General features: G+C 46.7%; 3 long non-coding RNA genes across 4 annotated transcripts; 2 read left to right on the top strand and 1 right to left on the bottom strand.

The window, feature by feature from the left end:
• Positions 1-307: 307 nt before the first annotated feature.
• LOC142767342 (uncharacterized) lies at positions 308-36,724 on the top strand. Its single transcript, XR_012884830.1, has 2 exons — positions 308-589; positions 36,509-36,724. It is a non-coding gene; the product is annotated as an uncharacterized LOC142767342 (long non-coding RNA).
• Positions 19,053-20,693, bottom strand: LOC142767341 (uncharacterized). Of its 2 annotated transcripts, XR_012884829.1 has the most exons (4): positions 20,613-20,693; positions 20,445-20,549; positions 20,276-20,389; positions 19,054-19,976 (listed from the first exon to the last, which is right to left on the bottom strand). It is a non-coding gene; the product is annotated as an uncharacterized LOC142767341 (long non-coding RNA). The 2 variants fall into 2 exon arrangements; XR_012884828.1 differs by having other exon boundaries at positions 19,053-19,976; positions 20,276-20,549.
• A 16,139-nt stretch (positions 36,725-52,863) lies between the features above and the next one.
• Positions 52,864-57,258, top strand: LOC142766856 (uncharacterized). Its single transcript, XR_012884621.1, has 2 exons — positions 52,864-53,788; positions 56,949-57,258. It is a non-coding gene; the product is annotated as an uncharacterized LOC142766856 (long non-coding RNA).
• The last annotated feature ends 14,831 nt before the right edge of the window (positions 57,259-72,089 follow it).

A 72,089-nucleotide genomic window follows, 5' to 3' on the forward strand; every position in this document is an offset into this window, starting at 1 on the left:
TTTAAGAACACAGACGTCTTGGAGCCGTATCAGCCTACGTGGCGAAGTAACATGCTGCATGTGACACGAATTTTCTTCAGAATCAGAACGGCGAGTATGAACTCATTTTAGTTACTCACCTTGCTGCAGATTGACCTTTAAAATGACATGTTCTCTCTAAGGCTTATAGCTGTTTATTATGACGTCACATCTTCAATAATAAGTGAGACTGCTAATGAATGATGTAGACGATGACGCATTTTTTTTGTACTTCGCTTGCTGAAACGTGTATATAAGGTTCTGCGTTTCTTACCGGGAATATGGCGCGTTTAGGTAGTATTGACAATGAAGAAAGCTCCCAGTTTCCACATTTGTCTTGCTGTAGCCACTTCGGCAATCGTTTTATGCATTATGCTAGATGAAGGCACATTTGGGGCTGGTGCTACCAGAATATTTCCAAGACCTATACGCAGTCGTATAACACCTCCACCTCGTCCTCGTCCTCGTCAACCAGTGCGTTTTCCATCGCAAAAGCGTCCACTTTTAATTCCAAACAAGCCAGCTGGCAGATCTTTGGAAGTTCCTCAAGCATATTGACCTAACATTGTGGGTATGATTTGGTTCGTTTTTAATACTGCATGAAAATAAATGGCATACTTGAAACGTAAAACACACACGCTCAAAGCTTTGAAGCCATTGCCATAGTTCAAATCGTTATAAACTGACATATATACAGGCCTGTGGTTTACTGTTTAGGTATAGATCAGAAATGAATTGCGTATTTATTTTTAGAGTGTTTGAACTAATGTTTTTTGAAAATTGTAATATAGGTGGGAGCAAAGCAGCGAATAAACCAGCATAACATCTCCGCTGATACTGATCAAAACGGCTCGCTGTTCTGTGAAAACGTCTGAAAAAGTTTTTAAATGGTTTTGTCAAAGATGATATAGGAAAAAATATTACTCGCATTTGACGCCCAAAATTGAGATATAATATTGAGAATCTCTCAGCTGTGGGATTCAAAACTTTCGACTATTTAGTTATTTATTTAACAAGCACCGGCTTCGTTTAGTAAACGGCTATCTACCATTTTGTCAGCTCCATCTAAGTGACACCGCCGTGGCCAGAATCAAACCCATGGCCTTCTTTCCGATCAGCGCCGACTGCCATAAATGCAATATCCCCGCGGCCGACGTTTCATCATTTCGAAAAACTCTTGCATGCTGTTACGCGATGCTGCTACGATAACCTCAGGAAATCTTGCTTTACGATTATCTGTCAGTATTTTACGGACTTGTACGCAGAAGTGGACGAGTTAGAATGAGCAGCAGTTTTGGCATTCTACATGCTTTCGTAACGGGTTTAGTACAAATATTCTTCACCTGCCAGCCATGCATGACCTAACGAAGCCTGAGGGTAGTGTTGTTATTTCAAATGCTGGAGAAGGAACGGCAAATTTTCAACGAAATACATCATACTAACACAATAAGAGAGGGGGATGAGAGGTGACATGGGACTTCGATGGCGTGGCCTAGTGTTTCTTCTTCTCTGTCTCGGTGTATTATTTCGCTCGTACCACGACCAATGGTTGTCGATATGAACTGGGCCAACTTTTCGTCTTAAGGCTGGTGCACACCAGCGACTAGCAGTGGTCACACGACCATTTCCGACTGGCGACGGAAAAGCGACTGATGTTCACACCGGCAGAGACTGCATGCGAGCAGCCGGAAGTCGCAAAACCAGAGAGTCATGTTTGGATCTCGTTATCAGCGAAAACTATGGAGACCGGTGCCGATCAGCTGATCACCGCCAGCTCAGTGAGCTGAGCAAACCGAGCACGCCACATTAAATAAATGTGAGGCATTCCTTAACGAACTTCGGTGACTTTGAGCGTATCTATCTATCTATCTATCTATCTATCTATCTATCTATCTATCTATCTATCTATCTATCTATCTATCTATCTATCTATCTATCTATCTATCTATCTATCTATCTATCTATCTATCTATCTATCTAGCTAGCTAGCTAGCCGGCTACGACTTTTAGCTCTCCTGGCCATTTCGATATAGGTACCGATACAAAACTACGTATGACATAACATGACTGTATGAAGAACACATTTGTCTAGTCGTAACATGAAAATCGTGATATCTCTGTTATGAATGTTATGATTTACATTACATAGTCCTGCGGCTCTTGTGGTGGTATCGTTCACCTGACATGTTGCAAAACTGTTATGGTATGAAGTGATTGCATGTTGAACACAAGCGACAGACCCTAACATGAAAATCATGACATGCGTATCATGTAACAACATGATAACATGCCACGCTCATGATGAGCTCGCGGCCGTTTCTCTAGCGTTACTTATACCAAATTTGGCAATACGGTACGTGAATGGATGACGAAGGTATGTGATTGGTGCAAACATTATAATCATGAGATTCGTGTCATGTGAAAACATGACTACATGCCACGCTCATGATGCACTGGGGCCTTTTTGCTAGCTTCATTTATACCAAATTTGGTATTATGGGACGTGAATGGATGACGAACATATGATACTGGTGCATTCATGATAAACCTGAGATGCGTGTCATGTAACGACATGACTTCATGCTATGCTCATGGTGTGCTCGCGGTCGTTTCGCTTGCTTCACATGTACGAAACTTGGTATTACGCAACGGGAACAGACGACATAGGTAAATGACACGTCCAAACATGATAATCACGGCATGAATGTCATGTAACAACATGATTGCATGCATGCCACACTGATGATGCGCTCGTGGCCGTTTCGCTAGCTTCAGATATGCCAAATTTCGTATTACGTGACGCCAATGAATGACGAAGGCCTGTGATTGGTGCAAAGATGGTAATAATGAGATGCGTGTCATATGAAAACATGACTACATGCCACAGTCAAGACGCTACTACATTTCGACGTGACGCGACGCACGTGCTCGCCGGCGTTGTCAAGCCAAGCAACCGGTCCTCCCGTATGCTCGCCGGCGCGCGCCGCGCGGCGTTGCTTTGACGCATGCGCGTTTCAGCGTGTCCAGCGTCCCTCCGTCACGAAAAGAAGGAAATGCAGAGTTGTCTGGGTAACGCATCGGCGCTTAATGCAGCACGTTCAATTTCCCGCCGACAGACGCTGGCCACGCCTAGCATCAAACTATAAAGTGCTCACGTTTTTCTAACGTAGCGTCACGTTGCGCAGCGTGCGTGCGCATCAACGCTACATAGGAGTATAATTTGTTCTTCAAGACGCGCTCGCGGCCGTTTTGCTAGCTCCACTAATACCAAATTTGTTGTTACGTGACGTCAATGAATGACGAAATATATGACTGGTGCAAACATGATAATCCTGACATATGGTCATGTAAGAACATGACAACATACAATGCTCATAGCGTGCTCGCAGCAGCTTTGCTAGCTCAACATAACTAAATTTGGTATCACGTGACATGAATAAATGGTACACGTGACATGAATAGATGACGAAGGTACACGACACGTATAAACATGATAATCCTGACATGGAAGTCATGTAAGACATAATTTACCTCCACTTCCTAACGTTGTGCTGATTATAAAGTGACATATCACCATTTGTCATTCATGCTTCGCATGTCATCGATTCCCACTGTATGTGGGATCTGCCAATTTTTGTTTTCGTCCATCCTCGCACAGCGTTCTCAGCAACGTCAAGGAGTTGAATTCAAGCGAAGAACAAGATATTGTCATAATTCTGGTGCGCTATGCTATGGTGTCAGCGCTGGCAGCACGATGGTGTGTGAGACCGTCCAATCGATCACGAGAGTTGGCTAGCCATGCCAGCCGCCTACTTCCGAAGCCACGCTGAGACGACGAGGAGTATTTCCGAGAGTCGTATGTATCAAGAAATGCCATTGAAAAAGAGAGGGAAACGTCTTCATTCACAAAAGCATGGAGAAGGAGGGCGTGGAAGAAAACCCCTAGGTCCCTAGGGCGACTCCAGCGACGAGTCAGGCCCGCTCTATCAGAGCTCGGAGGACCTCGGGAGGTCCATCGCGGAGAGCATCACCCCACAGCTTCAATTTATCTTGACTTGCCAGAGGCTCCAATGCAGCACAAACGCGTCTAGAACGCGGTTTCTTAAGTCTTTTCCAAGGCATGATGCACAAACGCGTTCCAAACGCGCTTCACTGAAGGCGCTGACAAGTCAAGTTCAAGGCAAAAAATTGACGGCAGATCCACGAGGTGAATATTGATGAGATTGGGCGAAGCTCCTGGAAGTAATACCATGAAATTTTTTTCCGTTAATTTGCTTGGTGATATGCACGCTTCCTCACCGCTTCCCATTGTGGAACGTTTTCAAGATCTGCTTCACGACGTTGACGTGCTTTCTCGGCCTCTCGTTCCCGTACAGAAGGATCTTGCCGACGCTGATGTGCCGCTGCAGCTTTTTGTTCACGTATGGCGGCATCTTGACGAGGCTGCCTTGTCGATGTGGTTGCTTGTTCCCGTACAGCAGGATCTTGCCGACGGTGACGTGCCGCTGCAGTTTCTTGTTCACGTACAGCGGGATCTTGCCGACGCTGCTTGCTAATGTGGCTTCTTCTTCCCGTACAGCAGGATCTTGCCGACGCTGCCTTGCTGATGTGGCCTCTCGTTCCTGTATGGAAAGATCTTGCCGACGCTGACGTGCTGCTGCAGCTTCTTGTTCACGTACGAGGGGATCTTTCCGACACTTGAGTTGCTGATGTGGCTTCTTGTGCCCGTACAGCAGGATTTAGGCGGCAACGTCGCGCAGCTTCCCGGAGCGCTTCTGCCTCGCGTGCTCTCACTTCAGGGCCCTATCTGCGAGCGTGCGCCACCGCTGCCCTGCGCGCCCGCCTTTCGGCATCCTTATCCATACGAGCAGCAACTACAAGCCTGTATCGATATGGTTTTGATTGTAAAACCATTGCTTTAGAAAACACCTGGCGTCTTTTGTTAAGCAGCTGGCGTCTTCTTTTTGTTTTGCTTTAGAAACATCTGGCGTCTTTTCGTTTTGCTTTCAGACAAGATCTGGCATTTTTCGTTGGTTTATTTCATCAATCAACGGCGTTTCGAACAAAACTTTTTATTGTTTAATCACGTAAAGAAGAAATCTCACCAGGCAATACCATGCAGGTAAACAATGGCAGCTACTGGGAATGAGAGACAGCAGAAGTCGGCTTTTACGCTTCTACTAACGTTTGCTACTGGAACTCGCCCAACGCTGCTAATGGGGAATGAGAGACAGAAGAATTCAGCTTTTAGTTAACGCGCACGCTGCGAATTTTTTTATTGTTCAACAACGCACAGGAGCTAGAAATCTCCCACCGGCTCAAACTTGGAGGTCAAAGCGTAAGACTGGTTTCACACTACGACTACAACTAGGACTACGAGGGGTGAACGGGTGCCGCTATAAGAAGCTTTGCCCCTAAAAAATGGCAGCATATCCACGGAGCTAATGATGGAGAGTGGGGCGAAGCATCCGTCCGTTCATTCGTTCTTGCTTTCGTCCGTCGATGCGTGCGTCTGTGTGGCCGCCCGTGCGTCCATCCGCCCGTACGTGCGTGCGTCTGTTCGTGCGTCCACACATCCACCTGTGCGTCCGTCCTTGCGTTCATCCATGCACCCGCTCCTGCGTCCGTCCATGCATACATCTGTTCGTGCAGCCATTCGTGCGTCCGTCTATGCATCTGTCTGTGTGTCCGTTCGTCCGCCTATTCAACACTCCAAGTGCTACCATCTCGCATATTTTCATCATATATTCCTCATATAGAACCACCGTCATCCAGCGGACATTTCAAGCACTGAACGAGAGGAGGCACACGCACACTTTCTTACGGCTTGCACTTCGTGTCTACTTCCCTCCTTCAACCACCTCGAGTTCGCGGTGTATACTAGTTCACTATATTAGTGGCACTGAGGCCCAACGCTCGCTAAACCTTTCTAAAACCAAGGAGGTTACACCCTGCGAGTATAACGTATCAACCCTTAATTGTCAGATAGTTCTCATTGTGCATGCCAACGGCTGCTAGTGGAGAATGGTAGTGGTGGTAAAAAAACATTTATTTCAGAAAAAGTCTACTAGAGAGTGCCGACGTGGCCCATCGGCGTGCTAGAGTGGTCAGACCCTATTCCGGGACGCCAGTGGAGCTGGAAGCTGTCCGTGCGCGCTCCACCAAGGAGCATTGCGCAGCCAAAGTAGAGCAGCCGAGCAGGTGCTCCTCCCAAGCCTCTCTAGTTGGAATGAAAAAAGGAGATGAGAAAGGGACGGAATTAACTGGGCACGATGCTACGACGTGACATGTGTCGGCGAGGACATGACAGGTTGAGCAGGTGCCATTGATTTCCGGCAAAAAGTGCCTGGAAACCGCCGGACTGATAAAGGTGTTCGTCTGCAGGCGGCGTAGCAGTCGTTCATCCGCTTTTTCCAAACCGCGTGCGGGGTCCGGGTAGAGGCGACGCGAAGCCTGGTAATGAGCCAAAATTTCGCGAAAGCGCGTCAGGTTGGTGTTGCCAGATTCCGTCTCGGGACATGGAGGGGCAACGGCCTGGACAGGAGAAGCGCGGGCAGCGACATTTGCCACCTCGTTGCCGGGGAGGCCCGAGTGGCCTGGGGTGCAGACTATATGAATGGAATGAGGGTTAAAGCGCCAAGAGGGGGCCTGTAGTAGGCTAACCACCAGCGGGGCAATGGAACCCTGAAGGTACTGAGAACAGGCCGAGCGCGAGTCCGTCAGGATGGTGCGTGAGGCAGGGTGTGAGGCGGCTGAAGCTATGGCAACCTCTTCAACGTGCGTTACTGTGTCTGCTCGAAAGGAGAGGCCATCGACGTGTTTGCCCTCTGTAATCACGGCCGCCGTGAAGTGACCCGAGGGGGAGGGACCAGAGACGTCCACGTAGAAAACACCAGGACGATCGGAGTGTCGCGTATGAAGGACCGCGGCACGTGCTAGTCTACGGCCAGGATGGAGGTCAAGGTTCATATTACGGGGTAGAGGTTCCACCCATAGCTTTTGACGCCAGAGCTCTGGTACCAGCTGCAGAGGGTCTTGGTCAGATGTCGGGTTAAGGCCAAGTCTGTGTAGAAGACGGCGCCCTGAAGGCGTCTGCGACAGTCGACTAACTCGGTTAACGCGATGAGCTTCGCGCATCTCTGCAAATGTGTTGTGCACCCCAAGAGCCGCAAATCGGCTGTTGGAAGTTTCAATAGGTAGGTCGAGAGCACGTTTGTATACTGAACGAAGAAGGACGTCCAGCTGGTGATCGTTTCGACGACTCAGGCGAAGGTAAGGCAAGACGTAGAGGACGCGACTGGTCACAAACGCGTGGGCCAATCGGAGGGACTGAGACCCGCGGAAGCCGCCGTGCATGGTAGACACTCGCCGTATCATGCGGCTCACCTGTTCGCTGGTGCGTCTGAGGCCTGCTATTGTGCCCTTGGGATCCAAGGACGATGTGAGGTGAAGGCCAAGAACCCGAATATTTTGCACTGACGGGACGGGCCCGGACGGAAGAAAAATTTGAGGCGGCGGTAGCGGAGAGGCTGAAAGAAGAGCCGATTTAGCTGGAGAGCACTCCAGGCAGCATGAACCAGCGTAGGTGTCCACCAGAAGGGCAGCCGTTTGCAGGCGTTCTTCGATTTGCGCTAAGGAGCCGGTGTTGGTCCAGATTGTGATATCGTCCGCATATAGTGCCTGTTGTATTCCCTTGACCTCGCTTAGAAGAGAGGGGAGGTTCATCATTGCCTGGTTAAAAAGCAGAGGAGACAGGACTGCCCCTTGAGGTGTACCCCACGTGCCTAGTAAGTACGGGCCGCGTTCGGTAGAATTCAGGTGAATGAAGGCGGTGCAATGTGATAGAAAGGCGCGAATGTAGTTGAAAGTCTTCTGCCCGCAGTTTGTGGTAGACAGGTTAGTGAGTATAGTGCTGTGTTTGACGTTGTCGAACGCCCCACGGAGATCGAGAGCGAGCACGGCTTTATCGTTATGGCGCACAGTAGTCGGCTCTATGATAGACGTGTTGAAGCTGGAGCAGGACGTCCTGCGCCGACAGATGCGGGCGAAAGCCAAACATCGTGTCGGCAAAGGCCCTCCTGGCCTCCAAGTAGGTGGAAAGGCGTTGGCGAACCATGGTTTCCATGAGTTTGCCTGCGCAAGACGTAAGTGAGATGGGTCTCAGTGCCTCGATACTAACAGACTTAGCTGATTTGCGTATGAATGTCACGACCAATGTGGTCCATTCCGTTGGAAGCGGAGAGCCATCCCATTTTGAATTTAAAAAGTGGAGTAACCAGAGGTGTGCTTGGTCGGGAAGATTTGCCAGGAGCGATACTGTGATTCCGTCGCGTCCAGGGGCCGTGCCCCGTCGCATTTTCGTGAGTGCAAATCGTAAATCGGAAAGCGGGTATGGGGCGTCGAGGTCGGTGTTAGGAGCGCCGGAATACGTATATGCTGGGCCTGCGGGATCGATTGTGCGGCAGATGTAGCGGTTACAAAGTTCTCGCTCGAAATGATCCGTAGTGCCCTGAAAAGCATGCAGAGCACGGCGGAGCTGGCGTTGCGTTTCTCCCCTGGTGGTAGAGGGATCGAGAAGGCTTCGAAAGAGTCCCCACGCACTTTTAGAGCTCATCTGGTTTGCAGCCTTCGAACAGGTGTCTGCCCAGTTAGCATCGGAAAGTTGTGCAGAGTATGCGGCCGCCTCTGCAGTGAATGCCTAGATGCGAGCGCGAAGTTTCCGATTAAGTTTGTTGCGTTTCCAGCGCCTTACGAGCCCGCGGCGAGCGTGTAAAAGATGTAGGAGGTGTGGATCGATCGCAGGAGTCAAATTAGAGGTTGCAAGGGTGCGAGTGTTCGCTTGTTTCATATGGAGGGCGTATGATGCCCACGCTGCATATTCGGTCGAAGAGAGGACGGCGGGGAATTGTTGCATTCTGAACCGAGTCCGATCGGTGAGACGGGCTTGGCCACAGTGTTGGCGCATTTTCTGCCGCGGTGTGAACGAAATGCGGAGTAAAAAGTGATTGCTGCCTAGGTTTTCGCCTAACTTTTCCCATGTAGCATCGCGGATGTGACGAGTGAGGGAGAGGTCGGGGCATGTGTCTCACGTGACCGAGTTGCCAGAACGTGTGGGTTGTGCCGGATCGGTTAGAAGCGTGAGGCTCAGCAAGGAAATGAGCTCCTTGAGCTCTCTGCCCCGGGCCTTCTGGTAGTGGTAACCCCAGTGAGGGCTGGGGGCATTAAAGTCCCCGACAATCACCAGTGGTTGTCGGGCCGCTATACGCAGCGCCCGATGGAAGAGATGCGCAAACGAAGCCCTCGCAAGGTGAGGGGGACAGTACACGTTTAAGATATGTATTGATGGTTGGCCCCTCCGCTGAGACAGCATTGATATCATGCAATAGTCGTAAGGAAGATCCAGATCGAGGTCAATCTGTATCGCCGTGTAAGCTTTATGCATGGGGAGGCATGTGGTGGTGCCACCTACATAGGAGCAGGATCCAGAAAGGGTTGGAGCAGGGCCAAATGTTTGGAGCGCCAAGACGGCCGGCTGAGAGCCAAGTGAGCTGAGGAAAAGGGAAACATGTAAACGCTTTTGCCTGTTCCCGAAGCCTGCAGGGTTCCGCTGTATGATTTCGAATTTAGACGCAATGTTTGAACGGGATGTACAATTGGTAGCCATCGTGACTGTCTTAGGTTTTATATTTGGTCCTTCATGTCCCGCTCGGAATCCTCAGGGGCAGGGAGGGGCACGAAGGTCGAATTGTCCGACGTCGGGGTGGTGGTAACCACCTCACGACGACGCCGTGGAGCTGCACCCTCACTGCTCACCGAGCAGGAGTGGGAACGCGATGCCTTGGGTTGAAACTGGCTGATTGCCCAGGCCTAAATAGCCTGGGTAACCTCTACTACTATGCGTTGGACAGAGAAGCTGGTGAGGAGGTGATTAATCGAAGCTTCGAAGCGCCTAAAGCATTCCTATATGCGCGGGCGCGCTCCTCACTGGGGAGAGTTTGGTTAGCGGGCAAGAGAACCTGAGGTGCCCCAGGAACCTCAAGAGATTCTGGAGTAGATGCGGCACCGGTTCCCAGTGCTGGAATGCACATGGCTGCTTGAACCGGTGTTTTAATGGGAGTGGACTTAGCACAAGGACTAAGCTTCGACGTAGCTGGCGTAGCCGCCTGGACAGAGGAGGCGATACTGGATGGCCTTGCAGTACACTGTTGTTGTAGTTGAAGTCGCTTATTTAAAAGTTCGAGTTAATTAGTTAAAAGAGAATTTCGCTTTTTAAGTGCCGCAACTTGCTGGCGAAGGGCCGCAAGTTCGAGAGAAGGAGAATCGACAGAAGGGGGTGAGAAAGGCTTAGAAGCAGCATTCCCTGCCCAACTGCTCACCTGAGGTACTGCCGCTGGTGCTTCGAGCGGTGGGAATGCCTGAGTGTCGGCGTGGAGGGGTGGAGCCGACTGATGCAGGTTGGTGCCGCTGTCTGGTTGTGACGAATGTGAGGTGCTCCCTCGGGGATGTGTTGAGGGCTGCTTGCGTTTCCGATATTTTGCCGTGCAGCCACTGGTCCTAGTCTCATGGGCGCCAAGGCAGAGGAGGCAGTTGGGGTGGCAGTCGTGGGCATTTAGACCTGCAAGTGCGGGGGTTCCACATTTGGCACACTGGGTTGGTTTGGGGTGAGGACACTGAGGTGGTCGATGACCGACGGTACCGCACTTGGTGCAAACAGGGACCGTTTTCTTGTAGGTGCGGATATACGTCGCCACGCAGTGGTAGAAGAGGAAGCGGGGTAACTTCGTGCCCTCGAAAGTCACCACCACCGCCGCGGAATCTCCGAGTTTGCGGACCGCGAGGATAGTACCTCGAGGCCAATGCAGTTTTGACTTTAACTTCGCCGGGCTTTCAGCAGGGTTTATGCTGATGACGCCCTTGCATGTATCCCCTGGTGCCTTGGCGTGGCATCGAACGGGCAGCTGCTGATCCCCCACTTGCAGCTGGAAGTACCCGAGAAGTCGCTGTGCCATAGGCAAAATGGTGGTGCTACAGACCAAGATGTTTTGTTGCCAGATTGGCCACACTTGAACTTGCGTGGTAGTCCGGTCGCCGAGGTAGCTGCGGATGGCGTCGCCCGCGCGATCGGCCGGGACGAATGTGCGTAGCTCGCGGGGAACGCGAGGTTTCACTACTACGATGTAGTCGTCACGAGAGAGGCAAGTAGTCTGACGCGGACGCCACTTGCGTTGCTTCGCTAGCTGTGAGGACGGAGCAGAGGTAGGCGCACCACCGGAGGGATGGCGCGCCGGCGTTCCTTGCAAGGCCGGGGAATGGCGGCCAGCTGTGGCGTCTCGTTGTTGTTGAGACGCAGACTTCGATTTCCCTTGCTTGCGTTGCCACAGTCTCACCACGTTGTCAAGGTATTCGTCTTCTGATGATATAGTGTTTACGGAGGATGAAATCTCCATGGACAGTACTTGGCTTGAGGTAGGATCATAACCCGTAACCACGTTAGCGGCCACCATCGCCGGGCTGAGAGCCCTTAGCGAGGTGGTGTTGTAGCCGGGAGTGAAGGATGTTGCTCGAGTTGTCAAAATTGGGCCCACCAGGACGAAGGTGTTGTCTAGGCGAAGCGGAGAACTTGGCGGTGATGATAAACCCAAGTTTCAGGGGTACCAGGGTGGATGTCCGCAGAAATAGCAGAAAATCTACGGAGGCGATGTGGAGTGCGTACGTCACCATCGAGCGCTCGCAGCGCCCCTCTGTTCCAGTAGGAAACACTGGTCCATCACTGCGTGCTTTGCGCCTTCCCAGGTTTCTCTCATGCGCAACGCTACGATGAGCACCAACGTCAATGCCGCTGGTAGTGTTAGTGCCAGCACAAGCTCTCAATAAAGTACGGCGTCTCCCCCTTCTGGATAATGAGAGACAGGAGAATTCGGCTTTTAGTTAACGCGCACGCTGCGAATTGGTATTCAACAACGCACAGAAGAAATATCCCACCGGCACCATCTTTGAAGTCAAAATCTAAGACTGGTTACACACTACGACTACTACTACTACTACAAGGGACGAACGGGTGCCGCTTTAAGAGGCTTCGCCCCTAAAACGATTCTGAAAAGGAGAAAAGACAGTGCACAATTTCTTTTCTTCTTACTTTGTAAGAAGAAAAGAAGTTTAGCTGTTTAGCTGTAGGTTAGCTGAAAAGATGTTTAGCTGTACGATGTTTAGCTGTTTGCGAATGCCGCCACGTAAGTGCGGCACTTTGCGTTACGGCTGCACCCCGCCATCTCCAAGCCAAGTATTCCGTGGTGGCCATGCATGGTGCCACAGATCCCGAGGAACGCACTCGTTTGTATCTGGCGGCAAAAGACTAGCGTAATGAAAAAACTAAAAGAACAAAAATTTGGCATCGCTGATTGGTTACAGCAGCTGTGCGACTGCAGTCGTGCGACTGAAAAAATCAGTCAGGAAGCGACAAGCCAAAGCAGTCGCTTTGCGACCATTTGTGACTGTTCGCGACTGTTTGTGACCAGTTTCAAATAGTCGCGCTACCACTGCTAGTATCTTAAAAAGGAATCTTAAAAAACGGTATTTTAAAAAATGAAGAGCGCGTGCCATGCGCGTCCCTCTGGGAGGTGATGAGATGTAGAACTCAAGGTGACGGGTAGGTGCCCCCACCGTGTCGTCTTAGCAAAGCGTTGGAAACACTTTCCTTTTCGTGCAAGCGTTGCATGGTCAGCGCAACGTGATAAACGCTACGGTTCTTATAATTACTTATGTATGCCTTTTCTAGTAAGAGACGCACATACAGAACATTTACGTGTTGTTATTGTGCCTCAGATGCGCACAATAATTGCCTTTAATTTACAATAGCTCTAGTATGAAGGCTAAACCTTGAGCATTATTGATGGCCCCGCCGCGGTGGTCTAGTAGCTAAGGTACTCGGCTGCTGACCCGCAGGTCGCGGGTTCGAATCCCGGCTGCGGCGGCTGCATTTCCGATGGAGGCGGAAATTTTGTAGGCCCGTGTGCTCAGATTTGGGTGCACGTTAAAGAACCCCAGGTGGTTCAAATTTCCGGAGCCCTCCACTACGGCGTCTCTCATAATCATATGGTGGTTTTGGGACGTTAAACCCCACATATCAATCAATCAAATCAATCTTGAGCATTATTGATGGGTGCTGCAGATGGGTTTGGCCATTTGAAGTATCGTTTCATGCCGTTTATGGTATCGTTAAGGGCGGACAAACAAACTAATATACAGACAGACGGACAGAAAGACACACATACAGACCAAAATTTCTGCATCGAAGGTCCACAAGAAAGACTATCGCCTTTAAAATAGTGTGCGCCCAGTATTGTTACATTCGTGTAAGCGTATTCACAATCTCAAAACAGACGCTGATGAATGCTTATTGAATATCCATGGCTGGTAAAGTCGAAGGCAACGTTTCAGATATTTCGCAGTGGCGAGGAGCGGGCTCCTCCCATATCCTGCGCAATGGTGGCGCTGCTGTCACTATTGGATCAGTGAAGGGGGGTTGTCTGCTACCTCTGCATGTGAAAAAGTGGGAACTGGGTTTTCGAATACAAGGATTTTAGCTAAAGCAGCTGTATGGGGGCAGAATGAATACTATTCAGTGATAAATAAGGGCCGCACCTGTACCTAACAACTTTATGAATAATTATGTGCCTGCAATTATTTAGTAGGGTGGTAAGGGGATGGCACACTGGGCCTGTGCCATTCTTCCCCTCCTCCTGCCCCCACCCGCAAAATCTCTCCTGCTAACATTTACACAGGAAAAAAATTGACCCCGTACTGCATGTTACGCTGCAAATGTCATTGAAAGATGACAGCCTTGCGTCTGGAGAGAGAGAACAAAATGTTTATTTGATGTTCTGCGCAAGGAAATCGTTGATTGGCATACCGGATTCGCTGCGTTATAGTGTCTCGAGCGTGCAGCGGAGGTGAACGAGCGCATCAGGGCACATCACACGTGAGACGTGAGCGCTATCTGTCAGTTATCGTGAAAAACGAAGCGCGCGCCCCCTGCGCACCCGTCTCGGAAGTGATAAGGTGTAGAACGCAAGGCGATGGGTAGGTGCCACCCCCGTGTCATCTCAGCAAAGAGTTGGAAACACTAGCCTTTTCGTGTAAGCGTTGCCTGGTCAGCGAAAGAGTCGGCTCGCTGGATTTCGTGCCGACCGGTTGTGCGCCCGCGTGCTCCGCGCGCTTGCGACCTTCGGCGTCATCGTAGCTCTGGCCGACTGGGCTCGCCCTACGTCACTTCCTGTCGCCGACGACCTTCGATGGCAGTGAAGCTCTGACTTACTGGACCTGCTCTACGCCATCTACAGACGCCGATAACATCTCTCGCAAGTGTACCCCGTCCTAGGACTCCAGTGAACGTGCTTCCATCTTTCCTGTCTCTCCTATCCCCTCAGTTTGTTGTTGCTTCTTCTTCCTTTTTTCTATACCTTTACTCCTAACTTTTATATCCCTCCTCACCCCCATCCCTTGTGAGCCCTGTGGCGGTGTCGCTCACTGAAGCAGACAATAACGGGGCTCACTTTTCTCTTCCTTTCTCTTTCTTACGAACCACTACGTGGTCAGCGAAACGTGATAAACGCTACGGTATTTATAGTTCATTATGTATGCCTTTTCTAGTAAGAGACACACATGCAGAATAATTTCGTGTTGTTATAGTGCCTCGGATATGCGGAATAATTGCTTTTTTTAATTGATAATCGCACAAGTATGAACGCTCAGTTTTGACCAATAGTGGTGGGCGCTGCAGATGGGGTCGGCCGTTTGGAGTATCGTTTGGCCAATTCTGTGCCACTTAGAGTATTGTTAGTGGCAGACAAACAGACAAGTGTAAAGACACACAGACAAAAATTTTAGCGTCGAAGGTCCGCAAGAAAGACTATCGTCTTTAAAAGTGACACTCGACCACACTTGCCTGTCTGGCACCCACTTCAGATCATGCAAGGTAGTACATCTAGCCTCAAAAAAAAAAAAAATCTGCCTATGCCTCGGCAATAAATAGCGTTCATCGGCGCCTTGGGTCTGTCCATGTTTATAGGCGAAGGAGCCTTTACACATTGTATGAATTGCGTGTAATACAATATTTAGTATAGACTGCGCTTCTTTTTGAAGCACTAAGAGAAAGAAAATAATAGGCCACAGTGGCAGTGTCGCGTGAACTTGCGCCACAACCCTGCTGTGCTCTATATCAGTGAACTAGCAGGACTCACAGCTGGGACAGCTGACATAAATGGTGTAATGTTTATGCAAAGATGCCTTTCATACAAAACCTCTTTGGATTGTACATAAAATTATCCGAGCCGTTAGGAGAAAGGCTTCAAAGTGGAGAAAGAAAAGTTTAAGAAGAAATAGAATGCAGTGCGATAGAGCACACTCAGAGAGTACTTAAAGAACATTTATTCGGAAAGGCTTTTTCGCAAATTGTATTCAAATATGACGCAATGATCAAGCATAGAGAAATAAAGGTTAAGAGTGGACACTCCCGTAGACCCCAGCGGCCCAATCGACCCTAGCACACCTAGTGGTTGGTGAGAGCAAGTGGCGTGCGCTTCCTGTTTCGGTTTCACTGGCGCAAATTTTGAATTACTTTGCATAACCGACGTTTGGCTATGACGAAAGTTCATGATTTCAGACCACTATTCATAGCCCAAGTGGATAGTTTTTGTAGGTCGTTTTGATTTAGCAATTCCCTGTTTTGTTTTGTTCAGTGGTTCGTGCGAATCGGTAGTGACGTAATTTTTATTTCGATTAAGTTATAATAAAAAGAGATGCAGGTAATGATAATTCACTACGGTTTTATTCATCGCGCTTGTGTTTTTCTTGTGGAACGAGTGATCAATGTATATATCAGTCAAAGAGACAGAGTATCCGTAATGTTTTATTCAAAGGCAAAGTAGAGTCTGAGAATATAAAAAAATTGCCCGCAGCTTCCCTCGGGGGAACACTGAGGAGGATGCGGAGCATATAATTGGTTAACGGGGTGTTAAAGTGCGACTTACTTGGGTCGATGGCTAAATTGGTTAACGTGGTTGTAGGAGGGGGTGTTAAATGAGTGAACACGTACACACGTATGCGAAAGGGCGGCGCTGGTCGAAGGGACGTCGATCATTGTGTTTGTGGATTCGTTGGAATTCATTTCACCGCGACCTTGGACGTCGACTCGCCGTACAAACCAACCGACGAGCGGCAACTGAGCGAGCAAGCGCCGACCTTGAGTATATATACAGCTCGACGGCGCATGCACTGTCAGCTGTTGAATGTTCTCGAAGCGCGACGCCACATGCGCGTCCACTGGAGAATCAGGAGAATTGTAGATGTCGAACGCGGTGTGTAGAGGAGGAAGGGTGCACAGATGGTGGAGGAGTGAAGCACGCGCGGTGTGTAGAGGAGGAAGGGATGCACAGATGGTGGAAGAGTGGGCGACGGCGCGACGGCGCATGCGCGCGCGTCAGCTGTCGAATGTTCGAGAAGCGGTGCGGACGGCGCGGACGGCGCACTACAAGGCGCGAGTATAAGATGCTTCCGCATCTAAAAAGCACAATATGACAAAGGTAGACAACAAATGCATCTCGCCTTACAAATAAATTGTAACAAATACAGAGAGAACACAGACAACGCACACATCGCTAGAGTTGGCAGAAGCCGAGAAGCTGGTGAAGTATGACACACCGGGCCAGTGGGTAAGTAAGGATCTATGGCAAAAACACAGCGCACAATGCTGATGAAGAAGGAAGAAGTGACATATACACAGCAATGAAGTCGCGAATCACGCTTGGGGTCAACCGAAATAATGCATAGAAAAAAAGAGCGCACAGAAACCACACGACACAATATAGCAGAAAGGCAAAGGTGCAGTGTGCTGGCTGTGCTTAAGAACAGCTAGCCCAAAATTAAAAAAAAGCAGACTTGATGCCTGCTTGTCCTCAGAAAGGTAGGGCTTCGCAGCTTGCTCACTACGTGAAAGACAAACTTTATACTACAACACTGGCAAGTCTTGTGGCTCTTCTTATGCGTCGCCTTCATCAAAAACTTAAGAGCCCAAGTGATTTGCGTCTGGGTGTTGCTGTGACGCTTGCGAGCTAAAATAGATTATAGTCATCACTTATCCAGAATTGTGGACATTAATTGGTGTTACGAGAGCGGTATCACAGGGCTAATAAATAGCTGAAGGAAACCACTTTGGCTCATTATTTTTCACAAAGGCTCTACATCGTACGTTATCACTCAAAAGCTATATAAAAATAAAATGGCACCGTCCACAGCCCCATCAAACGCTACAAGTTTGAGTATTCTTTTGAAAATTTTGATGGGCGAGATGAGGAGGTTGATGAGAAGCTAAAATACGAAAAGCGTGATAACGTGAACCGTGCCCACTTCATACTGTGTTCCTTACCCGCTCGAAGACATTTCAACAAGCGGTTTTGTTATCGATATATTACTTGAGCTGGAGAGATAAAGCATACACAGTGACCAAGCGAGCCACAGTAAAGTGTATAGTTTGCCCGCATTTGCTACAAAAATACAGACAGGATACCCAACATTCTTTTTAAGGTTATTCAAATCACTTCGAGCGAATACACAGTGTCTCTTCTCCTCATAGCGGGTAACCTAAACAATGTATGCAACGAAGGAGTGGCTAGTCCAGTTGAGCTGAATATAAGCATATAAGACCATAATGAAGTCTGCTGTAACGAAGTAATAACATAACAAAGCTATTGCAGGATTCGGCTCAACTCGAATACTTTAGTGTAAACCCGCCGCTAATTGCTAACCTTTGAACTTGTCAAGCTGTATGCCTGAGATTGAAGACTGGAACCTAACCCTATCTAAGTTTCGGTTCACAAAACGCACAGGCCAACATAAACGAACCCGGCAAAACATTTTCAGAAACTTCGCGCAACACCCAGCAGAGCAGAAATGAAAATCGCCAACACTTGACAGATGGTGATACAAAACATCGCACACTTTCAGGTGATGTGCAGTGGCCTCAATTATGGCAAGAAAGTGAGATTCAAGTTGTTGTACGTATGCAAAAGCTGCTTCTGATGGCACAGTGAGATTCCCAAAAAGTTTGCTGGGGACGTGGAATGCTTTGAGCATTGTGAAATACTGGTGGGTACCCTTAAGCGTCTCACTGTCGTCTTTCAGTAACTGTGGGCAACTGCAACCGTCACATGCATTCCGAAGGAAGTGTTTGATGAGAAAACCAGCTACATAATATGCAGCGGAGTCATCGATAATATGGGAGTGAACGTTTGTCGCAAGTTCAGAGAGATCGTCTAGAGCGGGAAAGTCGTCAGGCTGTGGCTGTGCACACTCCTCATTATCCACAAGAGACGCACTGGTGAGGGAGAATGGCGAGAGCTGCTCCTGGAGGAGGTCACATTCATCATCCTCGAGATTTCCGTATTCTGACAGCTTGAAGAGTTTTCTTATGCAGATGTGCTTCAGGCCACAAATAAATTGTGCTACATTGGGGTTGGTGTTGCAACCCTGTTTTTGCCTAATGTGGCCAAATATGTTCTCCAGAGGATCCTGTTGAAGCCTGCGTGTTAACAGGTATTCAAAATTGTAATTTTTGGAGAGGTCGTCCCATAGTTGACAAATTGCCTGAATTGTAATTTGCCAACCTACGATGGTTTGTGGTTGACGTCTGCCAACAAACTGCCATGATGCAATCCAGGGAAGCTGGCCTCGGAGGAAGTCAATCAGCTCTGAATCATTTTTCATGATTGCATGCCGCAGCTTTTGCGAAGTTCTTTTTTTACTCGAGCTGTTCAAGGGATCGAAAATCCTGTCCATACGATCACAAAATTGAGCTGTAGTGATGGCCGAGGCAGGCAGCGCCTTCGCATACACCAATGCCGTGATAGCAATCGAAACTGATGCACTGAGGACCTGAGTTGCTCAGCTGACCTTCATATTAGAAAAAGGTTTCTGATGAACGTGCCGTTCAGTCAACTTTGGAGCCAATCACAACATCAACTCATGTGAGGATTGGTAAAGGCTTACAATGTGCAACCAGTTAACGATGTCATCCCCAATGTATAACTTGTGTGCTTGGACATTATTGCGCGTTGTTTTAATTAAATGCGGAACATCAAAAATGTAATATACCCGCTCACCATTAACTTCAAAAAAAGGCTTTGCTACAGTCACTCTTAGTTGGTTAGCGAGACTTACATTTGAACTGCCCTGGTCACAAATGACTGCTTTCACTGCAATATTAATGCTCCTAAGCTCCAAAATGAGTGACACCAGCAAGTTATGCATAACAGATGATGGTGTTGATGTGTGCCCTATAGTAAAAGCAACCGGTTGAACCCACTTTCTCGAAACGCCAACAAGAAGAAAAACCAGTGCTCGATCAGCGATGGTTGAAGTGCGATGAGTGCCATCATCTGTAAAACCCTGGACAACGTCTCTTGCAGCATCATAGTACAAATTCTTTTTGAGTGCTATTTCGTCGAAAACTAAAGCGCACACTCGGTCCCGTTCATTCCAAGCTTGAGTATTTGTTGCAATGAAAGAAAGGATTCCTGGAATTATGCCTGGAGTCATCTTTACATTAGCTAGCCACCTCCTTAATGAACGCCGGGAGGGCAAAGAAAAATATGGAGCCAGAAATCGGTATGCTCGCGGACCTCGGAAGTTTAAGTGAAGAGCAAATTTCTTGAACCACACGGGAAACCGCTTGCTCTTGCGTTTGGGCCTCAAGCGAACATGCGCAGAAAGAAGTTTAAAAACCTCCTCGGTGATGTGCGGTCGGATAACTTCAAGGGCCTTTGAAGTCGATGACGGTGCTTGGTGAGGCTGTCTCCGCAGTCTTTTGATAGTTTTCCGCTGTGCTGCTACTTTGGCTTGCAGATGTTTAATGGTTTGCTTGTACTTCATTGATGGAGACATTGTCGCTGGCACACAGGAACGCACTGCAATAAACAAAAAAATGAATCTAAAAGCGAAGAACAACTAATCCCATACGAGCACTTTCCTCGCTCTTTCAGACCCAAGGTGCACAACTTTCTGTGGTGCAAAGTTTTCGATTCCACCACCTAAAAACAAACCATTCACAATGTTGACAATGCACAAAAAAAAAAAATAAAATCACTGAGAGCCCACCCTTACATTTTGTAAGTGCACACGTAGTGTCCTTTTGAGGATAGTTTCCTCAGAATGTCCTAAACATAAAATAGCACATTAAAAACAGCTGCAATAAAAGCATAGTCACCATTTTTTCTAGGGCACTCAGGTGTGGAGCTGTTGGCGGAGACGTCTTCTGGAGGGTTTTGTGAAGCTTGTTCAGTGCCTCGGACAGTGCTGTCGGAACAATCTTGCGAGCGGCCTGCGGAAGTCTCTATATCAATCCACTCTGGTGTTGAAGTGAACATACAACTTACCGGTCACACAAGTTCCTTTTGTGACAGCTGAATGACTGGTTAAGGTTTTCTCCGGCAAGACGAAGTCAGCGGAAATTCTTTCACCAGCTACAAGGGAGCTGCCACCTGCAGAGGTTTGGTCAACAGTCAATTTCGGTAAAAAAAAAGAAATCGCGACACTGAACGCACCCTGTTCATCGGGGCACCTCAATGTGTGGGAGCCGCTTTTTGAAGCCTCTGCCGCAGGTCCTGAAGAAATGAAATTACGACAATGTATCAGTAAGAGGCTTAAAATAACACAAACTGAAGCTCATCCGCACATTGCAGTGCAGCTTCTGCAGCCATGTCACAGTCACTACTTGAAGCGACGCTCAGAGAACCTGCATATATGTGCAGTTGGTACAAGTTACAAAGCTTGTAGCATGGGGAAACTTAAACAGCTCTTTCAAACGCATAAATTGGTCGAACGTGGAAGAAAAGAGAAGGCACCAACTAGGAAACAAGTAATTTGTGATTTTTGGAATTATCAACAGTGGCAGCTTTCACTGATGAAAGGTATACGTACATGTGCACTCAGGCTTGAAGATAACGTGAAATAGCCCTTTAAAGTCTTTTAAAACAAGTTGCGCAGGTCAAGAGCATCAAAAAACGACAGAAATGTAATGTTGCTGTTAGGAAGGTAATAGCCCACAATTCACAAAATTTAAGACTTTCCAAGTGTTACTTCTATAGTGAGGCTTCTCCATCGGCTACAAAGATCTTCACGGTTAACTGTCGCCACTGATTCAATACAAGTGGCTGCTATTGCACATATTTGAGTTTCAGTCAATCACTTACATGGTGCAGCTGGTTGCACACTGGGAACAGCCATTCTTGTAAGCCTTGTGTGCCCAGGGTCCATAAAACTTTGAGCAGTAAAATGGTCGCTACAAACCCTGTACGTTGCGTACAATAGGCTGGCCGGCTTACTAAGGAGATCATCGCGTCCAGCATACTGCATCCATGCTTTCATCCTGCATTGGCAATGAACTATCAGCTGAAAGGGGAAGTGCTTGAATAGTGATTTTTTATTGTTACCGTCACTGAGCAAGTACGAACAGTAAGCCTAAAGACATGCAAACCATACAAAAGCTTTAACACACCTGCCGTCCCGTGGTATGCGGAAGAAACTCGTCCCAGGCTTCTTGTGGGTTCTGCCATTGTTGAAGCACCACGATACACAGCAGTAGCTGCCGCAGCTTGGACCGCCGGACGGCATGGCGTCAGCGCGGTCTGAAAATGTTAGTAAGTGGAGGCTTCGCTGTCAAATTACGAAAAAGATATGTGCACGTCATAAGTGTACCAACAAACCCCTTTGAATGATTAGCTAATCGATGCACAATACAAAACCAGTGATACATCTCTGACCCATAAAACTCTGACTTGCAAAGATATACGTCAAGACCACGTACAAAGATCTTCAGAAGTTTCCATGCCGCTATCCCTTGTAATGCAATGGTATCGCGGCCTGGGAGCTTTAGAACACCTTCGTACGTACGCAGTATCAGCAGTACCTTGGGAAGAAAAATCGTAGTTGAAATTTATGCGGTAAAATTATATTGGAAACGTCAAAAAAAATTTGTGAGCAGCTTGCACTAGTGGCGCAAGGATAGCGAAAAAACGAAGATGATGGCCACTTGGCTAGTCCAGATTTGCCTCCGGCACACCATTCGTGTTCCGAGCCTTCGGGAAACGCGTCGTGAAGCATGCGAGGCCCAGCGAATGTTTCTCAATATTTTGCACCGAGCCTATGACCTAGCTGCCCAGCTACGCTCAGCGCACAGACGCTCGCGTCCGTGGCAGACGCAGCACGCGTCGCCTCGGCTTGACGCCGTGCCGCCTTTGCTATACTGCATACGTTGCACAATGTTCCCGTCTAGCCGCCGCATAGAGCCACAAACTTTCTTTTTAGCGAACCTCCCAGTCCTTACAAGCTTCAGAAAAAGGTTACAACTGCGTGTATGAGACGCCACGTAAGAAACAAACTCGCACACTCGAAGCGCAACGTGTGTGTGTGCATCTTTCTATGTTTGTTGCATGGTGTCTTATTCGCGCAAGTGTAACCGTTTTCTGAAAAAATGACCCAACAAGACCAACAACATGTCATTCAACAAGCTTCGCTTGAAAACGTGCCTCACCTGTTATCTCACGCACGAAAACGCCGACGCAGCCGACGTTGACGAAAGCGACGAAAGCTTCTCGCTGTCAGTCATGCATGGGCTTGTCGCTGGTTAGATGGTGTTTATGACAGTACGGCTGAAGAAAAATAATCGCGTAAGGTGTGTTGAATAAATTGTTTTTATGTATAAATAACATACCAAATTTGGGCGTACAATTATTATTTTGTAAAAACAATTTTGTTGCATTGATTATAACTGTTTTTTTTTGCGCTTGCGCTCTCTGACGTTTGGTGAGAGCACTAGTTCGTTACGTAGTCGTGACGCACTTCCTGAGGCCAGGTTTCGCGGAGTGTCCGCTCTTGTCTTCTTCTTTCTCTATGGATCAAGTATGCTTGAGTCATTTGGCAGTTTAACGTAGGAAACATGCCGACCTTCAGCGCGCTGGGCTGTCGAAGGGACTATTCCTCTGATGTAAATACTGACGATCGGTGGCACATCTTCGCAGTCCCAAAGACCTTGCTCTTCTCAAGGCCTGGACATCTGCTATTTCATGAAACGCCTACCAGGTTACAATGATGACCTACATTGGCCATCTAAATTTCGAATCCGAGGATCGTTTCCGCCCACCTTGCTACGAGCACATCGTAGGCGGAAACATTGTCAAAAAACACAGGGTAGGTGGAAACTTAAGCCCAGTTCCCTTGCTTAACTTTTCCCGAATATTCCGGCACACTTGTCTAAACCACCAGCAGTGAAGCGCGAAAGAAAATTGCCGAAACTTAAGAGAAGAATTTTAAGGGCCGTGTGTCAGCAAACGGTAGCGATGAGTCTGACGTTCACACGAAGAACAGCGATGTTGACAAAGCTACTGGCGTCTCCTCCAATCCAGAGCTGTGGCCAGAAGTATTAGGTTGGTTACTTGCATTACAAGTCCAAACATTGTTTCAATCCTGAAATCTCGAGCTTATCTAAGAAGTTGTTTCTTTCAAGGTTGTTCGAAAAAAAGGTGTGGTCGAAATCGACAAGGCTGTGGTAGTAACAAAATACTTTACCGTTGTCCTCAGTTCTAAAGGAAAGCTTGTTTCCCCTTGTGCACACAGCGCACATGATACGGGAAACCAGCTGAAACTCACGAGCTTGCAGAGTTGTGCTGATCACACCTAAAAAAATAAAGCACGGGCTGTCATAACAGCTTATTTCCTTTCATTTCAACCAGAACACCAGCCCTAAATATTCGACAGGTGTGTGGATGAGCACTAAGTGTTTTGGGATGTCCCGGGAAGACTTATGTCCACCATGCAAGAGCACAAGGTAGCATGAGCGAGCACGGTAAAAAAAATGGAATGTACAGAACCAACAAGACTTCACCAAAAACTACTCTCAAGTACTAAATAGCTAAAGAAGACGTTCATTAGGGAAACGGTTCTCAAAGCAAAAGCGAAGAACGACATTCGGAAAATGAAAACAGAGCTTTGGATTAGCAAAGTGTCTACCATTCAAGTGAACAAACTCATGACCGGCCTTGCTCCAGCAGAACAGCTGATGCTGCCAAGCGAGGCCTTACTGAACCCAAATTTGGAAGGCATTCCCTTATAAATATTGTAACGCGCGAGGATGTCGGCCGAGGCAGTATGTTCCCCTTTGACATCAGCCTATAAGCAGCAGCGCTCGATATTTAAAGGAGCAGGCAAGTAATCATCCGCTCGGGGTCCTAAGGCTACTTTCCCGCTGACTTCGCTTCTGAAGCTTTCAGCGCAAGACGCAAAGCAAGTTTTAAAAACAAAACAACTTCTTTCTGGATAAGCTTGACATTCCAGGATTAAAACTCTGTTGTAATGCAGAGAACCAAGCTGCCACTCTTGGACACAACTCTGGATCGCCACCACTTGCCGACACACGACCATTGAAATTAACAGTTTTCCAAGTTTCAGGGCTTTTGTTTTGCGTTATAATGCCCCACCTTAGCCAAGGACGCAAGAATATAAGGCGAAAATTGAGGAACAGCACTGAGCTTAAGTGTCCACCTACCACGTAGAATTTTGACAACGTTCTTGTCTACTTCGTACTCATAGCAATGAATTAGGCTCTCGCATTTGAAATATAGATCACGAATGTACTACTTGACTGTCACCTCAAAAGCTTCTTGTAGAATAGCAGCGCTCCAGGCCTTCAGAGCTGCAGGGTCGTTTGGGGCATTGAAGAAGTGCCGCCGATATCAAGTAATTTCCTCGGAGGCGGGGCCACTTTTGACTGCCTGGCGCGCTGCGGGCCGGCATGTTTTATGTTAACCTGTGATTCACTCAAAGCAGCTTTATTGACGGTTAACATGTGAAATACAATTTTCGCTAACCAAACTCCAACCTTCAAGCTCCCACCACTGTGGTCTAAGCAAGCGAACACAAAAAGAAACAAAAGATTTGGCACCATATCTGCATGTTACACTGCAAATGTCGTCGCAAAACGATAGTCTTGCATCTGGAGAGAGTGAACAAAAAGTTTATTAGATGTTCTGCGCAAAAAAAGCGGTGCAGTGGTATTCTGAAGGCGCTGCGTTATAGCGCCTCGAGCGTGCAGCTGAGGCAAACGAGCGTATCAAGTCACGTCCCACATAAGACATGAGCGCTATGTATATATGTGTTATTTATCCTGGAAAATGGGGCGCGCGCCGTGTGCGCTCGTCTCTGAGGTGATATGATGTAGAAAGAAAAGAGACGGATAGGTTTCACCACCGTGTCGTCTTTGCAAAGCGTTGGAAACACTTGCTGTTTCGCGCAAGCGTGGCATGGCCAGCACAGCGTTATAAAGGCCGCGATCATTAAAATTACTTAATGTATGCCTTTTCTAGTGAAAAATACACATTCATAATATTGACATGTTGTTATGGTGCTTCAGATATGCGCAATATTTGCCTTTTAATTGCCTATCGCACAAGTATGAATGCTGAACCTTGAGCAGTAATGGTGGGTGCTGCGGATGTGGTCGGCTGTTTGAAGTATCGTTTGGTCACTTTGGTGCCGTTTAAGGTACGGTTAAGAGTGGACAAACACACAAATGTACAAACAGACAGACAGACAGACCAAAATTTTTGCGTCGAAAGTCCCCAAAAAAGATTATAGTCTTTTCAAAAATTGGCCCTGTATCTGCAATTAACCTGCAAATGTCGCCGAAAGACGATAGTTTTGCGTGTGGAGAGAGTGAACAAAACATTTATTTGATGTTCTGCTCAATAAAATCGGTGAATGGTATTCTGGAGGCGCTGCGTTAGAGTGCCTCAAGCGTGCAACGGAGGTGAACGAGTGCATTAAGTCACGTTACACGTGAGACATGACCGCCATCTAGGTGTTTTTTTTTTCAAAACAAAGCGTGTGGCTCTGAGACGGGTGTGCGCACTCGCCTCAGAGGTGATAAGGTGTAGAACGCAGGGCGACGGGTAGGTGACACCACCGTCTCGTTTTAGCAAAGCTTTGGAAACACGTGCCTTTCCGTGCAAGCATTTGATGGTCAGCACAGCGTGATACGCGCTACGGTCCATAAAATGCCTATGTATGCCTTTTCTAGTAGAAGGCGCACATGCAGAATATACGTTTCGTTATGGTGCCCCAGACACGCACAATATTTGCTTTTTAGTCGACCATTGCACAAGTATGAACGCTGAATCTTGAGCAACATAGGTGGGCGCTGGATGGGGTCGGCCGTTTCTAATACACGATACTGTTAAATGTGGACAGACAAACGAACAGACAGATAGACAGACCAAAACGTTTGCGTCGAAGGTCCCCAACAAAGACTATCGTCTTTAAAAAACCCTTCAACGCAGCTACGGCCACTGGCGAGTAGCAGTGGAGGCGGCTCGATCGCGACGCTACGCCAGCGCCACCCTCGAAGCGGATACGAGTTGGTGCCGCCTATGGAGCAGTCTTTTAAAACACAGAGTATCTAAAAACGTTAGTGTAAAATGATCTCGCACCCAGTCCTGACGTTACTTAACACACTGGAGTGGTTGGATATCACAGTCATTAACACTAAAAAGGCTACTTTCTCCACTACGCAATTTCAGATGTTTCTACTTGCTGTTGGGCACTTCAAACGTGTCGATTGTGGAAAGGAAATGGCTCCGCATTCTATTCTTTATTGGTTACCGTTGCTAAAATGAATTAAAAATATTTCAAGGTTTTGTGTCGAAGCTACGATGATTCACTCTCGTAATGAGGGCAGTATTCCATGTAGTAACACTAATTGTAGTATTGTTTCTTTTTGTCCTTCAATTCCGCCGAAAGGTTCCCACGCGAGAACGTATGCCTTGCTAAAGAGTACTACACGAGCAAAGTTAGTTTTCATCTCCGGTTGATTACGGGGACCTTGTACACTCGATCGTACACTCGTGTTTCTTGTTCTCTGTCTCTGTTTCTTATTTCCCCCAACAATGGTGATTGATTCTCCATACGAACTAACCCAACTCTCAGTTTTCACACCAGAGTAAAAAAAAAAGCCAAAAAAATGTTGAAGTTGCAGCCAACGTGAAAGCTGCAGGATGTGCGGCTCAGTTATTACCCATTCTTTGGTGGCGCTGCCATTCACTAGCAAGCGCGACATGGAAGCGTGCCCACGGGATGAGCACTGACTCGCGATGAAAAGTTTATTCGAAAAGGCCATACAGTGACAGAAATCGAAACCTAGCGAAGCAACACAAGTGGTCGTCAGAGCATCTGAAGTGAGCAAAAACCGGCGTTATAAATGTGCAGCCTGCTCGGCATCCATGGCAGAAAGAAGGCCCTCACTTGTGGCGTAATTGCACCCTGTCTTTCCTATTTACTCTCTCATCCCGTTGGAAGCTTCGTCGGCAGGAATCTATTGCTCGCGCCTTGTCCTGCGGTGGCGACCAGAGTGTACAACAATGTTGCACTTCTCTCTTCTACAGTCGCCGCTCGAGGTCGCTTTTCTAGTCACCCCTCCAATAATTCTAAGAATGCACACTAGATGGGGCACCGCCACCCAAGACAGCGGTTTTCAATGGCCCGAGTCTCGTCTCTTCACGACTACTAGTTGCTTCGTAGGTACAACATCACGTGACAAGTTCCTATGATGAGTGTTACACACGAATACCAATATCCCCCAAAGCTCCTTCATCTTCCTGCTCTTAATCCCGTTGCATGACACCTGACAGTTGCACGTCTGCCATTTAAAACCTTTAGGCATTTGACTCATGGCAGCGGTCAGTATGGCTTGAAGGGCAGGTGGTTAATGTGCTAATCTACATGGCCGACACTGCTTAGTGCCGGCGGCGGAGCGTGCAAAACAACGCTGTCTTTGGCGAACACACCATGCAATGGCTCGTCAACAAGTTTTCTTACAACAATTATCTCGCCTAAAAATGCCCCGTCCATCTCCGACCAAGCTACTCTAACATAATTCACTCTCTGATTTTCACAACAAAAACTGCAATGAGATCACAACTCAGGTCACGCGCCACCATAGTGCTCCACCACCACCAGTGTTCGCAACCACATCGCACAAAATTAGAAAAAAAACTTAGTACTAATAACACAGTGCGGCTCGAACCCAAGTTTGCTAGGTGCCAGACCAGTGTTCTCCCACTTAGCCACGCCGCAGCTTGGGACCTGTTGGTACAGATGCCTTGGGCAGGCTTCATGTCAGGAAAGCCATCACGTTATCAAGACAAATGAAGCGTCTTAAAACAGTGAAACAACAGCTACTCATCGCACAATGCGAATAGCGTAAGGTCCGGGTCGTTGAATGATCCAACCCATTAGAAAATTTTGCTCTTGTTCACTTCTTAGCTGTAGCGCATACCCTCTTCAGACATAATTCCTCATCGTCGTCAGCCACTGCATGAACAATTGGCACAAAATGATTTGCAAAAGGAAGGAAAGAAAGGAAAAACTTTATTCGAAAGGGTTTGGGACAGGGGTCATGAGCTTGATGGGTGGGGCCCCAAGTCCAGGGCTCCACTGGCTGCCGCCGTCTGTCTGACGTGCCGCAGAAGTGCAAGCTGCACCTCTGGGTCAGAGCTGGCGAGCTGTGCCTCCCATTGCTCGAAAGTATTACAAAGCTTGTACTGACCTAAAAAGGTATCTAAATTTGGTGGTCGTTTTAGGCATCCCCACGAAATGTGCTGGAGCGATGGCGAGCCGCCACACCACGGACAAGCACGCCCATACAGCGTTGGCAAAATTTTGTGTAACCTTTGAAGATTGGGAAAGACTTTCGTTTAAATTCGGCGGAGGTGAATCGCGTCCTCCCCTTCTAATGATTTGTGGGGGGCGCTGTATTTTTGTCGCATGCCTCGCTGGTTAGCAAGAATTTCGCGAGGGGCCATTCTGGATGGGTCATTATCCTCCTCGATACCTTCCTCCTGGAGTGTTTAAAAAGATTGAATGTGCTGTCGAAGCTCTGCTCGGTTCGTGAGCCCTCGAGCACAAGCGTCAGCACTTTCGTTCCCCTCCAGGCCTGCGTGTCCTGGACACCAGATCAGTCTGTATTTGTTCGTCAAGCTCCCGCCTAAGAACTTGCTTATATTTTTCGGAAGGCGGCCTCTTAAAAAGAAACGGCACGCTTCCTGCGAGTCGGAAATGATAGTTGTTTGCGGTTCATCTCTTTGTTCCTGCGCTTTGATTGCAAGGGCAATGGCAAAGCATTCCGTCTTGGCGATCGAGGACGTGTAGAGTGATGCACATGTCACCATGCAGTTGTCGTTGCTAAGTACCGATGCAACTGACTGTTTAAAATTGTACCTTGAAGCGTCCACATACAAAACATTTGATTTGTTTTTGAATGTTTTTCGGAGCCATCGCACTCTCTCCTCTCTGCGCTTTCTGTTTGTTTTTACTTCCATGTTCTTGGGCAGCGGCGAGATCGAGATCTTGCTGCGGCCGGGATCCGGAATTTCTACAAGAACCTCGTCCATGTTCTGGGGGTATGGCGGAAAGCCCACCCCAGAAAGTATCTCTCTCCCCGCTTTCGTTTGACTTAGACGATTTCTCTGCGCAGTCAGTACCGCTGTCTTTAGCTCAGGGTATGTATTATATATACCGAGGTCCAAAAGCGTTTGGGTTGGTTTGCTTACCGGTAGCCCTATGGCCACTTTGTAGGCGCCCCTAATTATAGACTCGATGGTTTCTTCTTCTGATTTGTTTAACACGTGGAAAGGTAGACTATACGTAACCTTATACAGTACAAGTGCCTGTACTAATCTAATTGTGTCTCCTTACTTCATGCCCTGTTTGTGGTATGTTATTCTATGGATCATTCGTGCAACTTGTTTCGTGGCTGATTTTAATATGTTTATTGTATGATTCGCTCGTCCATTACTTTGAACCCAGTAACCTAGAATACGTGCGACGGTCACCTCACGTACTTTGACACCTTCAATGTTTATGTCAATGCTTCCGTTACTTTTGTATCTTTTTCCATGTACCCTGATAATTTCAGATTTTTTTGGGGCACAGCTGAGCCCGCTTGCCTTCGCAGAGTTTTCAATTGCTGTTGCAGCCTCTTGAAGTGTCTGCTCTTTGTTAGCTAGAGATCCACGCGTTGCCCATAGGGTGATATCATCCGCATAGAGAGTGTATCCTAACTCCATCCAGCTCTGGATGGAGTGCGGAACTCCATCCATAGCTCGCGTGAGTCCTAACATGGCGATATTAAAGAGCAGGGGAGAGTGGATGGCTCCTTGAGGAGTACCTTTGTTTGGCATCTCAAAAGCGTCTGACGTGACTTGTGCTACGCTTATCGAAGCCCGCCTTTCTGTGAGGAATGCCTTGATGTAATTGTAGGTGTTTGTCCCACATCCCATGTTGTTTAATTCTGTTAGGATGGCCTTATGCGAGATATTGTCGAATGCTCCTTTTAAATCAAGGCCTAGTATTAAATGTTCTCTTCCTGTAGGTATATAGCTCAAAACTTCCTCTTGTAATAGGAGAAATGCGTCTTGAGTGGAGAGGCCATTGCGGAAACACAGCATAGTGGCTGGAAAAAGGCCGTTGTCCTCCATGGAGTTTTGGAGCCGATTATGAATAACCCTTTCGAAAAGCTTTCCCATGCATGTCGTCAAAGATATTGGCCTGAGTGCCTGCAGGGATGGCTTCTTCCCGGGTTTCGGTATCGTAATAATTTTGGCTACTTTCCATTCCTCGGATATCTTCCTTTTGAGCCAATGGTTGTCATTAAAATGGTTTGTCAGTGCCTCTATAACCTTATCGCTGAGGTTCCTTATCATTGCATTTGTGATTTGATCTGAACCAGGGGCAGAATTTCTTTTGGTTGCTTGGGCAGCCGCAAAGACCTCTTCCGTGGTGATTGGGGCGTCGAGTCTATCGTTTTTCGCACCAGTGTACTGCATTTCAATACTGCAACTATCGGTATTCTCTCCTATGTATCTGTCCTTAAGTGCTTGTATTAATTCCTCCTCTGTGCCCGGAAAATCATGCATTATTCGTTGTAGTGTTCTGTTCGAGGCCGATTTTGATTTTTCTGGGTCAAGCATGTTCCTTAGGATGGCCCAAGTTTTGCAGTGCTCAGAGTGTCCTGTAGTGAACTGCAGAACTGGATCCATCCCTCAATTGCAATTTTGTTAGCGTATTGATTTGCCTCTTCTCCTAAAGCAGCGATTTTGCAGAGAAGGTACCGGTTGAGTCGCTGGTTTTTCCACCTTTTCAGCATACGGCGCCTGCTCTCCCACAGGTGGAGCAGGTGCCTGTCGAATGCAGGAGTCTCTGCTGTTCTTGCGATACGTTTTGATGTTTGTTTGTGAACTGAGATTATGTACTCTGACCATTCCCCAATCGACTCCGTTACAGAGTCGGGTGAGGGATCACGTCGTCTGTATCTTTCCCAGTCAGTGATCACCACGTCTCCTATGACCCTGCGTAGTTTTGGAGTTGAGAGGGAAATACCGATTATGTAGTGATCGCTGCCGAGATTCTCTTCCAGGTTTGTCAAGGTAGCGTCGTTAACATTACGTGTGAATGTCAGATCTGGGAACGTGTCTCGACTTACGCTGTTACCCTGCCTTGTAGGTGTTGTGGGTAGAGTAATTAAGCTCAGTCCTACTTTGGATACGGCGTGTTCGAGACGTGTTCCTTTAGGGGAATCTTTCGAATAACCCCATGTGGTACTGGGTGCGTTAAAGTCGCCCAATACCACAAGTCGATATTTCGCCCCTGCAATACCGACGACATTTTAGATGCGGAGCATCTTATACTCGCGCCTTGTAGTGCGCCGTCCGCACCGCTTCTCGAACATTCGACAGCTGACGCGCGCGCATGCGCCGTCGCGCCGTCGCCCACTCTTCCACCATCTGTGCATCCCTTCCTCCTCTACACACCGCGCGCGCTTCACTCCTCCACCATCTGTGCACCCTTCCTCCTCTACACACCGCGTTCGACATCTACAATTCTCCTGATTCTCCAGTGGACGCGCATGTGGCGTCGCGCTTCGAGAACATTCAACAGCCGACAGTGCATGCGCCGTAGCGCTGTATATAAACTCAAGGTCGGCGCTCGCTCGCTCAGTTGCCGCTCGTCGGTTGGTTTGTACGGCGCGTCGACGTCCAAGGTCGCGGTGAAATGAATTCCAACGAATCCACAAACACAATGATCGACGTCCCTTCGACCAGCGCCGCCCTTTCGCATACGTGTGTACGTGTTCACTCATTTAACACCCCCTCCTACAACCACGTTAACCAATTTAACCATCGACCCAAGTAAGTCGCAATTTAACACCCCATTTCACAACCACGTTAACCAATTTAGCCATCGACCCAAGTAAGTCGCACTTTAACACCCCTTTAACCAATTATATGGTCCGCATCCTCCTCAGTGTTCCCCCGAGGGAAGCTGCGGGCAATTTTTTTTAAGCAGTGCACCAAAGTCCTCGTGTTTCTCTTTGGGAGGGCTGTATATATTTATTATTACGGTTTTCACTTTGCCTCTCTTCAGAGGAAGAAATGATTATCTGATGATTTATCCGAAGACTTTCTATGTGCTCAACCTTTGCTGCAATACTTTTGCTAACCAGTGAGGCTACGCGGGGATAATTTGGGTCTTGCAAACAAAAATATCAATGCAGTTTGTTCATCGTGGGCCCAACCTCCTGCAGGCATATTATGTCTGGCTGAATTGGTACCGAGTTTATGTAATTTTGGAGTGCTGTGGCACGCTTGTGAAAAGTGCGACAGCTCCACTGCCGAATCTCTAAATGTTTTACACTTTTTATATTATTTTTGGCTACGCTGCATGGTCGTATCCATGCTGTCGCGGCCCACTTTGGATGGTTTATCAATACCTGGGGCGGACATGGAGCGTTTGTTTAGTGCCCTCTGCAAGCCTACCACAGCATCGTTAACATACTGCCTCTGAATTTTCAGTTCTTCTACGACACACGTTTTCATTTCCGCCATGAAATCACCTAGAAGTTTATGTAAAGTAGCCATGCTTTTCCTGTTTGCTTGAACCTGCGTCTGCACTCGCTTTACTGGTTCACTGCTTCCTGATTGATTAGCGAACGAGTCTTTGTTTATCGTTTCCGCGCTCGTTTCTGCACTATCCTTCATGTGGGCTAGACGCTCTCGCGCCTCTTTGTTGCCCATGGTGGGGTTGCCTATCGACCCTGGGTTTTGTATTTTTTTAATTGCATTTTTTAATTTGATTTCCATTGACGAGATGGCCATTTTATACTCTTTCCTCTCCGCAGCCATTTGATTTCTAAGCTGTTTAATTTCTTGTGTTAATCTTTTGTTCTCCTCTAGAATTTTCCTTTACTGTGGGCTATCAGTTGCAGGAACATTGGGAGGCACTGGACTCGCCCAGCTCACCTTGTTTGGTTGGTTGTTTTGTACGTCCTGCGTACTAAGGCCAGTGGTTGCTGCTACTGCTTCTTCTTTCCTGGCATGGGTGGAGCTTGTTTCCAAGCTGCTGTTTGGTGTTTTCTTCAAGTTTGGCTTGCCAGGGGCCTCCACAGGCTTGCTAATATTCCGCTGTTGCGGGGTCTTTGATGATGATCTCGATCTTGATCGTGATCTGGAGCTGGATCTAGATGCCTGCCGCGTCTGGAGCGTCGCTTCCTCTCGGTCTGAGCTGAACCAACGAGGAGGTTTCTGCTGGTGTTGCTCAAATCGCGGGAAATCCTTCTCGGCGTAGGTACACTCTGTTTGTCTTCGAGGCGTCTCGACTCGTGATTTTCGGGGGGGGGGGGGGGCACCATTTTCAGTTTCTTTTTGCATGATTTGTCTCCTGTAGCGTGCTCTTCACCGCATATGGCGCAGTTAGGGCACATTCATGTTCCTGAGTAGGATCACACGTCCCACACTTGGAGCACACATTGGCGTTCGGAGTCGGGCACACGTCGGTTCGGTGTCCAGTTGATCGACAAATCTTGCAAACCTGTACGGTAGGCTTGTATGGATAACAGATTGCCTCTGCACCCATAAAATAGACACACCTGGGGAGCACGTCACCCGTAAAAGTTATTATTGCTGACTTCGAAGAGCCCAGCATTCTGGCTCTCTCTATCTTCACCCCTTGTGTCTGTATTCGTAGGTTTGCCATCAGGTTGGCCTGAGTGGTTCCGGGTGGTAGTCCGTGAACGATGCCTCGCAGCACGTCTTCTGGGTCGGCCACGTACGCATTGAAGGGTTGAATCCGTCCTCTGATTTTCAATTGGTTGATCTCTCTCAGCCTGCCCGCCACTTGTTCGTGTGGCGTGGACAATATTATTATGTTCGATCCGGGGTGAACCCGCAGCAAAAAACTTTCACCTCCAAAGCTGTTCCGGCAGGCTTCTATCACTGCCATAGAGAGCTCGGATCCAAATAGATTTTTCGCTGTGAGGCCCTTGTGTGGTCTCAGGATAACCTTTATGTCTTGCTTTGGAAGGGCGTCGGTCCTCGGCGTTTTCTGCGCTGGAAATCCCGCTTGACTTGGCTGTCCCGTGCTGCGTCGGCAAGTGGATGGCCTGCTGACTTTTCATTTTTCTTCTCTAGTCCCTTCTCGCGTTCTTTCTGGCTTTTTCAAGGTTCTTTTTTCTTCTGCGTGAAAGGACGGTATGCCAGCTGTCCCCCGTCCTAGTAAGAGCCAGACCCGCGTCGTCATCGTTCTTGTTATCGAGAGACGCGGCGCTGGGCGCTCGCGCGTCGTTACTTGGTTCCTCATTTGCCGAGACGCTACTCGCGTCGCTCGGTTGATTCTCCGACACCAGACATGCGCCGGGAGGGTGTTTGTCAACGTCAATGTAGACGAATTTCTAGGCATCCTTATGCATGCATGTTCAATAGAAACAGGGGAATGGGCCGACCTCCGTTTTCCTCTGCGCAAGACGCATAGTCCGAAAAGGAGGTTAAATGGCACTCACCATTGACTTCTAACTCGGTCAGAAAATGTCGGAGAAAGCCGGTCGAATAGTGGTGAGCCAGTCGACGCACCCGTCGCCGCACCGCGCCCGGCTTAGCGTCCCGGCGCCGCCGACCGAAGCCGGTGACACGATAAGCTGCGTTCGTGCACGTCGTATCTTCAAACGTTAATAATTTCTCGTGAAGCTGATCCAGGTCCCAGATTTTGGTGTCCTGCAAATCCTCGCAACTTCACGGAAAAGATGGCGCACTTTTCAAGTAGACTTGAATGAAATTTCCGCCTGAAAGCGTTTCATAAAGCGGAGAGCGATGTGAGCACGTCCTCACCGCCCCACGCCACCTAGCGGATCATTTTTTGAGAGTCACGCGCTCTAAAAACAGCCCAGAGAGGACTATGGCGGCGCCTAGGGGTCTACAGTGCCGACCAAAAACCGTCGTCAAAACGCCGGCGCGCGCTTTCTTTCAAAAAAATGATTTGCAAGTGTTTAGCGGATAACACGCTTCTCAGAAGAATGACGAAAAGTAGCATATCGAATTCTGGCCTTTTACCCAAAACATTTAAAGATGATAGTTTTTCTTGGGGACCTTCGACGCAGAAATTTTTGTCTGTCTGTCAGTTTTGTGTGTTTGTTCACCCTTAACGGTACCCCAAATGGCAGCAAATTGACCAAACGATACTCCAAACGACCGACCCCATCCGCAGCGCCCACCAATATTGCTCAAGGTTCAGCATTCATACTTGTGCGATTGTCTAATAAAAATCAATCATTGCGCATATCTGAGGCAACATAACAACAGGTCAATATTATGTATGTGTGTTTTTTAACGAAAAGGCATACATAAGTAATTTTAAGTCTCGTAATCTTTATAACGCTGTAATCACCATGCAACGCTTGCACGAAACGGCAAGCGTTTCCAACGCTTAGCTGAAACGACACGGTGGTGGCACCTACCCGTCGCCTTGCGTTCTACACCTTATCACCTCAGACACGGGCATGTACGGCACGCACCCCGTTTTCCAGGATAACTGCCAGATAGCGCTCGTGTCTCACGTGTCACGTGACTTGATGCGCTCGTTCGCCTCCGCTGCACGCTCGAGGCACTCTAACGCAGCTCCTCCAGAATACCATTCCCCGATTTTCTTGCGCATAACATCTAATAAACGTTTTGTTCACTCTCTCCAGACGCAAGACTTTTGCGAAGTAACATGCAGATAAGAGGCCACGCAGGCCTGGCGTTTTTTCTGCCTCTCCCTGACAGTTCACCTAGACACATAATTAGACACATGGCAAACACACTTAGACACAAGGCAAACCGGCATACATCCAAAAACGGTAAATTGAACCTTCTACAGTTGAATACTTCCTTGTTTCGGCTTTGTTCCAATGTTGCACAGAAGGACAAATTACGGAAACGTTCTTACTTTGGCTTTGACTATGGAGCTTGATAGAAAAAGAAAAGAAAACACACAAAACGCGCCCAGTGATTTTTACTTTTCTTGAATGTGTGTTCACAAACTTGATAACAGCACATGCTCAGTACTAACTGAATATTCACTGCAGGTGACCTTGGCTATGTTGCCGCACGAAGTCCTGCTGGTCCTGATGATCATGAATGCCATGGCCCCATGCAATGAGATGGCGGTTTTGGTCGACGACGCATTTTGAGAAATTTTTTGCCGCAACAATGCACTTTGACCTTGTGATCTCTAAAACAAAAACACCTACACGCTTTTTTTAATAATGGTTATCCTTGCTGAAATAAATACAAGAATTTAACGTGTTGGTGTCGAACTTTCAAATATTTACCGCCTTAGTGGGGCAATAATTTGGAGCAGTAAATTTACTACTGTAATTTATTGTAAGTGCAAGATTTTCGTTATCTTCCCTGTTTCTGCGGCGCTTTCGACGAGGTCTTTTCACGCGTCGAAACGTTCGCACTTCTTGACCAGTAGTGCAAGAACAATGTCAGTTTTTGTGTTTGGAAGATCAGGCAGACTCTGCAACGCATTCCTTGAATAAGCAGAAGCCAGAGCCGATCTGCAGCGAAGCAGCTATTTAATAGCTGCGTGAAATGATTTCACGAAGAAACTGACCAATGGCCCGGAGCCAAAAATATGGAGAAGCCGGTTTTCTTTCTCTTGGCAATGCCGGCCGTACCACACCGCAAGCTGCGCGCACGACTAGGCGATGCTGAACGCCTTATGGCAAGTGACATATGTCGGTGCTGTTATGCAGTAACTGCATCATCCCAATAACTTTAGCACCACTATGATCGCAAATACTGAATGCACAAGGGATCAGAAAATACAGACATACGTCCTATGTAGCATGTAAATTGATATACCTTGCGTGCTACGCCACAAGGTGTAATAGGTTGTATGTTATTTACCACGCACCCGGTAGCTTTCGTTGGTATCTGCCGTATGCGGGTTTGTATGGAAAAAAATTTGTTTCATCATGAGAATTTGCACATGTTCTGTTGAAATTTGCAATCTTAAATAGCGCAACTAATACTATCAGTTAGGACATTACCCCAAATAGAATGCGCCTCAAAAAAACGGAAAACGTTTGAGGAATTATGGTGGGCGACTGTTGAAATAAAACGCGTCAGGATACCGCAAAATCATTCTCCGAACATACCAAAGATAATTGACTACTTGGAAAGAATGCAGACGTCTCGTAGCCGTATCAGTCAACGCGGCTATGCCACATGCTGTATGGGACATTACTTTGTTCAAATATAAAGCCTTGATGATGAACTTAACCCATTTATTCATGTCACTGCAGACTGACTTTCAAAACAAGCTCTTCTGGCCTTTTAGTCTTGTAGAAGCTAATAATGACGTCACATCAATGTAAACAGAAATTCGTAAAGAGTGATATAGAGATTGAGGCAATTTTTCGTTGATGCGTGGACTGCTGAAACTTGTATATAAGGCCTTGCGTCTCTTATTGAACATGTGCAGCGTTCTTGTTGTACTAACAATGGTGAAAGCTTCCATTTTCCACCTATATTTTGCCGCAGCCACTTTTGCTATCATTTTATGCATGATGCTAGATGAGCGCACGTTTGGTGTCAGTGCTATTCGAGGTCCAAGGGGGCCTCCGCCCAGACGTTTACCTAGTCCAACTCGTCCACCGATACGTCTTCCACCAATGCGACTTCCACCTCCTTATAGAGTTGTATAGATTTGTAATCATTGGCAGATCCTTCGAGGTTCTTCAATGTTATCCTAAAAATCTGGGTATGATTCATTTTTTTCTTTATACAGTGTCACAGTACTTAGGATATTTTCAACAAACAACCTAAGTGCTCGGATCTTTAGATACCTTGCTAAATGTTCAAAATATTTAGGAATTCACATTCACACAGAAAGATCCGTTTCTTGTTTCATATGGTTTTAAAATTACGACTTTTTTTTTCTTGAGTGCAACCCAAAGTATGTTTGCGAAACTTTGATCACAGATGCTAGCGACGCAGTCAGTATTGCAGACTCGCACATGCGGTGATATCAATCGAAAGCGCTCACTATTCTGAAAAGGTGTTTAAAATGTTCCAGTTTTTCATGGTCAGAGATTATATGTAAACACTATTATTAAGAATTTTGCGTCGCAATATGAAGAAGATACTTGGAGAAGTCCTCAGTGCGGTGCTGAAGAAATTTCGACCATCTGGTGCTTCTTAACATGCACCGTCATCGCGCAATACATAGTCATCGATTTCTACAGCTCCACCTTAATGCGACCACCGTGACTGAGATTGAATTCATGGCCTTCACGTCATCAAACGAATACCACTGCGGCAAACTTTTTGTCACTGGGAAAAGCTCTAGCATTCGGGTGCACGAAGCTGTTGTGATCAACTCCAGAATTCATTTCCAACAACTATATATTCAGAATTTTCTGATTTAGGCGGGGAAGTGAATGAGTTGAAATTAGCGGCCATGATCATGGTCAGCATTTTTTGTAGCACGCTGAACGGTAGTGTTCTTTGTTAGCTATGCACGACGTAACAGAGCCCGCAGCTAATGTAGTTCCTTCAATTGGTTGAAAGGGAACAAGAAGTATTCAGTACAGTAGATCATAGTACCAGTGCAATAAGATATGAGGAATAGAATAAGAAACACGAGACTTCGCTAGGATAACCTCGAGTTTCTTCATCTCTATCTTGATGTCTTCGTCCAGCACGACGTGATCGTAAATGTTTGATATTGTTACACTGCATCATCGACAGAATCAAGTGCGGCACTTTGCGAAGACGACGAAGACGCCTGTGCGTTAGACGCTGGCGCGAGACGCAACTCAGCCATCTTGCTCAGCTGCCGATTCTCTGTGGACACTATACAATAAGCCTAAATCTTGCCCCGTCACATTTGGTGGACGTTCTAGGTAACCACCTCGTAACGAAACTTCGCAGCGGCCGTCATTTGTAGGGTCATTCTGCAACGATGACGGAAAATACGGCGTCTGCATCTGCTCCTGGTGTTCCTGTGCCTAAAGACGATGCGGCGACTACATCTCCTCCTGCGACCACAACCTTCGTGCTCAAAACCCCGCGGGATTTTGGCATGTTTAGCGGTTCTGGCGATCCAGATGAAGTGGACGTTGAAGATTGGCTGACAGAGTAGGAACGTGTGAGTAGTACTCGATACCGATGGGGCCCAACTCTTATGCTGGCAAACCTGTTGTTTTGTCTTAGGGGAACCACGAAATCAAGGTATGAGAACCATGAAGCAGAACTTGGGAGTTCGGCAATCTGCAGGGAGAAAACGTTGAACCTGTTCGGGAAGCCGACTGGAAGAAAAATGGCCGTGGACAAAATACTCGCGTCTCGGACGCAGACCTAGACGCAATCGAACGTCTCGTATATAGAAGATGTGTTAGCGATTTGTCGCAAAGCCAATGCCGAGATGCCGGAGGCTGACAAGGTTGGAGATATTCTTGAGGGGATTGCGGACGATGCATTCAACATCCTCAACTGCAAAAAAATCATTTACCAACAGGCGCCTATATAAAGGAATGTCGGCGCTTTGAGCAAGCGAAGAGCAGGCGAATTGATAGCGTGTTTGGCCGCCTCCCGAATACAGCTACAACGTCGTCTTGCGAAGACCATTCAAGAACATGGCAGCCACATCTAGCTTCATCGAATCAGGTGACCCGAATCATACGGCGCGAACTTGAAGCCTTTGCCCCTGCTCCGGCTAACACTGCTGCAAGTGGCACGACTCTCCTCACAACTAACATGTTTCAAGGCATCGTCCGCTAAGAACTCGCCAGCATAGGTATACCCTCGGTGTGCACTTTGCCCAGCCCGCAGGGAGTTCCATGGCGTCCACCCTAATCCTATCACGAGCAGCAGTTTACGGCCCGATCTCGCGATCCCTCTGCGTGGAAAACCGCCGAAAATTGACCAATTTGTTTTCACTGCCACCGTATCGCTCATGTCGTCTGCTACTGCAATTACCGCTGGTCCTCGCCACCTCGGACATCATCTGAACCTCACTACCCACAGGACAGCACCCGCTTTGCATCTGCCGCGCAGCCTTTTTCAACAAACAACTACAAAAGATTCAACAGCCGATCTCCGTCACCACGTGGTCGTCAGTCGCGTTCGTCTCCAAGGACGTCGCCAGTCGTCTCGCTCAACGCAGACTCGCAGGCCGTCGTCCCCGTTCAACCCTACTCCTGCCTACCCGGAAAACTAAATGGTGCAGCGCCTGGAGGTGACGCTGCATTTCCGACTCCCTCCGCAAATCCTCTTTTGACGCTTCCGACGAGACAAAGTTTGTTAGACGTGGACGTTGATCGTGTGGCTATTAATGCCCTTATATATACTGGAGCGCACATTCTGTAATGAGCGCGAACCTTTGCCGACGCCTAAATAAAGTGCCCACGCCTGCCGCTTTCCCCACACTCCGAGTCGCTGATGGGAGGACCCCTGCCTTTCAAGGGATGTGCACGGCCCGTGTGTCCATTGCCGGTCATCCTACGTTAGTTCAGATTGCCGTCATTGACATGTGTCCTCATGATCTAATACTTGGCTTGGGCTTCTTGTCACGTCATGCTGCGCTCATTGATTGTGCCACTGGTGCTCTCCAGCTTGAGCAGCCGCAGCTCGCCGATTTTCCAGCTGGCCATTCTCCCTGTTTATGCTCTCGTCACTACGTTTGCTTGCCTCCGCAAGCGGCTACATATGTCACTTTGTCGTGCTCGCGAGATGTGCCCGATGGTGACTACCTCGTCACTCGTATAATCGACGTACTGATGACCCAAGACGTCGTCCTTGCTTACAATGTTGTCTACGTCGCTGACAATACAGTGGTTATACCTCTACTCAACGTCAGTGTGTTGACTCAAGTTATTCCGCAAGACATGTCTTTGGTCACCCAATCTCTGCTTGACAGCTGCAACATTACTGGTTTGAACACCGATGCTACATTCCCTGTATTTGCGGTAATCAGACTCTTCCTGTTAATGACATTAACAAAATCTCATTCCAGCGCAAGGTGCCGGTCTCCGTCGTCCTTTAACATCATATAGAGACATTTTTGACTCACCGCCCTCTCAGCCAAACAACTGCAGTGACTCATCGGATCAACACTGGTGATGCCACTTCAATACGGTGGCGTCCTTATCGCGTATCTCACAAAGAACACCAAGTAATTCAGAATGAAGTTGACATAATGATCATAATGACATCATAGAACCATGCACCAGCCCCTGGGCCTCCACTGTCGTGCTTGTTGTGAACAAGGATGGCAGCTGGTGCTTTTGCGTGGACTATCGTCATTTCAACAATGTCACTCATAAAGATGTCTTCCCTTTGCCTCGCATTGACGACGTCCTCATTTGCCTCAATGGTGCCCAATACTTTTCGTCTGTGGACCTTCAGTCCGGCTATTGACAAATTTCCGTCGAGCCCATGGATCGCTAAAAAACTGCTTTCGTTACGCCCGACGGCCTCTACCAGTTCAGAGTCATGCCATTCGGACTATGTAATACACCGGCAACTTTCGAGCGCATGATGAACTCTCTTCTCCGAGGATATAAGTGGTGCATCTGCTTACCTTCCTTAGACGATGTCATTGTCTTTTCGCCTACCTTTGACAGTCGTAACACACGTCTGTCAGCCGTTCTTATGTTTTTCGAAGAGCTGCTTTCCAGCTCAATTCTGCAAAATGCCCTTTCGGACGTCGCCAAATCACCATACTCTGCCACCATGTCAGTGCCGCTGGTGTTCAACCGGATCCCGACAAGGTGCGAGCAGCACAAGAATTTCCTGAACCAAGTTCAACCAAGGACGGGTGAAGTTTCACAGGGCTATGTTCCTATTTTCGTCGATTCGTCCGCAACTTCGCCGACATCGCTCGACGGCTTACCGATCTCTTAAAGAAAGACGTTTCCTTCGCATGGGGCGTAGAGCAAACGTACGCCTTTTCGGCTCTTAGCCATCTGCTGACTACGCCACCAATACTGGCCCATTTCGACGCTGCATCACCTAGAGAGCTTCAGACCGATGCCAGTGGCCGCGGAATTGGGGCGGTCCTCGGCCAACGACAGCACGGGAAGGATCGCGTGATTGCATACGCCAGTGGTCTCCTTTCACCTTCCGAACGGAAGTTCTCCATCACTGAGCATGAATGCCCAGCTTTAGTGTGGGCCGTGATAAAATTCAAGCCTTACCTGCGTGGCCGAACTTTTTCTGTTGTTACTGACCATCACACTCTCTACTGGCTCTCATCGCTAAGGAACCTATCTGGACGTCTCGGTCGCTGGGCGCTGCGTCTGCAAGAATACTCGTTCGTGGTCCACTACAGGTCGGTCCGCCTGCACACAGACGCAGACTGTTTGTCACGTCATCCGGTTGAAACGCCTGACTTGACGGACCTTGAATCAGACCCCTGCGTGCTCTACATCCACGCTTTGGGTGCTATCTCTATTGAACAACGACGTGATCTATTGTTACTCTCCATCAAAGAGCATCTGACCTCTGCTCCGACAGACCCTTCCGTTCGCCTGTTTGAACTGCACGAGATTGTTCTGTACCATTGCCACTTCAACCCCGATGGCCCGGAATTACTACTCGTGCTTCCCCATCACCTGCGTACCAGCGTTCTCGAACAACTACACGACGTGCCTACAGCCGGTCAACTAGGCGTCTCTCGTACGTACGATCGTCTGCGACGTCGCTTTTTCTGGCCCGGACTGTATCGTTCAGTGGTTCACTACGTCACTGCTTGCGACCGCTGCCAACACCACAAGCGCCCCTCTGTGCTACCTTCTGGCCTCCTACAGCCCATTGACATACCAACCGAACCATTCTTCCATGTTAGGCTTGACCTGTTGGGCCCGTTTCCTACGTTCACCTCCGGAAATAAATGGGTTGCAGTCGCCACAGATTACACCACACGCTTTGCCATCACTAAAGCACTGCCGACAAGCTGTTCCACTGACGTCGCCTACTTTTTCTTTTATGAAGTCATTGTTCATCACGGCGCTCCGCGGCAGCTTCTTACTGATCGAGGAAGGTACTTATTTTCACGTGTTGCGGATGACATTGTCCGTGCCTGTTCCACTGAGCACAAGCTTATCAGCGCTTATCATTCACAGACAAATGAATTGACCAAGCGTCTGAACCGAACGCTGACGCATATGCTGTCTATTTACGTTTCACGAGATCACCGTGACTGGGACAAAGCACTCCCCTTTGTCACCTTTGCGTACAACTCTTCACGGCACGACACAGCTAGTTAATCTCCGCTTTATTTGCTATTTGGCCGACATCCAGCGTTACCATTTGACACGCTCCGTCCTTCGGCTGCCCCCTGTCTACTGAGTACGCCAGCGATGTCGTTTCTCGAGCCCATGCAGCCCATCAGCTTGCCATTCACCGGCTGCACTTGTCGCAAGAGCACCAAAAAGACCGTTATGACAGACGCCACCAAAGCGTGCACTGCTCGCCGGGGTCTCTGGTACTTCTCAGGACACCAAACCGCCAAGTCCGCTTATCAGAGAAGCTACCACCACACTACCATGGCCTCTAAAAAGTGTTACGACAACTCAGTGACATGAGCTACGAGATCACACCCCTAAACAATGCCTCTTCGACCCCCTCACTCCAGACGGATGTTATCCACGTCTCCAGTCTCAAAAAATATCACCCTGCTGGTTGGTCGCCACCGTACGAAGTGCCGTGATGGCGATTCCGCCAAGGGGGAACGATGTTACGGTGCAACATCGACAGGAGCAAGCGTGGCACTTTGCGAAGATGACGAAGATGCCTGTGCGTTAGACGCTTGCGCGAGAGGCAACTCAGCCATTTTGTTGGGCTGCCGATTCTTTGTGGACGCTACACTATAAGCCTAGTTCTCGCCCCGCCACAATATGTACTAGCCAACTTTTCGTCTTAACAGAAGACAACAAGAGAAAACAAGCGAGAAAATGTTGCCATTGCACTCAGCGTTGAATCTGAAGGGAGCGCGGAACATTTATTCGCCTGGGTTTCAGTGACATTTCGAGAAAATGCGTCATTGACGGTGACACACAAGACACGCACTGAATTTCAATTGGAAAAAAAATATATGCAAAAAAATCACCCTGGGTCAAGAATATAGACGTGAATTGAGACAAGTGGGCGTAAAAGTAGCAGCGAAAAGCGTAAGCTGGCGTTCCAAGCGTCCATGCCGCAAAAGATAGCCTTCATTTGGAATGGAGGGGCACCCTGTTTCCCTGATTTCCCTGCTTTTGTTTCGCCTTATCCGCAATTCGCTTAGACGTATGATAGGTATACGACCATGGACTTACGGCAAATAAGAATATACACAAAACGTGATTTCAGAATTCTTCCGATGCAACGAATCCTTGCTTCGACATTCTTTTGTTATTGCACTGTGGCGAAAAAACGTAGACGTTTTGTCTCTGGCTATCATTAGGACATCTGATATAGAAATAAACATAAAAAAATAATGCACGCCTGGTCTTTTTGCGATGATTTTCGTATGCTTGTTTACATATACATACTATAACAGTTGCTGATGAATGGTTATTGAATTCCACTGCAGGTAGCCCTAGAATACCACTGCAGGTGGCCTCGTACGATGTACTACTGTTCTCGAATACCGTGAGGTGCTTGAACACCAAGGCTCTTAGCAATGGAAGGCTGCTTGGTCAACTACGCATTTCAAGAATTTTTTTGCCGATACTTTGTAATTCAGACTGGTGAATCATGTAATGAAAAATCCTCGCTCTCTTTTTTATACTGGTAAATCTTGCTCAAATAAAGAAAAAAATGATGTCTTCGTGTCGAAGCTGCAGAGATTTGCTCTCGTAGTGGGGGCACTATTCAATGTTAGCCCTGTAACTAAACTTTTGTTTGAGTTTCCTTGTCTATTTCGAATAAATGTTTCAACGTGAACTCGTAAGCACTGCTGAAGAGTAGTGCAAGAGCAAGGACAGTTTACCTGGTCGCTAGATTAATTGGACCACGTGACGCATTTCTCACACAACCAGAAGCCTCTGTTGATCTGTAGCGATGTTTCCAATGAGTACTTGCGCCGAATCGTACTGCATTGCGTAAAACACAGCGCCAATTTACAGTTCTGGGCCAAAATGTTTGAGAAACTGGTTTTTTTTTCTTTGGCAATGCCGCCCCTGCTACGCCGCAAGATGGTGCGTCCTAGGTAAACATCAATGTCACATGGCGAGTGGTGTATGTATGGGTGGCTGACTTTCAATCTGGATAGCCACTGGGTAGACTTAAAAATGAGTCCGATTTTATGCTAAACCTACTCGAAGTAGCCATACAATTCAGTCCTATTGCAAATTTGTGGCCAAGCGGAACAAAATCGGTATTAGGACACGAATATATTTCGTAACACGCTACTACAATTTTCGACAAGAGATATCATAGAAACAAGAGCTATAGTTTTCTTTTGTTTACAAATGACAAAATAGGAAACGTAGGTGCCGTTATGGTAGCACTGGATAATCCTTATCACTTGATCTTGAAGCCACAAGTGAGTTAAAAAAAGACATATTTATTAATCCACCGCGAGGCCAAGAGCATTGCAAACAAGAATGAATTAAATATGAACAAAGAACTAACACAAAAACAACAACCAACAAACATCCAACACACCACTACTTTTTGCTAAAGTAGTAAAAACTTGAAAAAAAAGCCTGATCTTTAAAGAAGTTTATTCCGCTCGCTTGCTATGCGGTGGAAAATGACTTAAAATTTAGTCGAAGACATTCGCGAAGCGAACAACAAAACCTATTGAAGGCCGTAACATGTATACGAAACACGAACTTGCTTAACAGACATTGTAAAGGTGAATATACTGTAGAAAATTGCATAGCTCTCAATGAAAAGAAAAAAATGCCTAATTGCACATATCTCATTGAAGCCCACTTTCCTAAAAGCGCATGCGTGAATATTGAGCAGAATGTTTCGTTTACAAATTTTCAATGGTGGCACCCTGTATCACTGAAGAACACTGAGAGTTTGCTGCCTCAACTAAACAACCTAATATGAGTTGTCACAAAATCAAAAGTAACTTTACGGACCATCTTCATTGTATAAAGCTACACCTGCAGGAATCCCGAACTATTGTCAATGCTTGTTTAGGTTCCAAAACGTTTGTGCTTTCGTATTCTTGCTCCAACTCACACCCAAAATTTAGGGTAAGGGACAAAAAAATTAGGCACTAACAATCAATAACAACATACTAAGAGAGTACCACACCAAAGGGTGTCTGGTGAAACTGCTGGATAGATGGAATTTTAATACCTACAGAACGTAAACCCTTGTCACTAGAATGAGTGGAAGTAAATGTAAAAGAAAAAACAGATTTGTTAAGCAAAAAAAAACAACTCTTACCTTTCCTATTGGTGGCCCTGCATGGGGACACTATCTACGTAAAGTCTGGTCAAATTGGAGTGTCGCATTCGGCAGTGGAGCTTGTAAGCCCATAAACACATGACACCGACACCCTTACGCGCTTAGCCAATAAGGAATGCCTTGCCTACGTAAAATCTCTATACATTTTACACAGGGTTATCCGTCTATACGCTTCAAAAGTAATATACCGTTGTGTTCTAAATTATGTCAGACGTAAAGAGAATGCATCGCTATACCCTATAAAAGATATGAGCTTTCGCGAATGAGCATTCCTTAGTACCAGGATTGAGTGGGTAACCACGAAATGTGCAGCTCAAGGTACTCCTCAAAAAATGTTTGGAGTATAGTTTAAAGGGCTATTTGCACGAAAAGTTTCAGAGCTTTTTTGGTTCAAATGAAAGTCCAAGCCTTCAAGAGCCCCCCAAAAAAACCACTGCTAATCGCGTATGCACCCTTAGAGGACCCCTGAGAGTGAAAGTTTTGTTTGCACCTTTTTCAAGTAATTTAATTTGTAGCTTTGCGTCTGGCCATGCAGTAATTTATTACTAAATGATTTAGCACGCCATCTATTTATTGCTAGCGTAATTACTTCAGAAAAGTTTCGCATGAGAACGAAACGCCCACCTAGATATCGTTAGCAGCTAACGCACCACAGTGGGCCTGAGACTACCCACGCTCAAGCTTCGATGATGCTGAACGCACCACTTTGAAATAGAGGGACTTGTGGATGCTAAAGAATTAAGCGATTAGGGTGCTTTTGGCGTGCATTTTCAATAAAAACACGTTCCTGGGCGTAAGCAGCCAGAACTACCTTAAATGCACAAACAACAGAGCAAGAGGGGTTAGGAACAATGGTCCTTACCTTCTGCCGGTCGAGGTATTGCGCGTGATCCACAAGTATTCTTTGGTGTCGACAATATTTGCTTGAACTTGCCGTGTCACGAGGGGGCCCCTGTCTTCGTCGAACCACAGGAAATGCCGATTGGACCGGAAAACGTGGGTGAGCATGCACCTTTACTTCAAGACCAGATAAAATATCTTACAGGCATCGATCATGTCTAATATTCAGTCAAAAATCGGCCTGCAACACTATCAAAGAACATAAGCTTTTCGAGTTGCGAAGTTTTGTGTCGGGGGCACCTAAAAATAGTTACAATATGTCTTTAGTCTACTCTTAGTTTCTATTCATTCTGAAACCACAACATGGTATGCGATGTACCTGACACGCTCGTGCACGATATTTTGACGCTTCCATGGGCAACGCGCATCATCACTGAATTTGTGATACGTCAGCATCAATTTCTTAAGCTTTGGTGCCTGACATCACCACAAGTATCCAGACTACTGCGTGAAGTGACCATAATTAGCACTTTAGGGTGACGTCAGGGTTGTGTCAATCACGATAGGTGCGTCATGAGTAAATTTATATGAATAATAATACAAACTATCTTATCAGTACCTACTGAGCTTCACACTTGCTCTGCCTTCTCTGCAGATTCGAGAGCTTTATCGCAGAGTAAACATACCTGCGAGAAATGGTGTCTGCAGACCCTTAAATCATCTAAGAAACCACACAATCTTTATTTACAGCACTATATCTTAAAATATTTATTCTTGGCTTTGAAGGTACATTTATAAAAAGTTGCATTCAGAAAAAGTATGTATACAATTAGTAGTATAAAGACGTAAGAGGATCGGTAGTGGACACGACGATATCCTTGAAGTACACAGATGTCCGTAATTTGATTGAAAATGCTTGTGGTACATTGACAATGACTGTCATATTTGGACAAGATGTATACCTTCAGGGCTATGTAGTATCAACTGCATTCCGTTCCATGCTATTTCAAGTGCACCACTTTAATAAAAAATGATTTCCTTCCGAGTAACAGCGAAGGTCGAAGAGTCATGATAACATGTGTGACGTAGGGCAGGAGTATCAGGAGCATGACGAACTTAAACGTACTAATAAAGCAGCACAGTAAGGGTTTACAGATCTTGTAAGTAAGGCCTCCATTGTTGCCTTGCGAGAACAGTGACTTTTCTGGAAATTATGTCCGCAAAATGGTTTGCAAAAGCAATGTCATTGTGTTTTCTAGACTGCTGCTTGACACGTAGGCTCTGACACAATGTGGAGTGGACCGACGAGCCGAAAATTTTCAGGAAAATGTTGCCGAGGCCGTTGGGCCTTTCCTCAGGGACATGGAAGTAAAAACGCTTTCACCTTCTTAGCCTAATGTACCCTACGTTAGCAATTCGTACACCCATATTCGGTGCGAAAAGCTCCTGGGAGCAGACTGATGGTAGCGACAGCAACACAAATTTAGAAACGTTGCAAACGCCTGCGCTCCGTTGCATCTCCTGCTTCATGTTATTTCAAGGGCGCTTTTTAAATAAATCATGATGACGCTTTCACGTTATCGTGAATCATGCGAAAAGTAGCTAGTGGAAAATCTTACAGCTTGAGACAAGAATATGATTATGAGTCACGACTGCATGATGAAGCTGCGGCTACTTGCCTCAATTGGATATTACTGTCTCTATTTCCACATGCAGTGAAGGCTCAAGTTGGTGTAGCAACGTGCATAAGAATACTATGGGGAGTTCTGTGCTTTAAAATAAGCACACATTGCATGCCATCACGCTTGACGAGTTGGCATGGTATGTGTATAATTTATGAAACTGAGTGATTATCGTTACCGACGCAGATCAGAATATATGCCTCAGTTAATGTGACACATGACTTTTAAATATACTATCTTGAACTTAACGAGATATTTCGGTAAATATATTTCGCAACGAATTATAGGCCATCATGTATTCACAATGGCGCTTTTGCAAGGAAACGGGTTTTAACGTGACCACTTTAACGAGCTAGTTTCGAAGAAATTGTGGCGTTGGCATCGGTGTTCAGGCCCGACATTGTTGGTTGTGAGCGAAAAGTCATCGTCTTGCGTGGGTAAAAAAAAATTGTGCCAGATCTTATAGGATCCGAGCGAGGATCTGACCCTACCCACCTGCGTGACAAGTGGTTTTTCTACCACAACAACTACCATATTTATTGAAACTGATATCGAAAAAAAACACTCTGAATATGAAGCAGTGAACTGAGTTTTGTCAATGCAATATATATTTCATAGCAGAAGCGTCAAACCATGTCACGCGTCAAACATGTGAATTGAGCAATGAGAGGTTGTTTCAAAAGCCCTCTCGTTAGATATTGTGGCGAAATATTTAGCGTTCATCAGTAACAGAACCGTCAACAAAGTGAACACCTGAGTAGGCTCACATGTTGCCCTACAAACGCACGCGTACTGGGAATTTCGCTGATTCGTAAAGAAACGAGTATAGTATAGTTGGCTTCTAACAACTGTGTTTTCAGTATGAATTTGTTGATATTTCGAGACAGCTTATGTTATGCGCATTGTCATTTGTTTGCTTACGACCACGTTAAGTTTTGAACCAAGAACAGAAGCACATTGGCGATTGAGAAGGCGATGCACACGAGAGTTCTTGAAATTGTTTCTTGTAATAAATTATGTTCGTTACAACAATATCTTCCAAAAATTTACATGCCACACAAACTACGTTCTTCCAAAAGAAAGTGAAGAAAACGTTCAAAGAAATAGATTTCATGATTAAAGAAGCAACATTATTTGCGAAGATATATAACTAACTCAACACTTACTAGAAACTGAAAGTTTTGTTTCGGAAAGAACAATTCTATATGCATAAGGTGCATCCACGTCACCACAAACCACACATAATTTCACAAATAGCGTGAATCAACGAAATAACGCTGTGGTGGCTGATAGCCTACCACTGAAAAACACGTGTTAAACCCCTGCAAGACAAGAAAAGATAATTCACTGGGTGATGCTGTGCCCAAAAAAGCAATTTAAGAATCCATTATCAGGACAACGGACGCCTGGCTGAAGCACTTACTAAATCCTTTTTTTAAATACGAACACTTTCATTGTTTTTCTGGTCGTTCGCTTCTTCTGTTTCTAAATCATTCCTGTCACAAAGTTTTGCCTGGCAAGTGTATTGCTTGCAGTGCATCGCCAAGAGCCAGTATAGGGCCCCCTTTGATGATTGACTGAGTTGTGGAGTTTAACGTCCCAAAACCACGATATGATTGTGAAAGACGCCGTAGTGGAGGGCTCCGGAAATTTCAAACACTCGGGGTTTTTTAACGTGCACCCCAATCTGAACACACGGGCCGACAACATTTTCGCCTCCATCGGAAATGCAGCCGCCGCCGCCGGGATTTGATCCCGCGAGCTGCGGGTCAGCAGGCGAGTACCTTAGCCACTCGACCACCGCGGTGGGGCTATGGGGCCCCCTTGAGTAGTATCTGTACTTCACGAAGATGCACATTCAGGCAACAACCTGCTTCACCGAAGCACTTCTTTGCACGTGTGAAAGGAATATTTCATATACATATTTTTTTTGGTTTTGCTCTCAACATACCTTCTCCCATGTTTTATGTTACATTTATCTGTTTTTATGGAAAGGAAGAGATTGAGCTAGACAATTGTGAGTTCAGCCACTGTAATATTTTGACTCGTTTACTGCCAAGAATGTCTAATGGCAACATCCTGATGCAGTGGTGGTATTTCAAGTTCGACGTACCCGATCTCAAAAGAAAAAGACGAAACCTGGCCCTTGATGCGAAACTCACACGCACACACAGACTGATGCAGAAAGCTGGGGCGCGCATTAGTGATGGAGGAAGGAAGAGAGGTGGAATCATCACATTAACACCACAAGGCTGTGGCTACACGTGTTACTGCTCGAGCACTGCAAATAGTTCAACTTCATTAAAAGGGACGCATACTTACCATGCTCAAAGGGGTGGCTCTTCGACTGATCATGCAGATCTTGTCACTGCATCTATATAATCCGGCGTTTATAGCGCACCAATGTCACCAAATCGTGGTATACATAGCAACCGGCATTGATGATGACGACTAAACTTTGTTTAAATGCACGCTGAGAAGGTGCAGCCATGTTAACTCGTCGAGATGATATCCGCACGCATTAACGCATGCATGCCAACAGGGGCATTAGAAAATAGACTGTTTTGCGCATTGCAGTTCTCTAATGTAAAAAAAATATATTGTTTTGAATACTTCACAAATTCGTTATTTAAGTTGACAGGTACACATTCGCTTATCAAAATTTAACTGTTGCTCATTATTGACAATGCAGCGAAAAAGACAATCAGTTTTAAAGCGTTGACCATCTTTAGTAAACAGTCTTGTGAATAAAAATCAAACGACTGCTTCGCGCTGGTTTTTTTGGGTTCATGAAGCTGTTATTCATAGAAATCGAGCTGCCTGGCCTTACCACGATCTACTCGCATGATATCTGTGTGATATGATCTTTAATTCTGAGTAATACTTCACTCTGGGATTTATACTATAACTATATAACTATAACTATGTTTCTACCTCTGTCTTCAAATAAATATTGTTTTAGTTACCACGTTACTCATTTTGTCAGGTTTGTCTACTGTGCAACCAATTTCGCTTGCATTGTTCTCTTACAATGGGTGTCGGTTTTAGTGTGGTTCGTGGATTCAGTTACAGTGCTTAATTCATGTTAGCGTGATATACCGCAACAGCTCTTTCTCCATTCGTTCTCAAGGCCATTGCAAGATTTTTATTTTTTAGTTGGACGAAACACAGCTTAGTGTGGCTTTTATTGACTACACTTTCTTGGTTAAGGGTAGCGTTAGCTTTTATATTTGTTATCATGTGTATGTGCACATGCATCAAAAAGCTGATTTATTCGACAGAGAGGGACCTACTTTGCTTAAAATACCTGAATTAGTGAAGTGAATTCAAGGCGGGGCTATAGCGAATAATTCATTATTATTGAAAAAATTGTCTTCGTATGATGGATGTTGAATATACCAAAAAGACAAGCTAAGAGTGCATTTTTTCCGTAATCGCAGCTGTGAATATAAATCTTGCGGATATGACTGTTGAAAGACGATGCGTTACGGCGAAGAAACGTGAATGACATTCGCATATTGTTTTGTAGATCTTCTTTGCAAGGATTGCAAAAATCACTCGTGGACCTCATTGAGTTTCCTAGAATGTTGCGAAATATGCGATAGAAATATTTATTCAGAACTTTATTGTGGCAAGTTTATTAGTCCGTTTCTTTATTTCAGTGTGGAAAAACAACACAGTTCAGACATTCTGTGCGTGCGGCGCTATAAAAAATAATTAGACGTATGATCCCACATCGCATTCATCAGAAGGTTATGGGCGCTTTGCAAACGCGATTGATGATAGAACAATGAAACGTGGCGCTTTTGATGGTGTACGCTCTGCTCAGATTTGCATATAAGGATCTGTCGATCTCTGCTTGAAATGGGAGCCTTAAAGGAGCACTAAAAATGTTGAAGTTCCCAAGTTTTCATATCGTGCTTGTTGTGGCCGTATGTGCTATTATTTTATCCATTATTCAAGACGATGGTGGGTCTGCAAGCGCAGCAACTGCTTCCACAGCGAAAGGTAGACGTTCACCAAGTGCATTACGACTTCGAATTAAACCTCCATTTAAGCCAAGACCTAGACCAAAACCTGGTTCTACACCAGTGCTTAAGCGTCCTAGACCGAGTGTCGGATCTTTTAAAGGTCGTAAGCCTAGCCTACCTTCCAAATCTCGTAAACCTTCGGGTACTTTGAAACCTCCGGCACTCCCCACGACAGGTGGATCATCCGCACCTCCTACGTCTGCTGGATCGCCTGGCAGTGCGGAATCTATTGTTTCTTCTACATCTGCTGGGTACACTTCACGCCTTCCATCTGCTGGATTCCCTGGATCACTTTCGATGGGAATGTATGGAGGATTTGGAGCATACGATTATTATTCTGGAATGTCGCCTTATGGAGGTTCTATGGGATCTATGCACACTAATTCCAGTAAGACAGAGTTTCCACCTTCATATGCAATATTACTTTGAAATTATGTATGCATGCTCCATGCCGCGAAAGAAAGTGGACGGAAACGTTTAGACACATAGCTGGAGGTTCCAATTCTGGCAGTTTTTCATTATATATTCCACGACAAGCAAGCGTATGCACCACAAGAGAAAAGTCCACTTATCTTAACCATGGCCAACTGAATTGAATATTTACTCATATGAAAAACTTTGACAGAGTAAGGTATCAACTGTTTAAATGTACTCTCCATGGATGCATGATCTAAGGAAAAACTAGTGTGGACGTAAACAGACTACACAAGCCAAATCTTTGCTCAAGCCGCGAAAAGCATTTTAGCATTCTTGAGACAAAGTTGCAACTTTGAGCACAAAATAGAAGTTTTTCTCGTCTTGGACATTCGTAATACGACAACGTCAATGCATCACATTGAACAAGTGTCCTTGTCACGCAGCAGCTGTATCGCTGGCTGACGTGTAACTTTAGATAAGGAAAGAAATGTAAATTTTGGAGATCGCTTTCTTTGTAAGACAAAATATTATATAGAACTAAGAGACAATGATGCCAAGTGAAGTATAGGGACATTATTAGGAGTCATTGTATTGTGAATGTGAAGAAAGAAAATTGGATCGCAGGATAACATGCCAGCGGAGGATCCGAACCTGCGACTTTCGAAGATCGCAAGTTCGAACCCTGGCGGTGGCAAGTTGTCTTTTGGTCTACAGTTCGAATCCTGGTGGTGGCAAGTTTTTTTTTTCGGTCCACTTTTATTTCTAATAACATCTCCTATACTTCTCTTGGCATCATTGTCCTATAATTTTTATTATTAGTGTATATTTATATTGCATTTTTCGCTCGTTTTTGGCTCCAGGAGCAACAGCCATTTCGGCCCGGATACTACAACATTGATGCAGGAGCCAACGCGAGCTTCGCTTGAAAAAAAAATATACTCGCGGCCGAATCACAAGATATGGCTGTTCAAAAAGTTTGATGAAATACATGCGCCTAAACATTCACCCTTTAATAACCTGTTAGCGATGCGCAAGAACACCGTAAAGACGACGTAATACTGGCTGGATAGAACATCTAAGAAAGGCCGCACTCTGCAGTAAGAGTAAACGCTTACGCTAAAGCAGATCATGTCCGCTGAGAAAAAACGCGTAAGAAAATTTTACGGCTGCTCCACCAAGTACCGTTTAGCTTGAAAAAGGGAGATCACGTCAAAAAAAAGATATGTCCGCATGAATTTGTCCACTTGATTGAACAACGTAAACTATTTTGCTGACGCGTGTGAGCCTTCATTGACAAGTGTTAGCTAGACTATCCCTCCAGAATAACCATGCAGTTTGCGAGCAAACAATAAGCGATGGACCTCTGGAACGTAACACGGCACTTTATACAGTAATCAGAAAACGTATTTTGCTAAACGTTCACCAAGACTGTTGAGTGTATGGCTCGATTAGTTCGATGTAATCAGGAATAAGGATACACAAATTGGCATCACGAATGTTATCTGTATTCCAAACACCATACCCCATCAAAATATCCGTCCAGAACTTATAGTTGGCAATCAGCAATCATGGGCTTTGTTAGGATTTTTTCTACTGAATCGCAACTAACTACCATCACAATTATAAAAAGCCAGGATCATGGTCCGCCGTCGTGCCACCCGGTAAAGGATGGCTGACTGTAGATTTCTGTGGTCACAACCTTGATGTTTTAAAGTTTAACGGAAGTGGAAGGGCTCTATATTTCTTGCTTTTTCTCAACCTTTCGTGTTTAGTCTTCACGATAACACGAAGAGTGAGGAGTATTCCACAAAGCACGCTTGAGGCTGTGGGCAATGCATTCGAAGCGACAGAAAAAATTTTGTCAGGCATAAATTGCTTCAGCATGCTGGGTAATTCAAGCAATAAATTTTAACGTTTCTCTCTACGATGACTGGCACACATCGTACGGGGGCTATTTAGGGTACTTGATATTTGCAGTTCACGAGTGTGATAGTTTATTTTCCAGCATTTCTGCAAGAAACCATCATTTGTAGCCACTATTTGGTGTGTTTGAGTCTAATATGTACAATGCCCGCTCTCATCACTGACGCTTCTAAATTTAATGGTATTTATTTAGGTCGCAAATCTGAAAAACAAGTTTGTTGTCATATTTTCTGTTTCCGTAGGCGAATTATTGAACGTACAAATTTTGAAAGTGAGTGCCATATTTAGATCATCTCCTATCTATATGATGCCACAGAGAAAACGCATTCTAGTGATTTATAGAGCCACCAGAATAATTCTGACTGCTAAAATATTGAAATATTCACTATATCTTGAAAACATTTATGTGAAGCATCGAAGTTCTGCCCTCTTGAATTGTCAAGCCGAGATTTTGTGGCTTTTGTTTAGGATGAAAAGGATTATTAGGGCCGAGAATGATCATACTAGATAACCGAACCGTTTTCAGGCCCACTAACGCGTCCCGTAACACTGTTCGCTTAGTTAATAAAGGTAAAATACACAAGGGTTAACAGCTCAATATTGTGGCACTCGGACCAATCCACAAAATAGTCTATAGCATACGAAAAAGAAGTGCATAGGACGACCTTCTCTACTATCATGTCACGTATATAAAATTTACAAGCAATTAAGAATGAATGAACCATGCGTGGGATTTGTGCATTCTACAATGAACACAGCATCATTCGGCCAGTACTCGGAAGAACGCCTCTCAGGGGTGCTTGTGTAACTACGCATGCAAATGCAGGAACACGCCGTAGGTTGCCTTCGACGGGTCGGCTGCTAAAGCATCGAAACTGCACCACATCTTCTTGCTTGGCCGTGCCGCTAACTTCTTTCTCGTTACTCGCACGCAAATCATTAATCCAGGCAGGAGGCACAAAGGTTAGACACAACGACGTGATAACACGCAGTAAAGGCCCCAACTACAGGTGTCTGTGTCGTTTCGCGCTAGGGTTCTCGAGCACCAACGTCGCATGGTCCGCGTAAACAGTGCTGGCCGGAAGACGTTGTGTACAAGACGAAAGCGAAAGACTGCGCACATTATTGTGGAGCGTTTTTTTTTTCTGTGTGTATTTCTCGAGGTGAAAACTGATAGCTAATGACTGTTAACTGATTGTGTACCGCAGGGTTTGCCGCTCAGAGTGTCGGAAGAGCAGCAGCCATGATTGCTATGGCCGCGAAGATCGCGGCCGCCAAGAAGGCCGCTGCTAAGAATTCTGCTGCTGCGACCGCCACTACTAAAAACGCCGCTGCTCTACCCCAACAAACAACGGATTTTTATTATGATTATTCAAGCATTTATCAAGATCTAATGGCACGTTTTCCAGATTTAAGAATGGGGAACTTTACAGCCATGCGCACCTAACGAAAAACACCATTTTCATACTGTGCCTTCAAAAGCGAAAAATGTAATAAAGTTCATCACGTTCTCTATAATACGTGCCCCTAAATGCCTTTTGAAATAAACAAATGTATAGGTAAATAAACTTTGCTGGCAATGATCCCGAAAATGACCGTCCTGCCAGGAACCTACAGTTTCAGCGAAGTGAAACTGTGAAAGTTCTTGGGTCTATGTCATTGCGCGGGAAATGTCTCCGCGCGTAAATAGGCACAAATTGAACAAAGTGCACTCACAAGCTGCAGTGTCGTCGAGATTCTTAGAGGACCCTGCAGTACGCACAAGAGGAACGATGAAGCGCACAGATCGGCAAGAAATGACGTTTCTGTTGGGCAACAAAATATTTTGGTGCACTGGATCTATGACAGAACACTGTCTGATATTTATAAATTTCTGGTCCAGTTTATAATGGCGTTATAGCGCCTGTTTACCATAATTGCATCGTCATTAACACGACTGATCCCAGGTTATACTAGTGGGCTTGTAGGTATGCATCGTAACAATACTGATCGTTGGCCTAGTTGGTAGTTGCTTAATGGCATGCTTTGGCCGCAAATACTACAAACACAAGTAAAGGGACACACACAAAGACAAGCACAAGCCACTTGTGCTTGTACTCGCGCATCCCTTTACTTGTGTTTGTGTTATTTGCAGCCAAAGCATGCCATTAAGGTATTCATCGCTTCAACGAAGAAAAGACAGCAAAACGCCCGGTTTGTCATTTTGTGACCACCCGGCTCCAGGCCCAGTTTTTTCTTGTTGTACATAAATGTGGCTGAAAAGGCGACAATACCTACATTATCTATACTACAATTCGGAAGATGATGGAAAAAGTAGTTAGGAAAGGAGTTATCGGCGACTTTCTTATTCTCTAATTCATGTTGGTAGGCGAGAAAAACACTGGGGCATATAGTGTACAAATTTCATGATCACTTGAGAAATATACCATAGCTACCACCAAAAAAGGTCAATGCCGATAATTACCGCGGTCAGTGACGAGATTCGCTTCATCACACAATTTGTTATCTTTGCCGTTACAACTGATTCGCTGTTATTTTCAGATAGTGGTGATATGTGGGGTTTAACTTTCAAAAACCACCTTATAGATATGACAGACACTGTAGTGGAGGGCTCCTGAAATTAGGACCACCTAGGGTACTTTAACGTGCACCCAAGTAGGAGCATACAGCGTTTTCGCCTCCGTCGAAAATGTAGCCGCCGCCGCCACCACCGGGATTTGATCCCGGGACCAGCGGATCAGACGCTGAGTACCTTAGCTCCTAATCTGCCGTGGAGGGGCTGTTATTTTAGGATGACGATCGTTGTGATAAGTGTTACGGTTTCATGTCCCAAAACAAGCTATTGAAAGACTCGGAACTGTTCGACCTCCTGGCGCTCTTCAGCGTACACCTAACTAGCATGCATCCATGCTCCGCATTAAAGTTTTTCCCAGCTACAAAAAGCATCCGCCTCTTAGGGTACGAATCTCCCGGCCGTGAGGTCTGCAGTGAGATTCATACTCGCTATGACGCGGCAATTTATTATTGAATATATATATATATATATATATATATATATATATATATATATATATATATATATATATATATATATATACATATATATATATATATATATATATATATAAGGGAAAGAAGTGTATACCTAAGGGCTCGTTTTTCCGTGTTTTTAACACAATAATAATGAGATATAACAGACAGTAATGCCAAGGAATGTACAGGGGAAGTTATTAACATTAATGGAATGTAAATAAGAAGAAAGAAAAGTGGATGAAAAAATTACCAACTGTAAGCAGGAATCGAACCTACGACCTTCGAAGGTCGTAGGTTCGATTCCTGCTTACAGTTGGTAATTTTTTCATCCACTTTTCTTTCTTCTTATTTAAATTCCATTAATGTTAATAACTTCCCCTGTACATTCCTTGGCATTACTGTCTGTTATATCTCATTATATATATATATATATATATATATATATATATATATATATATATATATATATATATATATATATATATATATATAGCGTAGGCATACCGTTCTGTTGGCTCTCTTAACGTTGGGAGAGCCAACAGTACGCTATGCTTCACATTTACTCTATGTACAATTTCATACGAGCTCAAATATGTTCAAAAGATTGCAGACGTTTGTTTCAGCTGCACCCCGCTGGATGGCACCACCTGTCCCTTGTTATACGCGATTATTGAATTTTTGAATCACTCACGTCATTCCCTATAGCAAGGTCTGGTGGTTCTTTTCTCCATGAATCAAGCAGAAACGAACAAGCAGCATTTTATTGCTCCTTTTGATGTATGGAAGGTTCTCTATTTAGTGCCGTTAGATCAGTTACTAGTGTTTATTTGTAGGCGGTCCTTCTAAAGTCACCAGGATTATTTTGAAAGTGTCCTACTGCAGCGCTTGTGCTATTTTGCATTTACTTTAATTTCCCGGTAAGTAAGGGATTGTTGTTGATAATATTGTGGCTTTAGATGTTGTTATACATTGAGCTTTGACTCTGACGTAAATTGTTATTTGAATTTAGTGTCCCTTTAAATAAAGAGCTGTTTTGAGCTGGGTAACAATTCTTACCGCTATCTGGGTATTACCAACAGTGGAAGTGGCAAACTGCTATGTAGCTCTTTACTTGTACGTCTTGACGAATACCGCACACACGTCCCACGCAGTCGTGTGCTTGTGAACAACGTATTCCTTATTTTTATTCATGATCATCATGATAAAGGCAGCTGAAAAAAAAATTATTGATCAGCGCGTGATTACGGGTATGAGGTGTTTTTGTGAAGTGAAGCTTAAGGTATAGTATGGTTGTTGAAAATCGCATATGTGGCTCATTTCACTGACACATTGTCAATCGATGAAGACCGTGAGAGGTATCGCGCTAGAGAACCAATGGCGCTGGTGATTTATTGTCCAGCTAGGCTGGTCGCTCTGGATAGTGTTAGGTAGACTAACTTCAGTAGATCGCGCTTATAATATTCACTGGCTACTTGGGTGTTCTTGGCGAAGTTATTATAGTCAACAAAGATATCAACCAGCTTGACGTCTTGCTAGGTCAGAATAAAGTCTCGTGAGAAGTTAAAATAACACTGCGGCAGTCTAACGGACCATGTGCATAACATCAATGAATTGTTATATGAAGAGGCCATGCGTCAGGTGCTTTTTCGTGCTCACGAACTCCAACCAATGGGCCATTACAGGTGGTCACCATTTCTGCCATGCTTATTTTATTTATGTATATGATTCAACATTATTTTATTCGAAGTAGTTAATAATGACTTGTTTTAGAAGCGCATACGCAAGGTTACATCACAGTCGTTGCACTCGATGTGTTTGCTGTTACGGCGTCGACTGATGCAGTGAATCTGCTTAGGCGCGCAGTCGCATATCATAAATTTTGGTATGCGGACTATGTTAGTCATGTGGCTGTAATAAAATGTTTAATGACGTACTCGACAGGCATTTCACGTTAATTATTTCATAACCAATGAAGAACACTCGTCATACACCTCACCATTCATGAATGCATCTGGGAACATCTCAACACACTTGCAGGTACTTGTCTCTCTGAGGCACTTTGAGGGCAGTGGCCCAGCAGTTGTTCTATATTAAGGGCGAAGCTCCTTATAGCGGCACCCGTTCGTCCCTCGTAGTCGTAGTGTGTAACAACTGTTACATTTTTACCTCCAAGGTTGAGCTGGTGAGAGATTTCTTCTGTGCGTTGTTGAACAATAAAATCAATGCTCAATGTACATGCCAACGGCTGCTAACGGAGAATGAGAGACAGGAGCATTTGGCCTTTAGTTAACACGCACGCTGAAATCTCCATTAGCAGCCATTGGCATGTACATTGAGCCCTATCTGACAAGAAAGGGTCGCTACGTTATACTCGCTGGGTGTAACCTCCTTAGTTTCAGAAAGGTTTAGCGAGTGTTGAGCCACAGTGTCATGAATACAATGAACTAGTATATACCATGAGCTCGAAGTGGTTAAAGGTGGGAAGTAGACCCGAAGCGCAAGCCGTAAGAAAGTGTGCGTGTGCCAGCTTTCGTTTAGTCCTTAAAATGTTCGCTGGATGGCGGTGCTTCAATATGGGGAATATATGACGAAAAGATGCGAGAGTGTGGTACTTGGAGTGTTGAATAGATGGATAGATGGATGACCGCACACACAGACAGACGCATGGATGGACGCATGAACGGACGCAGTGGCGGATGCATGGGCGAACGCAGGGACGGACGCACGAACAGACGCACGCACAGACTGGTGGATGGACGCATGGACGGTCACACAGACGGACGCAGGACGGACGAATGCTTCGCCCCACTCTCCATCATTCACTTCGTAGATATGCTGCCAATTTTTTTTCATCGGTGTCGCAAACATCACAAGCCGCACTGTCAGTCATTCTGAGTAACGCGGTATAACCTTTTGTGAAAGCAACTCCCACCCAAAGGCGATAGAGAAGCGGAGCTTCACGTCGATGTAGGCCGGGAGGATGCCGGAGTTGTAGTATAGGGTCAAGCTCGTGTAGTCTTGTGCGTCGTATGCTTGGTGTGTTCCACTCAGTCAGTGTGAGACTGCGGGCCAGTTGACGAATCTGCCTGGCCACGTCCGCTTTTGAAAGCGGAATCGGGACGCTGTTGGCTTCTTCATGTGACGTGCGAGCATCATAATCTGCAGAATCATTTCCGCTTATACCACAATGCCAAAGTAACTATTGAAAGACGATGTCGTCGCCTTCTAAAAGGTGGTGAAGTTTCATAGTTTGGTAGGTCAACTGGTCGTAGCATCCGCGTCGGAGAACTGACCTCAGGCACTCTAAGGCTGGTTTTGAGTCAGAAAACACAGCCCATTTACTTGGTCTTTCTTTATAATTGGTGAGTTCTAGTGCACTACGCAAGGCCTCGAGTTCTGCCCTCGTTGCGTCGTTACATGTGAAGTCTTAACGCGCCAAGTTACCCCTTGTGATGGTATTACCACTGCTCCACCTGAATTGAAAGGCATAGACGAACCATCCGTGTAAATTTGCACCTCGTTACTGTAGTTTTGTTTGAGTAGAAATAGACTCAGTCTTTTAGGGCATGTGCCAGTAAGTCCGATTTTCTCCGCATTCCTGGCATCATTAAGTAAACTCGCAGCCGACTCAAGCTCCAAGGAGGAAGTAGTGGCTTTGATGCAGGTGTGTACGCCTCACTTAACGCAATGTGACGACTGGATGACCAGCCTCTTTCTATGCAGGTGCTATTACAGCAGCGTCCCTATCCCTCACAAGCCTGAAAGGCAGTGAATGTCCTACTGCGTTTCTTGAGAAAAACGGGTTTGTGTCAACGTCTGTGACATGCGGTAGAGTTCTACACGCTGCAGTGAAATTATCGCCAGTCTCTTCTTTTTTTATTTTCCTTCTCTTCACTCTTTCTCATCTTTCTTGTCCCCTTACCTAATCCGCCCCCCAGTGTAGGGTAGCTAACCGGGGCCACGTAGCTCCTCTAATCTGACGTCTCAGAAGCGCTGGCATTAGGAACGTAGTCCTTGAGACAGGCCTCGACAGACTAGGCAGCTTTGGCAGGAGGTGCTTGCGTCCCTCTGTAATCCAGCCTATGTGGATGCCGTGGCTAAGAAGTCGGTCCTTGCACATCAGGCAGAGAAGTTTCCGGTCCATTCCATGATCCAGGTGCCTGGACGGTATGGGTGGTGGTGCGCCCACGTAATCCAGCCTAGTCGGAGCTGCGACCTCGGATCATCCCCCCCCCCACCTCGTAGAGGTTCGCCACGGGCAACGTGTGAGTGGAGTCGGATGCTCACACGGCTAAGAGGAAGGGAACAGCGGGTAGTCCTCCTCGCCTCCACGGTTCTCGTGTAGAGGTTCCCGCTGGTGTGGCGTTGCTATGCTGACGGTGGCACCCTGGGTCGCATGTCTTTGTTGGCGTAAGTGCACGGAGCACGGTGCCGGGCTTGCGACCCTAAAGGCTTGGCTATTTTGATAATAGAACTTTCAATAAAAACCGCCGCCGAGTGGCCGTGGTGCCAAGCCACTGGCTTGGTACCGCCGCCACTCGTTCTACACGCTGCAGTGAAATTACTGTCAGTCTTTTCTTTTTTTATTTTACTTCTCTTCGCTCTTTCTCATCTTTCTCATCTTTCTTGTCCCCTTGCCTAATCCCCCAGTGTGGGTAGCTAACCGGATGTCTTTCTGGTTAACCTTTCCACCTTCGCCCTTTTGTTGCCTCCTTCCTTTCTTCCTTCCTTTCTTCCTTCCTTTCTTCCTTCTTTCCACCACCTGCAGCCATGTTTTCCAGTTCGTCGCCGAGCCGAAGCTTTAATTGGCAACTTTGACTTTACGACTTACTGGTCTGGTAAAAGAAGACAAGCGAAAGAACATAGCGACAGTTCTGGTGTCGAGATATTCTGTCGCATTACGTCTAATTGTCTTTGTATGTTCTGAAGGATGAGGAAGTCACTCCTTTGAGCTTCTCTATTTCCTCAGCTGCCACTCTTTTGGACGTGGTATCCTTACGGTTGTTTTCCGCACGCGAAAGCGTGCACCACAAACTACGACATGGTACGACGTTTTTTCTCATCGTAGCTTGTTAGCTAGTTTGCTGCCAGACCTAAAACAGTTGCAACATGAACATAGCAATGATTTCCGCACAGAGGCTATATAATTCCATCTGAAGGGTAAGCACTGCCAGTGCTAGTGCAACGTGACTGCGTGCAGCAACCAGTGTTCAGAGACAGTGACAGCGGCCAGTGTGTGCAGTGACGTTCCAGTACTGCGCAGTGCGGCCAAATGTCAATACAGTGTTAGCCAGTGTGTTTCAGTGAAAATACAGTGCTACCCAGTGTACCACACTATGCTACAGTGCCTCTTACAGTGAAAAGCAGCGTCTCCATCATCCCCCAGTGTCAAAATTTCACTGCTACATGCTGCTTTTTTATAGCTAGGATACATTCGCGGAAAGTGTGGTATACAAATTGACCGCCTCAGAGTACCGAAGCTAGTCAGAAAGCTCATGGACGTTTCATTGAACCCTCTGGATGAAAGCAGATGTGAGCTCTTTGAGCGAAAGATTTGGGCGCGCATCACACCTTTGAAGCTTGTACCAGAAAGCTGAAACGAAAAGGTAGCACTCAGCCACTATCAGCGTAAGCACCTAGGCCTTTCTTCAACATTCAGGTATACCAGCTTGTATTTGGAACTTTTTGGAACGCCTTCGTCTTCACGTTGCCTGCACTGATGACTTGAACTGCACCTATGCTGATCTTCGCGATCACGAAGGCGGCCCCTACGCGGCTGCTGCTACTGCGGCGTGGTTCCCGCGTCCCATACTACGAACCCGAAGCCGGCATCAGTGCGAAGGGCTGACAGCCAATTCACGGCACTGTGCCGATGGAGCATTCAACCACCGTAACACCGTCTTCCAATGAGCAAGGTTCGTCGTCGGCGACGGAGAATGCCGCCGGGCATTGCACGGCAGTAACGACACCCGAGACGCACACCATGGGGCTGACATCTGATCCAGCTTTCACCAGTTCGCCTTTCGAACAAAAAAATGACATTTTGACTGAGGAAAGAATAAAGGACAATGCTGCCTCAAACTGTCCCGCTGACCACACCGATGACGACGATGCAGGTGGGGCTGTTGGAAGACCGTCATCAAGAAGCGATGCACCCGCAAAATGAACACCTACAAGAAAACCCCACCAAGCGAGATCATTTCGGGCGTCTCTCAGCGCAATGTACGCAAGGAGAGTGAGAACCAGCATCTGCCTCGACTTCCTATAATGATGAAAAGATCATTCTACGCCCTTATGGAGGGCTTTGCCTGGATAGGTGGAGCGCTGCTGGTTTGACTACCAAAGGCCGTGAGGACATTATATTCCGACTGCGACCACTACAAAACCTACCGATCATCAGCATGCACCAGTCCCATGCGGCCGACGCACTATACAGGGTGCAGGAGCTGAGACTTGGTGGGCGTGTTTATCCCATCACCACATAATTTGCGGCTCCGGACAACTCTTGCAAGGGTATTGTTCCTGGCATCGTGCCAAGTGTGTCGTCTTCCGCGCTAGTAGATGAACTTGTGGCTCCAGCAACCCAAATACTACAAGCACGCATGGTGGGTCAGACCAACATTGCGTTGGCCACTTTCGAAGGATTGAAGGTCCCTCGCTACGTACGCTTCTATGGGGCCGAACTGCATTGTTACCCCCATCGCCCCCGACAATTGGTTTGCAAGATGTGCCTTAAGCTGCGCAATAGGGATGACCATAGCCCTACACCAGACGTTGTCATACGCCCGACGTGCAGCATCGACAACCCCACCTAGTCACATCCGTGCAGTTCCCTCTGCAAATCCTGTGACGGACCTCACCCTACGACGGATCCAAACTGCCCTAGGCGTGAGAGGCAAGTACTCAACAAGGCATGGGTGCAGAAAATCCTCCAAAATCGACTGCGTGAACTCCGATCCTCCAGTGACCATACCGTGTCAAGCAAGACAGCCGAGACACGTAATTCATGCCCCCCGACGAAAACAGAAGAGTCGCTCTCCAAGAGCCGATCCAAATTGCGTCGCAAGTCAAAAACCCACTCCATGTCCCGGACGTGCTCCTAATACCGGACCCACTCCCGATCCCGGACTCGCCTCAAGTCCCCTTCCTGCTCCTGCAAGGAATCAAGGCATCTTTCGGAGACGCACGCTCCTTCTCTATCTACACGACAACCCTACAAGAAGGCTATGCAGAGAAAACCTGTTGACAAGGAGGTACACGCTTTCTCCAAACAGCAGCGGGTGCCGGAACAGAACGCAACCAAGGTGGATCCTCGGGAGGTAGGTCAGGTAGAGGGTTCCCCACAGCTTGCTCCGTCCCGCCAATGACTCCCCGCCACGTCCCCTGAGATCACTAAATCCTCGACCCCTGATCCTCTCGCTGAAATAGCACCCCAACGTCGAGAAATGAAGGCACGTTGCGAACGCCTGCAAAAGCAAATGGACGCGCTGGTGGCGGAAATTGGCACCAGTATGCAGGCTGCACTCGACAAGATTGAACGCTGCATAAAAATTCTTCAAATATAAATGATGGAGCGCGTCCAGTCATGTATAGACTGCATGCTTTCACGTACCACCACCGTGCCAACTACCGAGACTAAGTTTAATCAAATCTCTCGGCCGTTAACATCCAATGCGAGTGCACGGTGCTCACACCCTTACACACGTCCTTCAGTTTCCTCCCGCGATGAAGATGGCGTCGCGTGATGCGCCATGACTAGTGGTGTGACAAAGGAACTGCAGGGGATTCTGCCAAAAACGGAGTTCCCTGCAGCAGTACGAAGCTGCATTCACTGACGCTCCTGATGTTTTCCCCTTACAAGAACCGAATTGTACTCCTACTTTATCGGGCTACAACATGCTCTTGGGTGCCTCTTCTCTTGTGGGAGCCCTGGTTTCAAAACAGGACACATGTCGCGTGCATACCACTAGTAGTGACATCCCTCACCAAATAATTGAAATAAATACGCAAAGCTCATACAGTGAAAGCTTGTTTTTACTAAATGTGGACAGTTCCCCCCGTTTGCGTACGCACTGCTTTCACCGCCTTCTCACAGAATTTGGAAGTTTTGGGCAGGTTCGTGTGGTACGCGGGGATCCTAGCATTCCTTATACAGTTTGAGGTTATTTCATTTCGCAGGCCAAACGAGCATCATTGTGCAATGAAATTTGTAACATGAGATACACTTTACTAACAGACCCAGAGCATCCCTCTCATTTCGGAAACAGTATATCACGTGACACGTGCTCTGATCTCACCTTTATACGCAATATGGGCCCGGTGGTAGCGCATGGTCTTCTAGAAGAGCACCTTGGCAGCGAACACTATATTGCGGCGACCATTCTACCACTTAATGGTGCCCGGAGCACCGAGCGGAGTTTGCACATTGCAGACTGGGTCAAATTCAGGGAACGTAACCGGGACCCGCCTAAGGGGAAAGGTTACGAGCGATGGCTTGACTCTCTTACTCAAGATATAGAGGCCGCCACGTGCACATTACGTACTACCACCAAAACACCAGACATTGACCCACATTTGCTTCATCTTTGGGACACGCTGAGAGGACTGACACGGCGATGGAAACGCCAACGTCTGAATCGTAAACTGAGAAAAGAAATAGGTCAAATTATATGGCCATGAACACGCAGCGACCCTCACCAGAAATAAGTGGCGAGGATTCTGCAATCGGCTTTCAGTAACATTAGGCACCACAAAAACAAGGTTGATTCTTCGATCCCTCACAGACCCCACAAACACGAAAACAAAAACATTTCAATAGTTACACATCCTAATACAGGAGTATCGGGACGACCCCTCGAGACTTTTCAGTGAAGGAAGGAGTAAACTTTATTTTGTATCCAGCGTGTTAATGGGCTAGGCTCCCGCCTAGATGTCGGCTAGAAGGTTTTGCTTCTTAGCGGCTTCCTCGGTTCGCTGGATCGAGCTCGAAAAACATTTCATTCCGAAAGGCCCAACACCGCATTGCCCTGACTATCCGCATGCAGGCGAGACAAACGAATTGTTGTATGCAGATATCACGGTTGAGGAAGTACGGGTAGTGTTACAAGATCTACACCATAACACGGCGCTGGGATCAGACGACATTCCGTTCACCACACTCCGCAACCTAAGTGATGCGGATATCACCAACTTAACCGGTATATTCAATGAATACTGGCACCAAGGTACGCTTCTCCAAGCGTCGTGACACGCCGATATTTCGTTTATTCCTAAGCCGGCCAAACCAGTTCAGGTTCAAAAACTACGTCCCATATCCCTAACCTCCGGCATTGGCAAGCTGATGAAGCATGTACTCTTGCGACGTCCGCAGCCCTTCTTAGAACAGGAATCCTTCTTCGTGCATTCTCAATTTGGATACTGAACTCATCTATTGGCCAAATATGTACTATTTCAGCTACGGGAGTAAGTCGTAAGGCCTCCATCTCACGCCCAAACAAGATTACTCATTGCTTTAGATTTGAAGGGGGCCTTAGATCACCTTGAACCCGACCTCATCCTTCGCAATCTATCCGAGTAGCATTGTGGAACTCGAATGTTAACTACATCCGCTCATTTCTTCGGGATCGAACGTCCACTGTGGGAATGGAACCGCATCGGTCTGGTAAGATCCACCTTACACTACGTGGGACTCCACAGGGCTCCGTTCTTTCCCCTACATTATTTATTATCGCACTGGCAGGGCTTCCTCACTTGCTCGACCAGATCCCCGATGTCGCTCATGCTATTTATGCGGATGACGTCACTATATTGTCAACACGGGGCTCTCATAGAGCCATTCAGGACCGACTGTGAAAAGCAGTGGATATTGTCGTTGAGTACGCTAAAAGAGGAGGCTTGCAATGTGCTCCTCTTGAGCAAATACTGTCCATGATCTGGCGGGCTTCAAATCGGCGCTCAGAGCTTAAAGAAGAATACCTGCTGCGCTTGGTGGAGGCCTGCGTGATCAGCCGGCTGGCATATCACTTGCCCTTTCTGCGGTTGACCCAATCGCACCAAGAGCGCATAGACGCCATGATCTGCAAAGCGATAAAGCTGGCCCACGGCGTTCCGAGCTAAACTTCCACACGTCTTCTTCTTAAGTTGGGGACACACAAGTCCCTAAGCGAGCTGCTCAAGGCCAATTGGGTCAGTCAGCACCAACGCCTCCTACTCAACCCTACTGGCCGCAATCTGCTCTCACGCCTCAGATATCCCGTCCCACCACTCGAGATTCAAACCCGCCCCACGTCCTTATTGCCTGCAATACGTAAAATACTAACTGTTCATCCCTTACCACGTAAGATGCACCCCCAGCATGAAAAGGGCCAGCGCAAATCCCGCGTACGATACCTCAGCCCTATGCTCGAAAACATCCTGGAATCGCACACTCTTTACACGGACACAGCCCGAACTCGCGATGGTTACACCTCGGCAGTGTTAGATGCCACCAATTCTCTGCAGAACTCGGCTGCAATGCGTAGGACACATGCCGCTCACGACGAAATTCTTGCAGTCGCTCTTGTGACACCATACGCTATCCTTGTTCTCAATGAGGTCCACATGTTGACAGACTCGCAACAGGCATGTCGGGTCTTCCTGTCAGGACATGGCCTCCCAAGAGCGGCCCACCCAATTCTCAAATTCCACTAACTGAATCAAAGAGTACTTTTCTCTTCCACTTATTCTGGACTCCTGGTCATGCCTCTTGCCCCCCCCCCCACGGTGGTCTAGTGGCTACGGTACTCGGCTGCTGACCCGCAGGTCGTGGATCAAATCCCTGCTGCGGCGCCTGCATTTCCGATGGAGGCGGAAATGCTGTAGGCCCGTATGCTCAGATTTGAGCGCATGTTAAAGAACCCCAGGGGGTCGAAATTTCCGGAGCCCTCCACTACGGCGTGCCTCATAATCATATGGTGGTTTTGGGACGTTGAACCCCACATATCAATCAATGGCCATGCCTCTCTGGCGGGCAATGAACACGCACACGCGAAATTTTCCTCCGGGCGGCCCGGCAAGGCGAGGCGACCATTTCGAAGTGGGGGGATCCTCTTCTCACTTACAAAGACATTCTTTGTCACTGCAGGAACGCCCGTCGCACTCAGAGCGCCCCACCGCCATCTTTCTCGCGAGAGAAGGCAGTAGTGTTACGCCAGCTACATAGTAAAACATTTCCCAATCTGGTATCACTTCACAAATTGTACCCGCAATGCTATGCAGACTATTGCCCAGGCTGTGGAAACCCAACCTCGACCTTCCATGTCTCGATCGAGTGCACTGCGTACATCTTTCCTCTCTTACCTGCCTTGCTTCACCCTCTTCGTAACGAGGAACTGTGGGATGACACTATCCGCGATGGACGTCCCGAGGTCCTCCAAGCTCTAATGCAACGGACCCGGCTCGTCGCTGGAGTCATTCTAGGGACCCCGTACTAAGGGTTCCTCCCACGCCCTCCTTCTCTATGCTTTTGTGAATAAAGACGTTTTTCTCTCTCGCGTGGTTACGTCACTGATTCGTGCCATATCAATGGCTTAGCCGTTGTGATTTGGAGCTATGGAATCCGTCAGATCTTTCACCTGAACAAATAGAACAATTTGACAGAGCTCTCGAATTCCGCGTGCTTCAGTGTCTTCTCGGAACTTTTAGTCAAGGGCAGCTCTGCTTTAGAAACCATCTTTGTAACATATGTGTCAAGCCCATCTGTTAGGAAGCCCAGGCACCCCTATAAAGCACCGGAAAAGGCAACAGGGATAAACGTTTCGATCCGTTGACTTACCATACATCGTGCTACGCCGCTCAGTCCCCTGAATATTAGTGATCACTTTGAGCGCCCAATGCTTATGACGCCAAACCTATCAGTGAAACATCCTACAACATTACATGAGTTCAGTCAATCAAGACCCGTAAAAAGGCACTTTTTATGCATAAATTGCTGAGATACTTGTGAAATTACCATCATTGTTCAATGTTGTCATTAGTTTTTACGAAAAATTAGTTGTAGAGCAATAAATCCTTGTATGTGAAACACGCGTGAATATCATCCCCCCAAAAAAAGGCTTCGGCTTTCGAGCTGTGCGTTGCTTCACTTGTGCTGTGTCCCCTATCACACTTTCTTTGGCGATAGCAATTATAGGCGCACTTCCAGGGGGTCCTTTCCCTCACCGTCGCAGTGTTGTGAAGCATAAAGTCCAAATGAATAACTTCATTTGGGCGATCGTATTTTCTTAGTGGTTGTAAATTCATACGGGCGTGGAAGCAAACGCGGCTAAAGCATGAATGAAAATAGCCAGCCGTCCCTGCTGCTCGAAGGCCACATAAGATAGGATTGTGTCGTCGAGAGGCCTGTCAAAGACGGACCTTATTCAAGGGTAAAACGTTTCGCCCGTCTTTCTTCGTGGTATAAGGAGTAAGAAGGGGGTCTTTTTTGGGATCACTCGAGTAGCAACTGTACTTTGATCACGTGGGTGCACTCGGAAGAGCACGTGCAGGTGCTTTCTCTAAAGCACCGTGCTCAACAGCCACCACTAAATGGCCTATGTACGGGGAGTGCTTTCATAACCTTGAATTGCTTCAACGGAAAGCGCCAAAGCGGCTTTGCTCCCTCACGCGTTCCTATACGCATAAAACGGCGTTTTATAGATATACGCTAAATAATAGTGAAAAAAGTTTGATTCTAGCCTTACTACGTATGACACTCTAAGTTTTCATATTGGCTCACTGTTACACTCCCATGACGACACTGTGAATCGACTTTGATTGTTAAAACGTTCATCAAAAAAAAGACGTATAGAGGCAGGTGCGGGTCACTTGGGCCTCTTTCATTTTCATCTTTAGAAAATTCTGACATGTGTAGCCCAAATTGAATTGTTCTAGCAAAATTTTATGTGCGAAAATTGTACGAATAAATTTGATGTGTGTGAAAACTACAGAAGTTGCAGTGTCACCAGCTGAATATTCCAAACAAGTCGGTACAGACGCTAGAAGCGAAAAAAAAAGAACACGTTTGTTGTGACGTTCACGCATGTTGCGATATTGCATACTGTAGACAACATGCACACTCAGTGTATATATCAGCCACCAGCGCACGCTTATTGGCTCTCACAGTGGTGCTTATCTCCTTCCTCTCGATGTGTTCAGCGGCTGAGAAATGAGTTGAAACCACCATGACTCAGGTAGACAGTACTTTCGGTGATATTTTGGTTTGCCGAACTTGGAGCAGTGACGCTGGTAAAGCAGAATATTTGTTTTAACTATTCAGTAAAGGGTCATATTTTCAGAAC

Source organism: Rhipicephalus microplus, chromosome 7 (assembly GCF_043290135.1).
Source record: "Rhipicephalus microplus isolate Deutch F79 chromosome 7, USDA_Rmic, whole genome shotgun sequence".
NCBI lineage: Eukaryota > Metazoa > Arthropoda > Arachnida > Ixodida > Ixodidae > Rhipicephalus > Rhipicephalus microplus.